Raw genomic sequence first — 72,089 nt, forward strand, 5'->3', positions numbered from 1 at the left:
CCAGAGCTGCATCAATCAGAAATTAAATATATGGTATTAGACAGGTTGGCATGGAATCATTGATCGAGTATTGGGAGAGATTCAAGAAGTTAGTGTCGAGTTGTCCTCAACACCAGACTTCTGAGCAATTGATAATTCAGTATTTTTATGAAGGATTGTTATTCATGGATAGAAACATTCTTGATGCTGCTTGTGGTGAACAACTTGTTGTTAAAACTCCATCTGCTGCCAAAGACTTATTGAAAACATGTCCCTTAACTCCCAACAATTCACCACTCGAAATAATTATGTCCAAACAAAAGGTGTGTATGAGATTCAGGTTTCTTCCTCCAACAAAGCATTAGAGATCATAACGTACGAGCTTACTTCTTTAGTGAAACAGTTGGTAGTAGATGAGTCAATCACTGAGTTGTCTCAAGCATATGCATCTAACTTTTTCAACCAAGGAAACAATCAGAATTGGAGGAACTAACAGAATACTCCCCAGGTTACCATACATGCACCTTCCAGACCTTCATTAGAGGACCTTGTCAAGAAAATGGTTGTCAACAATCTCCAATTCCAACAAAGAACTGATTTTAGCATTCATACTTTGCAAACAAAAATTGAACAGCTTGCCACTTCAATGAATGCCATGTAGCAAGCTCAACGATTGAACCAACTTCCTGCCTAAATAGTAGTGAACCCTAATTTGAGTTCAATTTTCTTGATATCCGGAAAATTTACAGAACCAGCCCTTGAAAAAAAATCTTGAGGTAACACATGAACCTTCTGTTGTTATTGTGGGTGAAAGAGAGTATGTGCCACAAATCCCTTTCCCACACAAAGTGGCCAAAACAAAAAAGATGGAAGATGGATATATATATATATATATAGAGAGAGAGAGAGAGAGAGAGATAGAGAGAGAGAGGGGTGTATTCAGGAAAGTGGCAGTGAACATTCTACTTCTTTATGTGATTAAGCAGGTTCCTAACTATGCAAAACTGCTGAAATATTTGTGCACACATAAGATGAGGATGAAGGAAATGAGAGAGTGAACATGGAAAGAAATGTTTCACCCCTCATTAAACCACAATATGCACATGAAAAGGCTAATGTTTTAGCCCTAGATCATACCATGTTTCCCAAAAAGTGTAAGGATCCAGGAACTTTTTCTATTCCATACACCATTAGGGATTGTAAATTCGGAAATTGCATGCTTGATTTAGGAGAAGGAATTAATGTTATGCCTACTTTTGTTTATAATGATAATCTTAATCTTGGTCCTTTGCAGCATAAAGTTTAATCATCCAACTAGCGGATAAGAGCAATACTCTCCCTATTGGAGTAGTGGAATATGTGCTTGTCCAAGTTAATGATTTGCTTCTTCTTGCACATTTTTACATTCTGGACATGAAAACAACGAAAACAAAATTTGATGTTGATGATGGAACAATGTCCATGGAGTTTGGTGATTCCATTGCTAAGTTTAACCTTTTTGATGCTATGAAACATCTCGTGGAAGAACATTATGTTTTCACATCAAAGTATTTTCTGAGTCGTTTGATGATATTTTTGATTTATTTTTTAATAAAATTCCATCATTGTCTACTTTTGAAAATACTAACTCATGTGATTCTTACTTTGTTTATGTTTTTGTTGAGAATGAGTCTGCCATGCAGGTTGACATTGTTCCTACAGGTAAAATCATAAATGAAGAAGCTATATATGTTATCCCTGCTGCACCATCCACACTATCCATTGGGCAGCCCCTTCACTTCGAGAGTCTTTTTAATCCAAAATCGTTCTTTGATCTTGGAATAAAAGGCAAATGTGAGCATTATCCGGAGCTGCTCCATCATAACTCCATTTTGGAAGAGATTATAGAAGAGCCTTCACTAGCAAAGCCTGCTCATGTGATCATCTATCCTCCTTGACTACTTGGGTGTGTTCTTTCCTCTCTCTCTCACTCCTATTTAGTAGTTATATTCTTTCATTGAGGACAATGCATATTTTAAGTGTGGGGAGTGAATCATTTACTTTCTTTATTTTTCTTTGTTTTCTTTATGTTTGTTTTTGTTGTTGTTATTGTTGTTGTTGTTGTTGTTTTGTTTTAGAAATACTATGCATTTTTTTCAAAGTTTTGGGCTATAGATTAGTTTGAGGTAAGTTGGTGGAGACTTGGGAAAAGTTCACAATATCGGTATCGTCTTAACACCGTAAGTCGGCTTAATATGAAAATCATTTTGAATACTTGTTATGACATAGCCTTGAGTTCACATTTTTTAAAAAGCTATTAAGTAGTTTACCTTTGCAGTTGGCATCATCTCACACACGCTATACGTAAAGAAGCCGGTGAAAATAAGTGAGTGGTCCAAAATTTTAATTGAAAATAATAGGGAATGCACCTTCTAAGTTGGGTGACCCTCACCCGATCACTTAACCCGACGATTGTGGAACCTATAAAAACATAATAATAAGAGCCGTTGTTGGTTGGTTCAGAGGTATCTGGTGTTGAACTTGGTAGGGTGGATTACGGTCTAATCTCCCGCAACTACAATTAGGTAAATAAGGGGTTATGCCACTTAGTTCCAGAACCCCATGTAAAAAGGATCAGAGTCACTAACTGGTATCCTTACTATGGGTGTGTAGAGATAACGAGCTTAATGTGATTAAGCTAGAATGAAATAGAGCAAAAAGGAGGATGTGTAAGTTACGCTTAGGCATAATAACATGATTCAGATTGGTTTGTATAGGAAGGAGGCTTATGACTACACAATTACGGATTTTTTCCTACGATATCCTTAGTGTGCAAGATTAGTACCTATTGATACAATCTTAATCGAAGAAGACTTTATAGCCTGGAATGAGTATCTGAATGTTGTGGTGTTTCATGAGTCTTGATTCTATTTTGCTCGGAGTGCGAAAGTTTAAGTGTGGGAGAATTTGATCAGTGCATTTTAATGCATATTCTTCTATGTTTGTACTTAGGCATTTCCATAATTTATTGTGCTTATTTTTCAATTTTATTATTTTCATATTCTAGCTTATTTTTGCTTTTATTTGATTTTCGTATTTTATTTTCAACATTAGCTGCTTTCAATAAAAAAAATCATAATTGGAGATTTGTGAATCGGATTGACACGTTCTAATATTCGTTGGAAAGCTGAGAGAAACTGCTACAACTTTTGTGTTGAAGCCAGAAGCAGATTCAGAAAGTAGAAGCCTCGGAAAATTCATTGAAGTTTTAGACCTTAGAAAATAATTTGTTTTGGGTGAATTTTATGGGCCTGAGTTATGTTTCCGACCCAATTTGAGTTAATAGTGGAAACCCTTATTTTGTTTATAAGGATTTCATCCGTACTATAGTAATTTTAGCCTTCACTATTCACAAAACTTTTGCTTGATACAAGTTGCTATGTAGAACTAAACTCCACAGATTAATCGGTTGTAACCAGTTTCTACCGGTACTTTGAGGTTCTTATATTTTCCAATTATTCTATTTCCTTTCAATTATGATCTTTGATATGTTGTATGTTTAATTTGATATTATCCAAGGTTGGATTGATTTATTTTGATGATTGCATGTTCCTATACTTTTAACTCGTTTGCTTAATCTGCGTCTATTATTGTGTTTTCTTAATTCACGATTGCTTTATCTCATTCGTTTGCTTAATTCGGAAATTAGGCATATCTATCGTGTAATATCAATCTCTGATTGTATGATTGTTATTATAATTGAAAATGAAATTGAGTTCTCTTAGGAATTGGGAATTATTTGGGTCGATGATGAGTTTGGAAACCAAACAGTAGATTAATCGTTTAAGCTTATTTTGATAATCACTTACTTTAATCACTTTTTCTTAATCGAAAAACCTAAAATTCCCCATTGTTCCAATTGTTGGTTAATAACAGCACAAGAATCCTTGAGAACGATACTCGAGTTGTCCTTACTGTTAACTACAGTTTTCAAAAATACTGTTTTAAATCCGCACGCGACAACGATTTAATACTTAATTAAAATATGCTGAAATTATACTATAGGAAAAACATGTTAATACTGATTTATTTGGTGTTGAGTGTGTGGCGTGAAGCGTCCTCCCTATGGAGTTTCTTCAGAGGTGATGTTTTCTCATTGGTGCGGTCTGGGGAAGGCCGCCCATCGCCTTGTATATACTTTTGGAGGTGTCCTCTTTATATAAGCTTCTCAATTTATTATTTAGATGATAAAAATCTTCATTATGATGCCCTCATATTTTGTGATACTTACACTAACTACTTGAACTGGGTCCCATCTCATCTCCCCGTTGAGGGTCTGCTTTTGGGATGAATCGAGTTGTGTAAGTCTCTTGTAGGATCCTCTCTCTGATGGAATTTAGTGGATTCAAATTTTCCAACGGTGTTCTGTCGAGTCTCCCTGAGCGGGGCGGCTTATTTTCCCCATATAGCTGCTCCTTAGATTTTTAAGTCTTGCCCTTTCAGATCGAGTAGGCAGACCCTTCTCTTTGGCACATCTCGTCTTTTTCTCTTCATTGCTTTCTTCTCCACGTATGTAGCATTATGCCCGGGTAGTGATATCTTCCATGGTGGTAGCGGAGATTTCGGGGCGGCGACTCGTTGTAGTGTCTGACCCTCTAACCATTCTAAAAGGCTCACATGAAAGTTTCTTGGTTGGGATGGGCCACCTTGATAGTTTCCTTGTTAAAACTGATGGTTGAAACTTTCAGGTGCTTGCTGGTAGAGAATTGGTGTATCAGTCTTCTACTAAATCTTGGTAACTCATCACTGAGTGCCTTGGTAACCCTATATACCAATATCTGTTTACAATCCACAAGACTTGCATTTAAATATATGATTTAGTCATATAATTCAGTCACATAAATGTTATGAATTGAAAATTAACTTCTCCATCCTTAAAAAACTGAATAGGACATCAATCTTAAATTTTAACTTGTTTAAACATATAATCAATGTTAACACATTTCAGGTCTTTTATCTGTATCTAATATTTTCTCAATTCCTGATCGATATAGGACTGAACTCATACTTGAATTTCAAAATCTTTAAATTACGAGACATAGATTTTACATCATTCTCATTCCTAATTCATCTCATATATAACAACAAAAATATAAACTAAGAAATTGAACACTACATATAAATATTTGGATATTTATAATTATCATCGATCTACCGAGCTTTTGGATTCCCGACTTCCATACGATCTAACGCGCTTTTGGATTCCCAACTTCAGAAAACACATCAGTAGAAAACAGAGGTTGAGTTTCACTAGTGACTGAAATGGTACTTACCTTGCTGGTATTAGACCCATAATCACCACTACTACTTGTGAAACGCATGTCACTCCCATCGTCACTCGGAAACTTTGGATATTGTATCCTTTGCTCACTTTTTTCCTTTTCTTGAGTCCCACCAAACTTACTATCTTCCTCACTCATCTCCAACTGCAATGCAAACTCTAAAGCCCCAACAACATCACTCATGGACATCCTTTGACTCCCATCATCATGCAAACAACTCAACACCATCTGACAATAACATTTCAAACACTCCTCTGTTATAGAATCCTTTATGAATGGATCCACCATCTCTTCAATTATCACACCTTCCTTGTAACATCTTTGGAAGCGAACGACCAAACTCACGTTTTTCTTATCTACAGAACGAATTAAAGGAGGCCTCGCGCATAACACCTCTAGAAGCACCACACCGAAAGAGTACACGTCAGACTTAAGAGTCAATCTTTGACGTAAGTAGTACTCTGGATCCAAATACCCGATACTACCCTTCACCACAGTGCTGACATGAGTAATCGACATCCCCGTTGGTCCTACTTTTGATAGTCCGAAATCAGAAACCTTAGCCACCCATTTGTCATCAATCAATATGTTAGTACTCTTCACATCACGGTGTATGATATTGTGCTTTGCACCTGCGTGAAGATAATGCAACCCCCTCGCAGCACCCAATAGAATCTCGAGTCTTTGCTTCCAAGAAAGCGGTTCATTCTCCGAACCATAGAGATATTCACGAAGAGTACCGCGTTGCATGAAATCGTAAACAAGAATCATCTCTGCACCATCGTTACAATATCCAATCAGAGAAACCAAGTGAATATGACGAAGCTCAGATAGCAACTCGATCTCATTCATGAACTCGTTTTCACCTTGCTGAGAACCCGATTTCAAACGTTTTATAGCAACGGGTGTAGCTCCGTCGATGTAGCCTTTGTACACATTACCAAATCCTCCAACCCCGATGATAAAAACATCATCGAAGTTGTTTGTAGCAGCTCTTATCTCCCCTATTGTAAAATAGCGGCACAGATGGGAAGGTAAAGCCGAGGAGGAGCCTTCTTTCTTTGTCTTCAATGAACTTTCTTCCATTTCAAGAGGAGACTCAAATCTTCTCCGCCTTCTTACAAAAACCACTATTCCCACAACAACAAATGCTAGCAAGAGACATGAAACAACAGCCACAACAATCTTCAATATAGCTGACTTCTTCTTCGGCTTTTGTTGTGAACCAGGCAATCCTTTTTTCTGTGAAGATGTAACATTAGGATTCAATCCTGCAAGATTGTTGTTACTTGAATCACTTATTTTCAGTATCTCAACTCCATTCAATATGACATCACGGTATATTGTGTACATATCTTTTGGTACTCGTTGTAGCTTGATTGTAAGATTAACTCTTTCAATTTGAGTGCTTCCTTGTTGAGAGTACATAGTCACAGCATAATCCTTATAAACAGGAATCTTGTTACCACCACTCCACTCTATCACATCGGCATTTCCCTCCGCCAAAGTGTCTGCTATGAAAATCTGAAACACTCTATCCCGTGGTTTGGTTATTTTCGCATCAAACTCACAAAAATGTAACCTTACCGTATAAGTAAAAGCAGAATCAACTTCAAAATTCCATGTTACGTTATAATCATCGGTCGCATCCATTCCATAACTTCTTGCAGTTAAGTAAACGTCTTCTGGTGCAGTATAATTTGGAATGGTACCTTCTTTATAGTTGAGATCATGTTTGAAATCACTTGATACACTCTGTGGATATTGTTTCTCCAAGTAAAGAGGATAATCATTCTCCCAATTTCTAAACATGCCTGTATCAGCACTTGATGGAACTTGACTACCACCAACGTTGACTCTATAAACCGTTTCCAAAGCTTTGTCTTTAAGAATTTGGTTTTCTTGATTGTCAAACCCGACAAATTTTGAACGGTAGTTTGTGTCACTGAGATTAGTGTAATAGAGATAAGAAGGCATGGACACAACTTCGATCCCGTTAACGAAAGCATAGTAAACATTTGATTGGTTTGTGTTGTTGGGAATGAAAGTTATGTCTAGCTTTTCGTTAGGATTGATCTGGATGCAATATTCTTTGATGATTTTTTCCTCATCATCTTGAAGCCAAAGTGAAGGGTTGAAGTTTTCAAGAAGAGTAAGGTTGTTGTTTATTTTGACAGAAAAGTTTGCATTGGAGGTGGAGGGTTCAAAGTTTTGATAAGAAGTTGGATAAAAATGAAGGCGAATAAAAACAGGAGAAGTATTGATGCTAGAAAATGAGTATGTGAAATTTGAGAGAGAGACACGTGCTGATGTGTATGGAATTTCGGTATTTGAAAGGGAAGTAGGTTTTGTTGTAAGAGATAGGTTTGAGGATTTTGGTTCAGAGAAGGAAAAGATATTGGAGTTAAGAATACTATCACCAACCCAAAATCGTTTGTCTGAGGCAGTAGTGTTTGCTGAGTTACCACAACTGATTGCATAGTTGTAATCAGGGTTGTATGAGTTAGCAACTAGAGGTGAAAATAGCAAAAGGAGAGATAGTAGGGTGAAGATTTTAGTGTGAAATATGGTGTTTATGGAGTTTGCCATGGTTGTGTGGGGAGAGTGTGGAGAAGAGAAGATAGCTTTGTTGTTGATGAGGTTTGGTTTGGGATTTGTGGAAATTGCATTTATTATCTTTTTTTTATATGAATTATTATGAGGTATGATGGGAAATTTCTATGAAACTAACAACAATAGAGACTAGAGACTTTGAATTGGTCAAAAGGTCTTTTTGTGATGTATTTGTGATCACATATTTGTTGATAGGATAATAGTCTCTTTCTTTTTTCTAATTCAAAAGTCGTCCTTGCATAATTTTATAATTTTTGTTTTATATGTGACATTTTTTCATCTTCAAATTGGTAATAAGTTATATTATAGAATTTTGAATTAATGGAATGACTTAATATAAAAGAGAATAAATGATATTTCATATTTTATTTAAAATCAAATAACCTATAGTAAAATGAAAAAAAAAACAATTTTATCCAACATTGTACCATCACATTAGTGTATTTAATGACATAGACCGATATGAATAAATGTCATAAAACTTTCATACAATGTGGCCTCTATATCATGTTTATTTTTAAATGTTCAACCTAAAAGTTTCTTAAGTGCAATTTGTTGTTCCTTTTTTATTAGCTGCATCGTGCAAAACATGGGGGTATACAAGATGTTTTGGTGAAGAAGGAACACACGTGGGACACGATGTTCCCGCATATATGCAACATCTGGTTCTTGACAGCAGGCCAAGTTTGTTGCAGTTTGGAGCAAATTTTTTGATTGGATTTTAATCAGATTTGTTACTATCTTTTAGTAATGTGTGTTGTGATTTTTTTGTCAGTTTGGTTGAAGATCAAATCAATTTAAATGGAGATTCAAATTTGAATTCAAAACAAATCATATATTTTGTTGGAGGATTTTGTGGAACAAATCAAATCCAAATTAATCTACTAGAATTTTTTACGAGATCACAACTGATATCCAAAGGAGAAAAGACCAGACTTTCAATACTATTTAAGGTCTCATTCCTCACGTTTGAAAAGGGGTGCGATAAGATCAAATATCTTTGTGCTAGGGTTTATTTGAGTCTTTTATTTGTGTTTCTTGTACACCACGCTAGCACCTACATTCATATCTTAAGACATAGTAGGTTGTTTGTTTAGTTAAGTTGTAATTCAACATTCATCATTATGTTTATTGATGTCGATCTCTAGGGTTAGTGATTGAGAGAAAGTGAGAGAGGGTTCTCATATTTAGGGGGAGTTCTAAATAGAAAGACACTATGGTAGAATTAAGAAGAACTAAAGAAGAGTTAGATGCAATATATAGACTTTTGTACACCAAGTGGGAGAAGCATGGATAACTGTAGAGCAACAAAAGAAAACCATAGGTGTGCTTCAAAAGGAAATATTAGAAGTTGGGAAGATTTCCAGAAACTTGAAGGGAATAGGATTTGATTCTAGATCCATGAACAAGGAAATCAAAACCCATTTAATAACTTTGTCTCTCCTAAGAAGAAGATTGGGTTTCTGATGATAGACCACATGTCCCAGCAACCTGCTTAACATGTGTACCCTAAATACATAGTTCATAAAAGTTCTTCTTAGAGATGTCATCATTCTGGAAGATATGGGTACATAGGGCGCTACTATTATATGATGTATGGATATTATCAGTCCTATAGTCAACCAAGGTTCAAACGAAAATGAGGCGAGAAGGTCCATGCAAAGAAGGTGTGGATACCCAATGCACCAACCATAAGTTTCATAGCTCATACACGTCTTAGAGTTTCCTTAAGAGAAGATTGACATTTTGATAGTGGATGTTCTAGGCACATGAGTGGGGAGAGGACATATCTTGAAGAGTTGAAACCCTACTTAAATAGTTATCTTACTTTTGTAGATGGAGCAAAAGGAAGAATCATGGGCATAGGTAAACTGGTTAGTCCTTTTTTCCATTTCTTTGAAGATGTGATGTTGGTAGAAGGTTTGACTACAAACTTGATCAACATTAACCCACTATGTGATCAAGGGCTTAATGAGAAATTTAACAAGTCTGAATATATTGTCACAAGCAAAGAACAATAAGTACTAATGAAGGGTTCCTGGCCCAAGGACAATTGCTATATGTGGATATCTAAGTCCTCCTATTGTTTGATATCCAAGGTTGATGAAACTAAGTTATGGAACCAAAATTTTGGTCATCTCAATATCAAAAGCATGAATAAGATCATATCTAAAGAAGCCCTCAAGGGATTACCTAAGCTGAAAATTGAAGAAGGAAAAATCTATGGAGATTGCCAAATAGGTAAGCATACCAAGATGTCCCACGGAAAGCTCTAACATCTGACCACCTCAAAATATTTTGAACTACTTTATATGGACCTCATAGGGCCTATGCAAGTGAAAAGTGTTGGGGGAAAATATGTGTTTGTGTGTGTGGATGGTTTTTCACGATACACATGGATTGACTTTATTAGAGAAAAATATGACACTTTTGTTGTTTTTAAAGATCTATGCCTACACATTGAGGAAGAAAAAGGAAGTGAGATTGTAAAGATTAGAAATGACCATGGCGAGGAATTTGAGAATTCCAAGTTCTCTAAATTTTGCTTTGCTGAAGGGACCAACCATGAATTCTCAGCACCTATTAGACCTTGATAGAATGGAGTTGTTTAACACAAAAATAAACGTCTGCTAGAGAAGACTTCCTTATAATTTTTAGACTGGAGCTATGAATACTTATTGTCGCATTCACAATCGTGTGACCACCAGATCTAGAACCAAAGCTTATCTGCATGAACTTTATAAAGGAAGAAAACCAAATGTTAAATACGTCCATGTCTTTGGTAGTAAGTGTTATATCCTGCCAGATCATGAGCAAAGAAGAAAGATGGATCCAAAGAATGATGAAGGGATATTATTTGGATACTCTATCAATAGCAGAGCATACAGGGGGTGTACAACACTCATACCAAGACAATGATGGAATGAATAAATGTTGTCATTGATGATAGTCTTGAAGAAAATGATGTTATTGAGGATGACGGTGATGCCCCCCCAACAGACAAATGTCCCGGCAGATGTCCCACTCAAAGAGTCAGACATTTGCAATGAAAACATAAATTCTGAAAATCCTCACCCTAACAAGAATTAATCTATCATAATTTAGAAGGATCATCCTATTGAAAATTTCATAAGAAATCTAAATGAAGGAGTTATCACCAGATCCAGAGATATGATTTCTAACTCTTGCTTCATCTCTTAGATTGAACCTTAAAATTTTAAAGAAGCATTTATCAATGGATTCTGGATAAATGATATGCAAGAGGAACTGTGTTAATTCATAAGAAATAATGTATGGGAAATAGTTTCAAGACTAAATATGTAAATGTCATTGGTACTAAGTGCATATTCAAAAACAAATATGATGAATATGGTAATGTAACAAGAAACTAGGCAAGGCTAGGTGCTCAAGGGTACATTCAAATAGAATGAGTGGATATTGTTTGCTCCAATTTCTAGACTTGTGAATATATATTGTATCAAGTATAATTTTGATACAATTAAGGGGAGGTTCTATTAAATCCTATCAACTACACAAATTATTTGTCATCAGCAAATAGGGGGAGATTGTGAATACATCTTGTATCAAGTATAATTTTGATGAAGAAAAAAAGTTAACAAAGAAGAAAAAGGATCAAATAGTATCATGCACACCATAAATGAAGATGATCAAGATTGAATGAATAATGGAATACAAGTGAAGTTTGAGACAAGAAAGCATAACTAAGGTACACGTTGCAATCCATGATATAATACTTTCAATTGCTCAAAAAATTCATCTCTCGCTTCATCTAAAGCTTTCTTACATAATCATTCTTGAAGCCATATATTAAAAAAAATGCATCTTTAATAAAAAAAAGTGAAAGTGATTGTCGACAACTAAGAAGTGTTATTTGACTACCAGGTAAAAAAATTGCATATTTTTAATTCTATAAGTGGTGGTAGTCGACTACCATATATTGGTATTCGACTACCAGGGTGAAACATTGCATATTTTCAGGGCCGTCTTTGAGGACGTGCAAGGCGGGCTACCGCACAGGGCCTCAAATTTTTTACGATTAAATCGTAACTAAATAGGGTCTCATAAATCTTTGCCACTGTTAAAATGGTGGTAAATAGAGCCTCTAATTATTTTGTCATGGTTGAACCATGACTAATCTACACAGGGCCTCCAAAAAATTGAGACGGCCTTGCATATTTTCATGTTCAGAATGTTTGTCACTTATTCCAATGCTTCATGTTTTGAATTAAAACTTATGCATCATTTCAAAGGAGTATTTTAGGATCTATTTCAGAAACATAACTTACCTCTTTTCAAAATTTATATTCATATCAATTCAAACAAACTTTCAAAGTGTTCAACCATATTTAAAGTTGAAACTTCTTGCATCTATTTCATATTATTTAAAATTTTCTGCATACATTTTGAGCACTTGAAATACAGTGGTTTGGATAGTAACATTGTGAAAGAGTAGACTAAAGGATTAAACCAAGAATCAAGCCAAGACCAAAATTATTCAATGTTATTCAAAGTGTTTGTTATATCTTAATCACTAAGTTTGTGGTGATAAGATATTATAAAGAAAGTAGGGTTCTTTATTGTGTTTGTGTATAGAAGATTGTAAGAGGGTCTTATTGAAGACTTCTACAAAGATCTAACCATATTGGAAAATCTTCCAAGGAGTGGAGGGATTAGATGTAAGCTAGTCTGATAAGGGGAACTAGTATAAATCTTGTGTGTGTTTTACTTTTATGCCTTTAGTTTTCTATCCTTTTCATTCAACTTCAAGACAAAACCAATAAATTATTTTTGATCAATTTAAAAGAAAATAATCTTTGCATAAAAACAGGTAAAATCCATCAAATCGAATTCACCTCCTCTGAGATTACCGCTCATACTTACAAGATAGAGTAAATTGATGAAGAGACGGGGTCAACCTATGAGGCGGAAGTATCTTTTGATTTTCGAATAAGGATGGACATTACTTTCTTCAAGAACAAAAGAGAAAGGTGTTATAGAAATGAAGGTGGCAAAGAAGCAAAGATAACGTGAAATTGAATTTTCCAAAATCTTAGTGCAACTCACTAAAAGTAACATACCCTATCAACACTCTAGATCACCTCAGCAAGACACACGAGTGTTTAAGTTCCCAAAAGCCATTATGATGGAACTCACGAAAAGATGTCTGAAGCATGGAATGCGTTAAAGGCATGAATTCTCAGGAATAGTAAAGTAAGTTATTGACTCTTCCTTTAACCTGAAGGTATGATCAATTTGAGCGAGGTGAATACGACAAACCCTTACACTACCAAGCACAAGCGAGGACTTAGGGTGAAATTGTTCAGGGGCTGCCATAATGGCCATCAGCCACAGCTCCTAGGAAGTAATGATTTACTCCATTGTTCTCTAACGCAGGGGAATAGACATAGGGTAAAATATTGGAGATCTAGGGTCAGAATACATCCAACGTGATAGGAAGCTACTTTAGAACCCTAACAACTCAATAAAAGCTAAGAAAAATAAAAGAGACAAGTAAAATAAACTAAGAAAATTAAAGACTTTTCATTTGATTGATCATTTTGTCCTCTCTCAATGAGTACATATATAGTAGTAGAAGTGGATAGTAACTAAAGGCCCAATAACTAATTAAAGCCCACCTCACTAATATTCTAAGGCCCTAAGAACATTCTAAAAAAGCATTACAACTTAAATAACAATAATGTAAATTCTACTTCTAATTAATCATAATCCTTACTCTATCATTGCCAACCCCTTCAAAAACAACCTTGTCCCCAAGGTTGAAAAATAACACTTAAGATGCTAAATTGTTGTGGTTACATTACTCCTTCCTGGTTCCCACACAATGAAGAGAAAAAATTCAGACCGCAATTTTCTTCCCAGGAAAACATTGTTCTCAAAAGATGCACCTTATTATTGATGTTAGCATCTATAGCAGTTGGTGGAATCAAGTCAAATTTGGACTGTGATGCAATACTATCCACTTGCCTGGTAGACATCTCAAAATAGGGCAGTATACTATGAACACGGGGCTGACAGAAGGTTGCCTCCTTCAAACAATTACTCAGGAAGGACATGTGATCTATAGATAAAAGTTGGCTAGAGCTAAACGAGTTTGGTAGTAGTTTCCCATAAATGGAGTTGTCAATAGAAATTTTCTCCTGAACTCTTAAAGCAAGGAATAGAGCATCAGGATTTCCTACGTCGACAGCAAATTCAAACCACTTGTCGAGTCCAGGAGCTTCATTAATATGATTCGCTAATGCTTCAGCAGGAAAATTTTCAACTAGGTATAAAATTATTGAGACAGCAGGCTCTTGCAAGTATCGCTTCTTAGTGGCAAGGAAAATAAGTATACCAACATATTATTTTATGTATGGAGTATTTTCATCCAAGCTCCATTCTTGGATAAGCCTTTCTGATCGAGCCACAACACCACAAGCAAATAAGCGTCCTAGAAAACAATCTTTCGCTTCCTGACCCTTCATTGATGAAGTTACTTCCCAAAAATCTACTACAAGTTTAAGAAATGAATCAACCTTGATTTTATCAATAGCACCGACTAAAATCGTTAATCCTAAAGCATAACCTTGTCGCATGCACTCTCTTGAAGCATAAACACTGCGAATAAGCCTATGAACAACATATCGAACAGAAAGAGCACATTCACCCAATCCATCACTCTTCTCAGCTTCCAGCTTAAAAACACCGTCACCATTCTCCGTAGAATTAATAGCAGTAGCAGATCCATTGTGTCCATCAAATAGCTTGGTAGGAGGCGGTGGAGGCATGACGCAATTGGCATAGTCAAAACTGAAATATGGTGGTTTCGGTGGCGGTGCTTGAGGTAGATGTACGACTTTGAATTTTGATTCTAACGGAGGAGAGTTAGACAAAAGAAGAGGAGATGGAAGCTCGAATGTTGTAGAAGGGAATTTTGATCGTGTCGTAAGTGGTTTCGGCGGAATCATATTATAACACACTGTCAAGTGATTGGGACACAACTTCTTGATTTTATTCATGATAGCCTCTGCTGCCTCCAAAGATTTATGTTCTGAATAGAAGCTCAAAAGAGCAGCATAGACCTTGAACCCAATTTTAGCTTCAGGGATGTCTTTGAGAAATTGCTCTGTTTGTTCTAGACCATGAACTTTAGATATCGGGTTGAGCAGCTTAGCAATGTCTCTAGGAAATAAATCATTGTTACTCTTATCATCACTTGTTTCATTATTCTGTTTGGAAAGCTCACTAGCCTCACAAACTTTTTAAGAAACGTGGCCCGTGACGTTTGTGTTTAATATTAAGTGGTGAAGGTGAAAATGAAGAAGGTGAATCTGCAACTGGAACTAATTCCACTTGAGGTATGATATAACGTGTTGGTTTCAACGGAGGACGGGGAACTTTCTTTTTCATAGTTAACATACTAACAGTCCTCTCAAGTTTTGGAGATATTGGTACAGGCATTTTAGCAAACGGGTGGTGGGAGGCATAAGAGAATACAATGTTACTATATTTTCTTGATTCACTTGTTCCACCACACAAAAGCCCAGCAACAACCGTATGTATTAAAGTATCAATGAGAGCACCTGGAATTCTTACCTTGAAAGAAGGTGGTTCGACATCATTCCCTTCGCTTTTATCCTCTGAGATGTCCTCTGCATATAACGGGAGACCGACAATAGACAGAAAACCTGAATTTCCCATGGAAGACACCTTTGATGGCAATTCGTCTTCCTTCTGATTGTTTAACTCAGAGTTGATACCCTCGTCAGAACTAACATCCTTTTAGTTATGACCCTAGCATGTGTTCAACTTGCTCTCACGCCGCTGATCAAAGATAGCTTCTCGGTTTCCTAAATCAGCTGTAACACGACGTGTTTCTCCAAAAAATTTTGGAGCTGTATTTTCTCTCCATCGGCGCACTTTTCGTGAATCACCTAAGTCTTTGTCCTCAAAAGCACGTCTATAGTGAAACTTGGAAGATGATAAAGGGTTGGAAGAAAGAGATAGGAGTTTTCGGGAGGTGGAGAGAGGGTTTATGGGTTGAATGGGTTTTTGAAAGGTTTTTTTTTAATCTTTTCTTAAAACAAGAATGAGAGACTTGCAAATGCTTCTCAAAATATCTTCTATTACTAGAATAATTTTGATATTTATGACCAATTGTGGAGGAGGAGTTTGTTGGTTGGAGATGTTGATGATAATTATTGTAGTAGTATGAATAATGAGATGATGAATAGGATGAATATGAGTTAGAATTAGGTGGATGTGGTGAATACCCATGATTTGGATACAAATTTGGGGATGATGATCCAACATGAGTGTAACAAGGTATAAAAAGTTTCCATGGAAAAGATGGAAATGAAGATATGGTAGGAGATGTAAAAGACGGGTTTGTGGGATAGGTAGGAGGAATACTCCATGGATGATATGAGGGCTCCATGGATTCCACACCTAGAGAATATAGGGTTGTTATAACTGCTCTATTATATAAAGGACAATACAATAATTTCAGGTACACAATCAAATTCATTCACTCTTCTCCGTCACATTCAAATTTGAGCGTTGGAGTGCTAACAATGCAGATCAACTTCTCCTTCACCGCATTTGAAATTTAAGTCCATTAATATTGATTGCAACCATCATTCTTCGATCAATTCTGGTTTCATATATAATGTAACAATAACATCTTACACTTGTAGTAATATATGAGATGCAATGGATCACCTAGATACAATTATAAAAACTTAATATAATGTAAAAATATTGTTTTCATATGATAGTGATTAGAAGAAGGAAATGTTCCAGTCCGGCTAGTGATTAAAGCCAAATTAAGTAGTAGAGATTTAGCCCAAACTATCCTTGGAGACTAGCATCATCTACTTTGATTGCTTTTTTTTTTTTAAATTGACTGTATTTTTAACACACTAATCCACCGACGAAAAGCAAATTAATTGATTCTCTTAATCTTTTTTGAATAAACTAATTCAACGACATTAATATTATACGATAATTTTGTCCGATCTTCCCACTGATAATTAACTTATCATCAACTCTTAATTATTAAGTATAATTTTCAAGACATAATGGAGGAATGGACCCACCGTGTTTTGTAAGAATAATTATGCTCGTTTTACACTTTAACCTTTTTAATTATGAGCGATGCTATATATAGCGAACAATTTTCCACGTGAATATGACAAATACTTGGTTGTTATGTTTATTTTCTATATAGTAATTACTATTAAATGGAAAATAAAATAAAAACCAGCTCCAAAGTTTCATTTCAAGCATTCTGCACCATTGTTTAACTCAGTCTGATTAACATTATGAGAAACTATGTCATTAATCTAACTCAATTATGCAGTTTCATATGCTCTGTAGCAGCTTCAAAATGCACGACACGTGAAATGGCAGCTAGCTACCATGTAATCATCACTTATGGATAAGTTGTGATGGGCTAAATTAATTAAATAATAGAATAAGGTTTTGTAAACGTAAAATAATATTAGAGAGTAATTTGTCATAGGCTAAATTAATTAAATACAATACGTGGTAGTTTTACATTATTCGTGACATATTCGTGATGCGTGTTTCGCTATAATAAGCATTACTCTTTAATTATTTAGTGTTTAATATGCTCTCTAGAGTTCTTTTTTATTTTTGGGAAAGAAAAAAAGACAATATGATACTTATCTGTAAATTTCATTATAAATCTTCGATTTCTCCTTGAGGCTGCAAGAGATTATGTCTCTTGTAGTCTAAATATTATTATAATCAAATATAAAAAATAAAAAGAATATAATAGAAAGTAAGTTTAATTGCCATGTATGGTTAGGGGTGGAAATAGGCTGAGCCGAGTTAGACTTTGTCAAGCTTAAGTCTGGTCTGTCAAAAAATCTGAAGTCTAAGTCTGGCCTGTAGTCTGTCGTAGGCTTATTTTTTAGGCCTGAGCATGCCCTTTCCGAAGGCCTGGTTAGCTTATATAAAAGCCTATTTGTTTTAGACATATGTAAATAAGCAATTGAAATAATCTTTAAATAGACTAACTAACTAAAAGAACTTATGAGAATAATGTTCATCGGGTGTTTTCATCTTATTTTCACAAGTTCTTCAAGATAACCAAGTTTTATTAATGTATTTTAATTCAAAGTACAAAACAAACATAATGATAATAAAAAATGAATTTATATTTATTTATATAGGCCGGCCTGATAGGCTTAAAAGATTTTTTTTAGGGGCTGAGGCCTAGCCTTTTAACTAAATAGGCTTATAAAAAAGCTTAGACCTTTTCTATTTAAAAATAATTTGTGATCTGGCCTAAGCCTATATAGGCTAGCCTGTAGGCCCCTGTTATCGGTCTGGCCTATTTCCACCCTCATGCATGGTATCAATACTTAAGTTTAATTGGCATGCATGGTTTTGATCATAATCACGAATGTCTCAGGTCTTTGGAGATATTTGTTGTCCACTCTGGTGATTTTCCGAAATTCTTCCCCTCTTAGGAAGAAATTTCCCTTCTTAATTCTAAGCAGTAAGACATTGACTAGTTTATGAATGACATCTTTAGGGAGTTTATATCAGAGCTTCAAATAATCTCTTTGATCATACCTTTGAGTCGATAGTATACCTCTTAAAGATAAATTTTCTACGCTATTTACAATCACTAATTATCGAGAGAAAATTGTGAGAAAGGTTGGCAGGTGGGCAATGAAACCCTCATTTAATGTGTTAGGTGGAAGAAGTTTTTCTTCGTTCATGAGAAACTTGTTGTTGCTGAATTCCTCTTGGCCATTCAAGGACATATTCTTTCTTTAGACAAAGATATAATGTATTTGAAAAAGTGTTAGGGACAAACTTTTTCGGTGTCCTCTACTTATCTTTCTTTTTTGGATTCTTCTAATGTTTCAAATCATTCCTCCTCCATAGGCAATTTCTCTCTACCCCATATTTTGGATAATACGACACCTTTAAAGGTGATTGTTTTCTCTTGACAACTTCTCCTTAATAGGTTATTTTTTAGAGAGAATTTATTCAAGAGAAAGGTAATTGTTAACCCTGTTCTTATCATATGTCCTATTTGCGGTGTCTTCGTCTAGTTAGCTTTTAACTTGTTTGTCACTTGTGACTTAGTTAGTACTATCTAATATAGGATTTTCAATTGGCTGAGATGGAAAATAGTTCTTCTCAAAAATTGTAGTATTCTCTTCGTAAGTTTTCTTTCTTTAGGTGGTAGGGTGAAATCTAGGAGGTTTTCTATTATCTAGCATGATGGGTCTAGACCATTTAGAAGATCTGAAGTGAGATTGTGTTTTATGATTCTACAACAAACGTGAAAGAAGTGGAGGAGAGCAACATTTTTTTTGGCTTGAAAATAGTTTTTGGATAGATCGAAGGAACTGTTGCACCTCCATAGATTTCTTCGAAACCCAATTCTTTTGATTAATAAATAGCGGATCGAGATTTCGGTCAGGTTGAATGTGTTTGATCTTTTTTTAATGGTGTTTGTTTCGGTGTTAGTGGTCCAGCTGACATGAGCTCTATCTTGATACTCCTTTAGTATGTAGTTTTGATACTCTTTTAGATATATAATCTTAGATGGTTTTTATTATTATTATTATTATTATTATTATTATTATTATTATTATTATTATTATTATTATTATTATTATTATTATTATTTCATCTTACAAAAATAGGAAATTAGAGATAGTCATGATAATTATACATATTTTTAAAGGGATAAATTTTTTTACATCATGTTTATTAATCAAACCTTTAAAAATTGAAATCAAGTTCTTTAAAAAATTCAAAGCAAGACAAGTGTTCTTAATAGTGCCAATTTATTAGGTGGGGGAAAGGACAAGAGAGTGAGTGAAAGAACGAATTGTATATTCATTTCATGTTATCCTTTAATCTTTATATACAATGACCAATAATTGAATTAGCACAAACTATCCTCATTTTGTTTTTGAAGAAATGAGAGGATTCTTTTCTCACTTCTTGCTTGTATCACTGGTGGCAGCATTCATCACACCAAACCATAGCAAAGTCGCTGCGGCAGTGTATTCCAAGGAGATCAACAACAGTGCTCAAGATCACAGATGCATTGGACATCACTGCCTAGTCGAAGTTGCCGATGAAACCGATTTGCTCATGGATCAAACAAGATCAAGCAGAATGCTTGCCAGTAATAATTTTCGAGTAGCTCAACCAACAAGTAATTCAGGTCAACAATATTGTAAACCAATTAATTTGTATGGTTCAAGTTCATGTCTTAGCAGTCCTCAGTTAAATACACATGGAAAGCCCTGTGACCCCAAAAATAGATACTGTACGTAATGCATAATATGGTTTATTGTGTGTCAATTGTTTTTCTGAATGGTTTCTATATTTGGATCTTTAAGGTGAACTATGTAGGGCTTCAAATTGTTTACTTTCTCTTCCTTGCATTGTATTTCTATGTTTATGATGAATTGTGATGATGAATAAATCTTTTAAATCTATTATAAAAGGTTACTACTGCAATACACTTTGCGTCCTAGCAGTACTATATCTGTTTACATTTTTGTATGAAACACAAATGTTACATTTTATATGAATTAATACACTAAATTATATGTATAAATGCAGAAAACAAAAATAAATCTACATGTATTTAGGTAATGTTTGGTAAAACTAGCTGATAGCTGATAGTTGGTAGCTGATAGCTGGTAGTTGGTAGTTTATAGTTGGTAGCTGGTAGTTTATAACTGATGACTGATAGCTGATAATCTAACATGAGTGTTTGATAAATTAGTTGTATTATTAACAGATAGATACAAAATGACATAAAATATTATTTTAATTAATAAGGATAATAATATTTTGTTAAAATAATAAAAATATAAATGGAAAAAAACATAAACACAAACTAAAATCTACTTCAAATAACATTTGAAAAAAAATTAAAAACTAGTAAAAAAACTACAAGTTAAATGTTAAAATAACGTTATCAAACAGAGCTATTCATTAGCTTGAGCTGAAAAGCAAAGTTTTTTTTTGAATTTTATCAAATAGACCCTTAGCCTGAGCTGAAAAGCAAAGTTCTTTTTTGAATTTTATCAAATAGACCCTTAGCCACATAATATTACTATTACTCAATGATGTTGAGACTCTTTTATACTGTCTAAAACTTCGATATTGTAAGTGATAAGTGCTATTAAAATGATTAAAGTTCTTTAGTATAATCAAGATATTATTAGTTTATTTTTCAAGAAATTAAATAAAAAATCTTCAATATAAAAAGTTAAAAAATGTATAGATTGTTGTCTTTTAGAAATAGAATTTTTTTTATACATTAGTTTTTTTATGAGAAATGATAAATTTACACCACATTTTAACATATACATCGTATGTTTATATTATACTGTCTATTTTTATTTTTTTTATTATATATGTATGCCTTGAGATTTGTGTCTCACTTGCAATGAAATTTAATAGAGACGGTGTAAATGTTACGGTGTCACATTGTTAGTGTATATATAGCACAACTCTTTTCTTAATTGAAATTAGCTACTATCTTTATTTCTCTCACTTTTATAAAGATCTTTTTCATTAGAGTTATCTTAGTACTAAGAGAGTGAAAAGATTCATCTAAAAATTTTGTTGTATTGATGTTGTGCTATAATTGTTTCTTCAAATAATAAATTCTTGTGATCTATCTGTAATAGATTTTGTACTTGTAGAAAGTACAATGAGTGACAATCCCTAACTGTATAGAGTTTTTTGAAAGTTTTAGGGTAGTTGTTAAGGTTAGAGCAAACTCAAGACGAATGGTGAGAAGCTCTGCATGTGGGTGATTTCTTTGAGAATAAAAATGTCATTCTCTTTAGAAAAAAATGTCATTCTCGACCATGCAGTTAAGGTATTTAGCGAGGTACATTGAGCGAAGATAATTGGACCAGTGGGGGTGGTTTATTCAGCCCCTTGCGAGAGCGTGGTACCATTATTTTCCCCTACTCTTTTGAAGAATGTGACTTTCTCTTTAAACAGAGTTTCCATATCTTTAATGCCCAATGACTCGTTAGCCCCCTTGTTTTGTGACTGGACAACAAGTTGTTTTAATCCAAGCCTAACAAAGAGTAAGCATTGTGACCAATGGACAAGTGTTATGACCATTGGGCGAGTGATGCCATAAATGGACGAGTAGAAGCTCCGCTTTAGGCTGTGTGTATTATAATTAAACCCTTAGTGAATTTCACATTGTCTCATATGGGCCCTTTACAATCAAACTAGAGTGCTCGCATATGTCGAAGCATTTAGTTTTATTACTTCCTACCTTCATACTTGGTTGAGTTCCTCAAGCATAGCAAGAGTGACTCCCACAAACGTAGCTTGGGGAGAATCCCTCAAGCATAGCGAGAGTGACCACCTCAAACGTAGCTTGGGGCGAGTCCCTCAAGCATAGCTTAGGGATAAACCTCCAGGTGTCAATTGTGGTGAATCCTGAAATGTTAGTTGAGATGAATCCTCAAATGTTAGGTGAGATGAACATGTGTGTATCATTAATTGTGATTAATGATGAATATCAATTGGTAATTCAAATCAAACTTAATCCCTAACACGTGTCATAGACATAGGGAATCTTCTGAAATTGTTGACGTACATAGTGTCATATCCTATTTTTTACCCCTAAGATCCCACCTTATTTGGATATATGTATTACACCAAGATCACATGCTTGGTTACCTCCTTGCACTCTCTCATATTTAAGTTCACCTATGTGGAGATCACCAAGCACCCTATTGTGTTTCTTGTAAATTTTACTTTATATGCCTTAATGTTTTACTAATTACTAATCAAAGATGGAGAAACATTATAGACCATTTTGTGGATTTAAGTGAATTTAGTCCAACTAATCAAAGATGGAGAAACATGATTAGTGAAGTGTTAGGAAGCAAAATGACTCATAAAACTCCAAGTTTAGTTTCGTTTTGATGCACATGGACTCACGAATTTCTCACTCATGAAGCAAACTTGGTTCACACGAATTGACAAGAATTCTACATGTATAAGCATTCCATTTGCTTCCCTATAAATAGAGGATGTCTCAGCTATATTTCTCAAGCTTTAAGAACCAAAATCACCCTTCTAGAACTCATTCCAAACCTCCTAAATCATGAGCTTCGTTTTCACATCAAAAGCCTTGTTCAAGCTTCTTTCTCATTCCATTGAGCATCACTGATCTTCCCTGAAACTAACCAAATCAAAAGCAAGTTAAATCATCCACTAAAACGTTCCAATCAAGTCCATTTTCATATCTATTTCAACACACTTTGTTCAGGTAGATTGGAGCACCATTTTGAACAATTCAAGACACTGAGATGTAGTACTTTACTTGATGATGCTTGTTGTATCCTTAATTATGCTTGACTGATGCTTTAAACTTGTTTATTTTCAAATTTTCATTTTCAAGTTTTTCTGGTTTTTATCAAAATATACATCACACACTTTGAATAAATTTTCATAATGCACATGGTTGAGATGGCGATGAAGAGACGAACACTTTGATAGTGGTCTCAACTTCTCTTATTACCATTTGTTGAATCATGACTTTGAGTTAAATCAAAGGAAGTTGGAGGTTGAAGATGATGATGTGTCTCATCCAACCAATGCTAGTGCGCCATTTGTTTTCATTTTATTGGATCGTTTAAAGTGAACTTGGAGTGATGTGTTTCAGCAAGTTCCATGATGGATGCGCACTCTAGATTCATCATATGTGCCACGTATTTTAATGAATCCTGATCCAACGCATCTTTCTTTTTCTTATTTTCTATTTTATTTTTTTAATTTATTTAACTTTAAAAAACGTATCTCTCTCATTTTAACTCCAAAAAACTGAAAAAATTTACAAAAATATTTCTGATTATTTTACACTTTTGTGTTAATTTTTTAGAATTTTATTTTATGTCTTAGTAATTTTTGTAATTAATTTCCTCTTACTTTCTTTATTTTAATTGGTTTAGAAATAGTTTTTCTGTTTCTAAAAATCCCCAAAAATTTTCTAAAAATATTAGAAGTAATTTCTTATTTTTCCATACTTCTATTTGCAATTTATTCAATGTTTTGAGTATAATTTAATATTTTTCTCTTTTATTTTCATTTAAAAAAACCATTTTAAAAATCCTTTTATGCATTTATTTATTTTTTCTGCATTTCATGTTATTATTTTGTTGATTGCCTTGGGTTGTGACTTATTTGGTCATTAATTTCATCAACATCAATGGAACTTAGATGCTGATGGTTTTAAAAGACCAAATCCACCAAAATGAACGATTGATTTTGTTGAAGTTTTAACCTAGTTGTAATCTAATTTAGTTTGTAATCTCTTGCTTGATCTTATCTCATCTCTCCATCTTTTTCTCCTTCTTTTTTCTTTTTGATCAATTGGATGATGATGTGTTCATCTTTGTTCAATTAAGTTTGGATTAGTACTTGATGAACTTTCATCAATTCAATTCTACTTTCCACTTGATCAAATGATTATGTGAAGTACTTTGGGTTGATAATAAGTTTATCCTAAGGTACTAAGAAAGACTTTATTGATGTAATGATTTCATCTCCTCGACTTAGTCTTGATCACCTTGTTTTGACTTGTGCTACTTGTTTTAGGAGAATGATCTCTATTATTTCTCTAACAAAATATGGTACATAAATTTTATTGATCGGCCTCATAGATACTACTTCTATATAAGTATATCTACAATTGCATAATATAGTGCTAAATTTTCCCGAAACGGTTGATTAATCATCTTATTAATAATTAACCATATTATTGTACAAACTTTACTTTAATGCACTCTAACTTTTGTCTTTAATTTTTGCAAATTACTTCTTTCCTTTCCTTTATGTAATTTATCTTTATCATTATTTTTCATACTATTTGTTTATATTTATTTTCCTTTTGCCCATTCAGACATTTTATCTTTTGTCTTAAAATACTAATAAAAGAAAGGGTTAAATACGTTTTTGGCCCTTATAAAGATATTGAATTTTCTTTTTAGTCCATATAAAAAATATATATATTTTAATCCCTAAACAAATTTTTTTGCATACAATTTTAGTCCCTACTATTTTCTAAAAATTAAAAACTGTCTAACTACCCTTTAATTTTTAATTTTTTTTAATAATATATTTTATACATGTTTAGAATACGGTAAAATATTTATTTATAAGACTTTAGAATTTTTTAAAATGAGAAGAATTAAATATAAATTTTTCAAATTTCAAAAGATAATGATAAAAATAATAAAAATTTCGACTTAGAAATCAAATTTTGAGTTCCTCTTTTCTCAAGGAACTTTTTAAAACTTTCTAAACATGTCTGCAAAATAACATACACATTGGTTTAACAGTACAGACTAAAATTACGTGCATAGTAATTTTGTAGAGACCAAAACATGCCATTTATTTTTATATGGACAAAAAATAAGATTTGGTATTTTATATGGAACAAAAACATATTTAACCCTAGAGAAAAACCCCTAAAAGACTTAATTATGAACTTGGACTATGACTACTATCCTTTGCTTGAGGAATTGGACTGTTGGACTTAGGATAGATCCATTGGCTTGGAATGTTCATCTGATACCTATAACTCCATATGATTCATTAAAACTTGAGACTTTTGGAATTTCTCTATGGTCTTTGGTTGTTTGTTTATTTTCATTTGATGTAGGTTTACTTTGTCTGATACCTTGAAGTAAATCCTCTAATACAAGTTCATCTGATACAAAATCCTCTGATACATTATGATTCATCTTAAGCATTTTGGTTTGACTTATTATTTGATCTTATCTGATACCTGGCTTAATTCATCTGTGATTGCTTGGTTATTTGGTACATTTGGGCTTAATCCAAAGGAAAGAAACACTTATGTTGACTTCATGTTAAGTGTTTGCTTCTTTATTGGTTATATATTTCTTGTTCCTTAGCTTTTATTTTATGCTTTAGGAGAGTCCATTCATCTCTTGCTCATCTCTTAAATTTCAAAATCACCTCCTTCATCTAGAGCCCTTCTTTCATTGTGATGCAAAGTTCCATCTGTTCTCATGCTTATAGTTGATTAGTTGATTTTTCTCCTTTGAGATGAAAAATTGTCTTCATTTTAAACTCAATCAAAACAAACCATCGTGGTTTCTTTATGAGCAGAACTATAAATGATTTGACTTCCTTATTGCATCAAGGTGTATGTAGGTATAAGATGCGATGTTTTGCAGCATAAATAAAAACAATAAAAAATATTCTTTTGTCATCCTATCAATGTTTTCTCACAACTCTTTTATTTCACAACACAGATTTTTAAAAAAGGCTCAGATAGTACCATGGATATGAGGAGTGTTAATACCTTCCTCTTGCATGACCAACCCCCATACCTTTTTCTCTTTGTTTTATTAGTTTTGTTTTAAAATGTTTGTGATTTTATTCGTTCTTTTACTATTCCTTTAGAAACAATTAAGATCGGCGGCGACTCTGTTTACTTGTGAGTTAAGTTAATCAATAGCTTAATCTTAATTATCTCGTCACGACACCTAGTGAGAGGTTCATGATTATCCACAAGGATAAATTTCAAATCCCTATAAAAGGGGTTCACCCATCCCTATTTGTCTTTTGCGTATTCTATTTTCAGATCTTTCGTAAAAAAATTCAAAGTCACTCAAGCTCATCGTACACTTTCTCCTCCAGTTTTAATAAGTACAACTCACACTCCTTTACCTGCAGGCATAATCCTTCTTCTATTCTTTCTCATTTTTTCCCTCTTAATGGAGATTATAAGGGATTTATATGAGAGTGGTAGGGTGATAGATGAAGGTGAGAAAAACACAAGAGGGGGTTGAATTATGTTGACTTTTTCTTCTTAAGACCAGTTATATTTTTCTGGTTTTGAATCTAATTTAGAGTTTGATTGATAGCAGCGGAATAATATTGAACAAAATTAAAGAATAGAGCAAAATAATGCACACACAAGTTATCCTGGTTCCTCCTACAAATCAGGAGTAGTCTAGTCCCTTTGCACTTCCAAGATATTTTCACTATAACTGAATATGATTACAAGTTGCTTAAGCATGCAAGCAAGATAATTCCAATGTCCAAATACACAAGTAAGGAACTTCAATGCTTAAGCACACAAGCAAGAGACTTCTGATTCCTCATGCACACAAGCAAGTTAATTTTACAAATGCTCAAGCACACAAGTAAGAGACTTCACAAATACTCAAGCATACAAGCAAAAGACTTCATTGCTAAAGAACGCGTGCAAAAGACTTTCAACAATCTATCTAACATGTCAATGAAAGTGATATAGTAATATTTACACTTGATATACAACTAGAGGTGTAAAAAAATTACAACACATAAAACTCCAAGACTTAAGAACTTCTAAGAATGTAAAATGGTAAGAAGTTATAACTTAGCTTGTGTTCTTTGCTTTGACAGAGTAACCTTTCTTTTTCTTTTCAAGGCGCTGTGTTGCGTTTATCTCCAAATCTTCAGTTCCTTTTATATAGTTCCATGAAAGAGTAGTTGGAGAAATCTTCAAGCACGAGAGAGTCATTTAGAGAGGCATCAACAAATCCATTGCAAATCTTCCTCAAATGGATAATGGCGTTGCAAGCTCATTTGAAATTTATTTTCTACAAAAGGAATTATGCAAACATTCAGGCTTCTGCAACTTTCAGCTAAGTTATCATATGACCAGAACAAGACAAATTGACCTCAAAGTCTGACAGCAACGTGTCATGACTTCCTTGATTCTTGAGCTTTGATTGAGTTCAGGTTTTGGTCCTTCAGAGTCTGAGTCTTGGCTTCTGATCCTTCAAACTTTGACTTTTTCAGAGGTTGTCTTGATTTTTTAAATCTTATCTTCAAAATCTACCTCTTAAAAACTTCTCTTCCAATGCTCAGTGCAGTTTCACAACTGACTTTCAATCAGTATATTGATCTTTGTATCTGCAAACTTGAACACACATTAGATTATCCAATTATTTTTCAAATACTTTGTTATCACAAAAACTTAAGGGATATGGTATAAACCAATTTTTTTCCAACAATAGAGCACTTGAATATTAGATAATGGTTTGAAATGTAATTGCATTATGCGAGGAATACCCAGTAAGAAAACGTAACATTAATGATTGGATCTAAGATAAGACAACAGATTAGAAACGTTAAAATTAAAAATTATTAATATTTGGATTTTATATTTATATTTGTTAGGAAAAATAAATGCATAGAGAAAAAATATGAGCACAATCACAATACTGAATTTTAACGTGAAAACTCTAAAATCGGAGAAAAAACCACGATCGTTGTCAAAGGACAACCAGAGAATAACTCTAAGTAAAAATTGTTACAACATATAGGTTACCCTTAACCACCCAAAGATCCTAATACACTCTCACTCTCCGAAGCAAATATTTAACAACCCATCAACACACAAACACGAGAGTATAAGAGAAAATATAAAAAGTCAAATACAAGTTTAAAGTGCTTTTGAATATTCCATTTTGTAATGAAAAACTTGAATCCTTTATATAGCCTTTGATTCCTTTTTCCTTTATAAAACTAAGCAATGTGGGACTTTTTCAATATGTATATTTTTAACCAACTCCAAAAATCTCTACCTTGATTGAAAATAATATGTTAAATTTCATTGTCTTCGCCAACGATTATTCTCCACCATAAAGAGTATAGTCACTTCAAGCTACACCACTCAAATAATTTTCACATTGTCTTCACCGACAATCATAGTTTAAAAAAACATCATACACTACCTAAAGAAGAGTATATTTCACTTGAAGTTAAACCACTTCAAGAATTTCCACAGGTTGAAAACTTATGGTGCAAATTTTAGGTTGGTAGAAAGCTCTTTAACCAACAATATAATTTCACAACACACGTTGCCTTAATGCTCTTGTGTTAATCTGAAAGTAATGTTTGTCTTTTTCTATGACAGCGGGAATGTTATGAGGACACACTTCTCAAATTTTAGAGAAGTTCATCATCTCCCACGACAAGGGATGCATTGCTAGCATTTGACTCAAAGCTCTTCTCTAACACTGCCCCATCAGGATAATTATACTTTACATGTCCAATCTTTAAACATTTTCAACATCTCGCATCCTTTTCACTATTTTACTTCACATGAAACCGTCTCTATCTACAAACACCGAGTTTGATGAAGTATTATCCTCACCTTTCAATCTTCTTTCTTCAGAAATATTTTGCAAGAAACCTCTTCAAAACTCTAAGTTTCATCATCATATATCATAACATGTTTAATATGCTCATAAAAAGATGAAAGAGACCATATGAGTATCAAAGCTTTATCTACATCATCAATCTTGACTCCAATAGTTTATAATTCAGAAACAATTCCATTAAGAACACTTAGATAACCTGAAACTTTTGTATGCTCATCCATATGTATGATATGAAACTGCTCCTTCAATAACAACCGATTTGATATACCATTTTCTTGACATAGCCCTTCAAGTTTCTCCCAAATTTCTTTGGCTGATGACATACCAAGAACATTCGCTATTCTTAGCCAGATACTTGCAGATTGTAATTGAAGCTCTCAAACCTAGTTCCTCCCACTTCTAGTTGTTCATTTTGGAAATGTTCCCTTTCAACGTCTTATGTAATCCTCATTTTAACAAACATCTTTGACTTGAATTTTCCACAAGCCGAAATTCATTCTTCTATCAAATTTCTCTAAGCCGATATCTAGTGCACTTGAAAAAATTGACATTTTAGCCAAAACCTTTCTTGTAGGAAAAAAAAATCTCCCAACCAACATAGAATATAAAATTTCTTTTTTGATGTGGAAGGTCGGAATAACTGCAACCACGGAGCTTATTAAAAAATTTACACCCAAACAAATCAAGGCTCTTTATACCAATTATTAGGAAAAATAAATACATATATAAAAAAATGAACACAATCACAACACAAGAATTTAACGTGAAAAATCCAAAATCGAAGAAAAAAATCACGAATTTTGTCAAATGACATCTAGAAAATAATACTATGTGAAATTGTTACAACACATAGACTACCCTTAACTACCCCAAGGCTCCAATAAACCCACACTCTCTAAAGAAAATATTTAACTACCCCTCGCAACACTCTAACACAAGAATATAAGAGAAAATATAAAACTAAATAATGTGATTTTTTTTTATTAGATCATTTTGTAATAAAGAACTTGAATCTTTTATATAGTCTTTGACTCCTTCATTTACAAAACTAAATAATGTGATACTTTTTTAAAATGTATATTTTCAACCAACCCCAACCGTTATTGATTTCCAATTTCAGAAAACACATTAGCTGAAAACAAAGGTTGGTCTTCACTTATGATGGAAATGGTGCTTGTCTTGCTAGTATGAGACCCATAATCTCCACCACATATACTCATTAAACTCATGTCATTTCCATCATCATTGGTAAACTTTAGAGATTGTATCCTTTTTTCACTCTTTTTCTTTTCTTGGGTCCTTCCAAACTTACCATCCTCCTCACTCATCTCCAACATCAAAACTAACTCTAGCCCTCCAACAACATCACTCATGGACATTCTTTGATTCCCATCATCATGCAAACAATTCAAAGCCATTTGACAATAACATTTCAAAGACTCATCTGTTATAGAATCCTTTATGAATGGGTCCACCAACCGTTCAATTATCACACCTTCATTGTAACATCTTTGAAAACAAACAACCAAACTCGAGTTTTGCTTATCTAAACAACGCATTAAAGGAGGTCTCCCGCACAACACCTCAAGAAGCACCACACCGAACGAGTACACGTCAGACTTTAGAGTTAACCTTTGGCGTAAGTAGTATTCAGGATCTAAATACCCGAGACTACCCTTTACCACAGTGGTGACGTGAGTCATCAAAATTCCCGTGGGTCCCACTTTTGATAGCCCAAAATCAGAAACTTTAGCCACCCATTTCTCATCCAACAATATGTTCGTACTTTTCACATCACGATGTATGATATTGTACTTTGCGCCTTCATGAAGATAATTCAACCCCCTCGCAGCACCCAATAGAATCTCAAGTCTTTGTTTCCATGTAAGAGGTTCATTATCCGAACCATAGAGATATTCACAAAGAGTTCCGCGTTGCATGAACTCGTAAACAAGAATCATCTCTATACCATCATTGCAATATCCAATAAGAGAAACCAGGTGAATATGACGAAGCTCAGAGAGCAACTCGATCTCATTCAGAAACTCGTCTACACCTTGTTGAGAACCTGACTTCAGTCGTTTTATTGCAACAGGTGTAACCCCATCGATGTAACCCTTGTACACATTTCCAAATCCTCCAACTCCGATGATAAAAATATCGTCGAAGTTGTTTGTAGCCGTTCTTATCTCCGCTATTGTAAAATAGCGACACAAATGGGATGGTAAAGTTGAGGAACCTTCACTCTTTTTCTTCCATAAACTTTCTTCCATTTCAAAATTAGACTCAAAACTTCTTCTCCTTCTTACAAAAACTATTATTCCCACAACAACAAATGCTAGCAAGAGACATGAAACTCCAACCACAACAACCATGAATATTGATGACTTCTTTGAGTTTGGTTTTGGAGTTGGTAATACTTTCCCATTTGGAGATGAATAATTCGGATTCAATCCTGCCAGATTGTTACTTTTATCATTTATCTTGAAAATCTCAATTCCATTCAGGAAGACATCACGGTATAGTGTGAAGAAAGTTTCTGGTGCGCGTTGTAGCTTGATTGAAAGGTTAACTCTTTCAATTTGAGAGCTTCCTTCTAGAGAGTACATTGGCACAGCATAATCCTTATGAACAGGAATCTCATTACCACCACTCCACGCAATCACATCAGCTCTTTTCTCAGCTAAATTATCAGCTATGAAAATCTGAAAGACCATACCAAGTTCATTTTTTATGGTCAAATCAAACATACAAAAGTGCAGCCTTACCATATAAGTAAAAGCAGAATCAACTTCAAAATTCCAAGTTACATTATAATTCTCTGTTTCATAGTTCCCATAACTTCTTGCAGTCAAGTATACTGCTTCAGGTGCAGTGTAATTTGGAATGGTATTGTTTTTAAAGTTGAGATGATGTCCCCAATCAACTGGTTCACTTTGTGGAAGCTGTTTCTCCAAGTAACGAGGAAAATCGTTGTCCCAATTACGAAACATACCGGTATCTTCATTTGGTGGAACTTGATTATCACCAATATTGACTCTATAAACAGTCTCAAAAGCTTTGTCCTTGCGAATTTGGTATTCGCTAGCACTGTCGTCAAAGCCAAGAAACTTGATATGGTAGTTCATGTCATCGAGATCAGTGTAATAGAGAAAAGAAGGCATAGACACAAGTTCGATCCCGTTAACAAAAGCATAATAAACATTTGATTGGTTTATGTTACTTGGAACGAAAGTTATGTCTAGCTTCTCATTTGGTTTGGTTTGGATGCAATATTCTTTGGTGATTTTTTCCTCATCATCATGATGAAGCCAAAGTAAAGGGTTGAAGTTGTTAAGAAGGGTAAGGTTGTTATTTACTTTGACAGAAAAATTTGCATTGGAGGGTTCAAAGTTTTGATAAGAAGTTGGGTAAAAATGAAGGCGAATAAAAACAGGAGAAGTATTGATGCTAGAAAATGAGTATGTGAAATTTGAGAAAGAGACACGTGCGGTTAAGAATGGAGTTTGGATATTTGAGAGAGAATTAGGTTGTGATGTAAAAGATGGGTTTGTGGAATTTGGTTCAATGAAGGAAAATATATTGGAGTTATGAATATTATCACCAAGCCAATTTCGATTGTCTGAGGCTTTAGTATCTGCAGGATTGCCACAATTGATTGCATAGTTGTAATCAGGGTTGTATGAGTAAGCAAGTAGAGGTGAAAATAGCAAAAAGAGATATAGTAGGGTTATTTTAGTGTGAAATATGTTGTTGGTGGAGTTTGACATGGTTGTGTAGAGTAAAGAGTGTGAAGTAGAAGAGAGAATTTTTTTTATTGGTTTTGAGGTTTGGTTTGGTTTGGGATGGTAGAAGGTATATTCATTTATTATTATATATATTGAGAGATGGGGTGGAAATTTCTATGAAAAAATTCTAGAGACTAACTAGTCATGAAATCGACTACTTTGAATTGGTCAAAAGATATATATTTTCTTGAAGTAATTAGGATCACATATTTGTTGATAGGAAAATAGTTATTTCATTTTTCTAAGCTAAAACATAGAAAGAAAATAAATAGATGTCTTTGGAAAAAATTTCAAATTTTGTTTCTTGAGAAAGTGACTCTTTTTAGTCTTAAGAATTAATAATTTTCTATTCCATCTCTCAATTATGACATATCTTGTCTCTAAAAGAAGGAATGGTGTTTTTTCAAAGTGTTAGGAGGAACTCCTACTTCCGCGATGACACCGTAGAATAGAATGAAGGTGTTCTTAAATGAATATCATTTATCTAAGGGAAAGAGGTTGCATGTTTCCTTGTCTAGAATTAGGGGTATATGATAGCATGATGTGTAGAGAAAATGTGAGATGTGAAGGAAGCAACCATACACACTCACTACCTTCTCAAAACTACTACCACCCAAATAAAGGCTAAAGCAATAAAATTCAGAGAAAATGGAAAAAAAAAAATCTAAAAATGTATCCGGGTTTGTATCTATATCGTTTTTTATAAAGTAAAAGCTTTAGAAATTTATCGGCGATGACCCCAAAGGTACAGTTTTCTACATTCAGCATCATGATGTTTAGTTGAACTTTCCTATATACACTTGTGAGGTGCTTATCATGCAGTTCTTCATCGCTGAACTTGATGATCATGTCATCCATATAAACTTATAATGTTACATCTATTTCTTCTTTGAAGGCTTTGTTCATCACCCTCTTGAATGTTTCTCTTCATTATTCGGGCCAAGGGGTGTTATATTGATAGATAAGATGCTATGTCAATTAAACTGTTAATGTTTTAATACACAAGTCTAATTGTTGATAATACGTATATGAGTTAAGTTGTTAAGGTTTGGGTGCAGTGTTAATATGTTTAGGTTCGGGAGAACATGTTTAGGCTTCAGACGAACCAATGTTTTAACTCTAATTATTAGAGTTCATGTGATATATGTTTAGGTTTGAAAGAACCAATGTTGTGATGTTCAGGTTTAGGAGAACCAGTGAGGTGGTCTTACACTTGAAATTATTGATGATGATGTGTTTAGCTAGGTTCGAAAGAACCAGTGACGTGTATGACTTATGTCTAGTGACGAAAATCGGAGTTGGAGGATTGTGTATGACGATTTTCATTGTTGTTTCATTCATGTGTCATGTATATCGGAGATAAGTAGGGCTTCGATCCAGTGACGAGTTAGGACTTCGGTCTAGTGACGGGTTAGGACTTCGGTCCAATGTCGAGTAGGACTTCGGTTTAGTTACAAGTTGGATATTTTGATAACAAACTTGGGAATATATGAAATATTGGCACTACATTCATGAGAGTCGAAGAGATGAGCATTGCAAGCATAATTATCTATGTTATCTGATTGTGGGATTGTGAGTTTAATGTATTTGCTGATTAAATTATCCTATGTTGTTTTAACACCATTTGATTTGTGGAATGCATTCTCACCCTTTTCTTGTCTTTACGTTTCTACTTTTATAATTTATACAGGTAATCCCTAAGTTGGGAATGAGGAATGATAATTTTGGTTACTGATGATGGCGTAGTTGGACTCTTCAATAGTTTGCTTTTGCTTATATTTTGCCGTATCTTTTATCGGCTGTCTAGTTTTATATCTGGTGTCGCTCTGATATTGTAAAATCGGGTTAGATATTTTTCTATATCATTAAGTTTTTTTGAACATACCACTTTGCTATGTTTTATGATTATATGCTTTGACTTAAAATCTGCATTTGAAATATCAATTGAAAGCTTGTTGTCAATGTGACACCTTTACTTTTATCTTCATATTTTCTGCAATGTTTTATAAATTATACTTGGGATTTAGGATAATACATCCTACGTTCTCAATCGAAGCGTAATGCTCTTTTATGTAGGTTCCATAAGCGATGTTGGTAAATCAAATTTAGGTTTGGTCTTGGTTATCCGAGAAGGGTCAATGAGTTCTCCAGTTGGTCAAAAACCAACAATAACTTATATATCGAAAAGTGTTGGAGTTATAATGCCACATGGTAAGTGAAACATATTGGTTGATGATTCCCATAAGCAAGTAGCAGCGATCATCATGTGAGAGTTCTACCTAGGGCCAATTCTTGAGAGTTGTATCAGGTCAAAGATACTTTGACCTTTCCATGCATGTTGTTTCTTTTGTTGAAACCTATTCAGCCATCTGATGTTTGGAGAGTTTTCTAAGTTAGGGGACATGACCAAAATAAAGGGTTCTTCATGAAGCAAAAGTCAAAGGGTTTGTGCAGGAACACTAAGAGTTCACACGAGGGATATCCGGGGAAGAAATGTTGCAAAACATGGGGTTTCCTAATGTGCTTAGGAAGAGGTCTCAAAAAAACTATAGGAACAAAATATGTTCATAATCCTTGGATTTTGATGATAACAAAGTACTTAAAGAAAAATGGGGAATACTAATATTTGTTCAAGTGTCCAGGATCATTAAGCTAGTAATTAACTAGGTTCTGTCCCAGTTAGGACATCAGTCTTGATATCTATTCTAAAGTGCCAAAATTTCAATCTTGAAAAGAGTTTTTCGATAGAATGGTGGGATTCGACAAGGTCACCCGTTTTCTAGGACTTAGCATATTTTATGAGTCTAGGAGTCTGTTAAGTAAAGTTATGTTTTGACAAGTGATATGGAACTGAAACAAATATTCTTAAAGGCAGTTATGAGTTTCGAAACAGTTATCAACATATTTAACAACATGATTATTGATTTTTCGACGGTTATTCCTTGAAGACGCGTGGAAGCAAGTAATATTGTGAAGTCCTAAGTAGTGGGATACGTGTGAGATATTTAGGATTTAACCGTTGTCGACGATTATATTTGTAGTAATATATAATGCAAGCTTATGCATTGTAGTCGGGGTCACAAATCCTTACCGATTCTCTACAGAAATAGACCAGCAAGAAACCACTCAAGGATTAAACAAATTTAAAAGAGTGGTTTTACCGTCAACTTATGTTGGAAGTCAAAGATCTATGGAACAACTATTCTTTGATGGGATAGCGATTTGTATCCAAATTGGGTTTCCTGATCTTTTCATCACCTTTACTTGCAATCCAAATTGGCCTAAAGTACGAAGGTTCCTTAACAAAATGAATTTGCAACCTCAAGATCGTTCGGATATAATCTCAAGAGTGTTTAAAATAAAGTTAGATGAGTTGTTGTGTGATTTAACAAAGAAGCATGTCTTAGGAAGAGTGGTTGCATGTAAGTAACATTATTAAAGTTTGATTTCTCTTCTATATTTCTTTTAGTCTTATATTAAGGTATAGAAACTAATATCTGGAAATGTTTCAGATATATACACAATCGAATTCTAAAAAAGAGGTTTGCCGCATGCACTTATTCTGCTTTGCATGCATCAATCGAGCAAGTATCCGACTTTAGATGGCATAAACAATATCATTTCAGCAGAAATACCAGCTAAAGATGATGATAGTGAATTGTATCATTTGGTGAAGACACATATGATTCATGGCCCATGTGGTTTAGCAAACAGGTCCGCGCCTTGCATGAAAAACGGTAAGTGCTCTAAGTTCTTTCCCAAAAAATATCAGCCTCAAACTGTTGTTGATCATGAAGGATATCCCATGTACAAAAGAAGGCATACTGGACATACTTTTGTGAAAAAAATGTTCTCAATAATAGATATGGTGTTCCTTATAATGCATATCTGTTGAAGAAATTTCAGGCTCACATAAATATGGAGTGGTGTAATCAGGGCACTTCAGTTAAGTACTTATTCAAATATATTAACAAGGGGTATGATACAATCACTGCAGCTGCTGTTGAAATTGACACGGACGAAAATTTTATTGTTAGAAATATCGATGAAATCAGGCAATATCTTGATTGTAGATATGTCTCACCAAGTGAAGCATGTTGGAGGATATTTTCATTTCCTATTCATGGAAGATCTCCTGTCGTTGCAAGGTTGTATTTTCATGTTGAGGGAAATAATCCGGTTTATTATACTGATCATGAACTGAATGATGAAGTTCTTGGTAAACCAAGTGTGAAAGAATAAATGTTTTCAGCTTGGATGGAAGCAAACAAGACTTACATAGAGGCAAGGAATTTGACTTACTCTACTTTTCTTTTCAAGTTTGTTTATGATAAAAGATACCGACGATGGAAACCACACAAAAGAGGTCATAGAATTGGAAGACTAATTTGGGTTCCCCCAAGTACTGGCGAGCTATATTACCTTAGAATGATGCTGACAGTTATTAAGGGACCAACTTGCTTTGACGATATAAAAAAGGCGGGTGGGATCGTTTGTGAGAGTTTTAGAGATGCATGCTTCGAAATGGGACTTCTTAACGATGACAAGGAATATGTTGCAGCCATAAATGAGGCGAAGGATTGGGGTTCCGAATATTTTTTGAGAAAGTTATTTGTCACTATGTTACTATCTGGAATAATTAATAGACCGCGTCATGTTTGGGAGAAAACTTGGAAGACATTGTCTGACGATATTCTTTACCAACAAAGACAAGCGACAAATAGAAGAGGTACATTCTATTTATTCAATATTTTCAATTATGATAAATATATATGACTTTGATTACGAATTAGTGTTGTTGTTATACTCATAAACTACTGTTAATTGTCTTCAAAATCCTCTTGTATGCAACCATAAAAAACCATGTTGCACCTGTACTTATATTTGCACTGCTGTTTACATTTCTAATAAAGTACATAACATATAACTTGGATCATAGGATTTTCTCTCTATACAACACATTGACGCACTGATGTGTTAGTATTAATAAGTAAAACCACACTATGTATTCCAAATCCTATTATTACTATGTCGTGAATATGTGTTTGAATGAAAATTTCATGTTATACATTGTGAGGGAAAATGTGTTGCGGTATATAATTAGGAGCTATAATGATCACATGTTATATAAACTGATCAATTCCGTTTATATATTCTATTTGTACATCGATTATCATCGATTATCATGTTCCCGTTTATGTGAAGCTAATTTACATAATTTTTGTTTAGATATGTAGTTTTAAACCACTGAGCTAAAAAATTTGACACTCATTGAGATTGAGAATATGATGCAAAAGAATCGAAGAAGTTTGCATGAATTCAAAGATATGTCTGATCAAGATTCGTATGTCACACGGCACGTGGGCAATAGACTGATTTATGACAAACATGATTACAATGCCAATACTAAACGAGACAATTTCCATAATCTTTTTACCTCCATAACGGGTAATTATTCTGCTTTGTATTATGATAACATTTAACTATTTATATTTTTTTATGATAGAATGCTAAAATTGCTAATTAAATTTTATAGATGAACAACGTTCGATATTATATAAAATCATGGAATATGTCAACAAACAAAGAGGAGGGGTGTTTTTTTTACATGGTTATGGAAGGACCGGTAAAACTTTTATATGGAGAACGCTATCAAGTGCACTTCGTTCAGATAAAAAAATTATCCTCATTGTTGCTTCAAGTGGCATAGCTTCATTGTTATTGCCCAGTAGAAGAACTTCCCATTCAAAGTTCAAAATACCCGTGCCAACACTTGACAACTGTACTTGCAATATTGACAAAGACACCGAACATTATGAGTTATTTGAATCAACTGATGTCAGAATATAGGATGAAGAACCTATGTCCCATAAGAACTTTTTTGAGGCATTGGATAAGACCCTTAAAGATGTCATGAGCAAAAAGGGTCTTGCGATGTTACTGCAAAAAACTGTTGAGGTATGTTGATGGTGTAATTAATAGAAGAGTCATATAAATTAAAGGATTGGGGCTTACAAAATTGATTTGTAAGAGAAGTTGGGTCGAGGATGAAGAAAATATCGAGAAGTGATAAGCTGGCAAAAAGGAAAGGTCAACGCATTCTGCAAAAAAGCTGGTCGAACTCCTCTGTCGACCATACTAAAAGTTGAGACTTAGAAAAGTTTTGATTTCGTTATGCATTAGAGGGTAGCGTCGAAGTAAAGACCATAGCGGGACAATTTGAAATTCAAATGTCAGCGGTTAGCAAAAGAGTAGTTCCCAAAACAAGCGCCAAAGACGTGGGGAGCAGTTACTTGGATCATGCAGCAAATCGTTCGGCCTATAGACAGTTATCTTGCAGTTATTCTAGCTTGTAGGTGGTTACTTTATTTTATTATAAATAGGAGATCCACCAAAGGGCTCCAGGTGTTCACTTGTACTAAAGTCACTTGTATAAAACTTTACATTCCCAACGCGAGGAAGCAAAGAGTTTTCAAGAGTGCTAATGTACGTGAATCACCATTTTTACTTCAATGCAATTTCCATATTTTTCAATAGTTCCTCTTGAACACTTTGTCTTAATTTCGTTTACGTTTGAACTATCCTTTTATGTTATCGTCTACGTTGTTTATAATATGTCTATTACGATAATGGTGTTCACCAAAGATACATTCGTTGTGTATCTCTTCTAATGTTATAAGTGTTCTGTCAGTCACGAGTCACCCTCAGTCGATAAAATTAGCCTCTTTTGTGGAAAACTTTGCTTGTTCAAACTCTTTGTAGGAAACCGTTTCTCTTAGAGTCAAACATTGTGTCGAACTGAACAAGTCAAACCTTAGTTACATTATCACGTGTCTTAGGATCAACTAGTCGATTCTGCAAGTAACCCTTAGTTTGTAGGCTTTGGGAGGACTAGCAGTTGTGTACCAATTTCCACAATAAACATGCGAATACAATTTTTGGTGGGAAAGTTGTTGTTTTGGGAGGAGATTTTCGACAAATTCTTCCAGTTTTTCCAAGAGCAGAGCGTTCTGATATTGTTCATGCTTCGATTTGCTCATCTTATGTATGGGACTATTGTCTAGTTCTAAAACTAACAAAAAATATGAAACTTCGTCAGGGAAGAGATAATACAGGTAATGATGAACTAGCGGTTTTCTCTAAGTGGATATTAGATGTTGGTGATGGTAAGATATGTGAACCAAATTATGGATTGGTTGATATAGAAATTCCTCAAGAGCTATTAATATCCAATTTTGATGATCCTATAAAAGCTATAGTTGATAGCACATATCCCAATTTATTGGAAAATTTTCAAAATGTGGCATATTTACAAGGAAAAGCAATCCTTGCCTCAACCATTGAAGTTGTGGATAAAATCAATCATTATGTATTGGACCTTATTCCAGGTAAAATAACTTTTAATTTATTTTATATATGCATATAACAAATAAGTGTATCACTTTGACATTACTAATGTATTAATATTTTCATGTTGTGGTACATTTTTTAGGAGAAGAGAAAGAGCATTTGAGTTCCGATGAAATTGATAGAACTAATACAAGTTATACTGGAGCGTATGAAGGTTGGCAAATCATGTTATTGAGGCAAAAATTATGTCTGGAAAAAACATACGTGATATCTTTTATATTTCTCGGATGTCTATGTCACCTTATGAGTCACTATTGTAACACCCTTCTAATACCCCGCATAATAATAAATAATAATCAGAGTAAACATGAAAAAGGGCATTACAGCTTCCAAATAATTAAACAATAATACTCATGTCATGCCATAAAAGAGAACGTCAACCAAATTTATTCAGATCATCATGTTTAACACAGCGGAATTATCTTTAACATCTGAATAACAGACAGCCAAGTCACAGGCTTAAGACGTTAACATAAAATCCATCCAAAATAAAAAGTTTAACAAGTAACTCTAAACGACGCCCCCAGTGTTACACGACCAGAGCATGACACGGACCCAACTGACTCTAACGAACTACTTGACGAGCTAATCCTCACCAAGTACGAGAGCTACTCCTCAATCTGAAAAATAACAACAGTAAGGGTGAGTCTCATTCACATTTAACTAATGTTATAGGATATAGATAATAAAATATCATTTCACATGCCATTCACCCAATCACAGTTATAATCAGATTCAAACCATACAATCAGCAAGCAAACAACCAAATTAACACATATTATAACATTGGACAATCTTCCATTCATGTTATAATAGCAAAACAACCTAATGCAATGCAACTACATGCATGTGGTACCAAAATCTGGGATAACCCAACTCACCGACCCACCATCGTCAAGGATACGGTAACACCCACTCACTAATTCCACACAATGGGAAGTAGCTACCACTGATCCACCATCGTCAAGGACCAGCCACAAAATGATTATGAATGCATGCATCAACCATAACATGCTCATCACCCACATACATCGATCAATGTCATAATCATCAATAAAACACATATTTCATACCAACAATACATGTATAATAAACACCAGTTATAACCACGTCATCATACAGGTAAGACATTCATTAGTGAACCTATAAGCATATCCCACCACAACAAATAAGATCGAGTGTTTTAAAAATAATTCAAGCCACAACTCAAAACACCATTTGAGTATATAAATTATTTGATTAGCTTCACTGTACTCGAAACGGCACCAAAATCCGGCTTACGGTTTAAAAGTTACACGTTTTCAAACTTTTCAAAACGGCCTGTCGCAACAACTAACAGCACGCGGCGCCACACACATTCGCGGCGCGGAACGAATCGGAACAACGCCTTCGCGGCGCAAACAAGGTTTCGCGGCGCGGAACGAGAAGAAACTACGCCTTTGCGGCGCGGCCATACTCTCGCGGCGCGTACTGAGCACAACAAAAACTTCCTGGCCTTCTGCCAAGCAGTTCGCGGCGCCAACTCCTGGACGCGGCGCGAACTGGCGATTTCCAGCGCTCCGAATAGCAGAAAATAGCCTGCGATTTCGTCCCTCTTTCACCGAATCACTACCAAACCAAACTCACTCCAACCAGATTTCGCATACAGTGAAATAACACATATTATAACACATTTATAATACATTCAACCATCCAATTATCACCACACACGATCAATACAATTCATTATAAATCAATTCCCCCAAAAACCTAACATTTCTACAACCTAAGCATAACCCAATTGATCTTTAATAACACGATCAAATTCTATCATACTACCTATAATCCCATAATAGAAGATAAACGGAAGAGTCCCCCCTTACCTGAAGGTTGATTCTTCGCTCTTCTTCGCGTCGCACTTCTTCGCTCTTCTCCTCTTTTCACGTTCAGACTTCTTTTCCCAAAACGCTGTAATTCTCTCTATTCCACAACTCCTTCTATTTTATGAAAATAAGCTTATCATTAGTAATGGGCTTCACCACTGACACCCCCTTCTACTACACGCGACCCTGGCCCATTAGCCTCATTATTTCCATTATTCTCAGTCAACTCAAATAATTCTAATATTTAATCCAAAAATTAATTAAATTAAATAAAGAATTTTATGGGGTGTTACAACTCTCCCCCACTAGAAAAGTTTTCGTCCTCGAAAACATACCTTAGGCAAAGAGTTCTGGGTAGGAGTCCTTCATCTGGCTCTCCAATTCCCACGTAACATTTCCACCGGCTGGTCCTCCCCAAGCTACTCTGACTAATGCTATCTCCTTGCCACGCAATTGTTTCACCTTTCGATCTTCAATCCTCATAGGCAAAGTTTCAACTGTCAGATTATCCTTTACCTGCACATCATCGACTTGGATCACATGAGATGGATCAGCAATGTACTTCCTCAACTGCGATACATGGAATACATCATGCAGATTCGCAAGTGTCGGTGGCAACGCAATGCGATACGCCACTTCTCCAACCCTCTCCGTAATTTGAAACGGACCAATAAAAAGCGGAGTCAACTTCCTTGACTTCAGTGCTCTACCAACACCAGTTGTAGGAGCCACCCTCAAGAACACATGATCTCCTTCTTGAAATTCAAGTGTCCTTCTTCTCTTATCATGATAACTCTTTTGCCGACTCTGAGAAGTCTTCATCTTCTCCTGAATCATCTTAATCCTTTCTGTTGTCTCCTGAACAATTTCCGGCCCAATCACAGCACTTTCGCCAGATTCGTACCAACATAAAGGCGTTCTACACCTCCGACCATACAAAGCTTCAAACGGAGCCATACCAATACTTGAGTGAAAACTATTATTGTAAGTAAATTCGATCAAGGGTAGATAACTATCCCAAGCACCGCCCTTTTCCAACACACAAGCACGCAACAAATCTTCTAGTGATTGAATAGTTCTTTCTGTCTGTCCATCCGTCTGTGGATGATAAGCAGAACTCAATCTCAACTTAGTACCCAAAGCCTTCTGCAAACCTTCCCTGAATCTGGATGTAAACCTTGGATCTCTATCTGACACGATACTCGAAGGAATACCATGTAAACTCACTATCCTTTCAATATACAATTGAGCCAGCTTCTCCATTGGGTAATCCATTCTCATTGGTATAAAATGAGCAGACTTTGTCAACCTGTCTACAATAACCCAAATAGCTTCACAATTCTTCACCGTCCTCGGCAAACCTGAAACAAAATCCATAGATATACTATCCCACTTCCATTCTGGAATAAATAACGGTTGCATAGCTCCATACGGTTTCTGATGCTCAATCTTCGACTTCTGGCAAGTCAAACAAGCATAGACAAATTCAACTATTTCCTTTTTCATTCCAGGCCACCAAAACAGCTTCTTTAAGTCATGATACATCTTGGTAGCACCAGGATGAATACTCAATCCGCTATGATGTCCTTCTTCAAGAATACTCTTCCTCAATTCGACAACATCAGGAACACAAACACGATTACCAAACCTCATTATACCATTCTCGTCGATTCTGAATTCACCTCCTTTATCTTGGTTAATCAGAGTCAACTTATCAACCAACTCTACATCAGTCTTCTGACCTTCTCGAATTTCCTCAAGAATGCTACTAGTCAGCTTCAGCATACCCAATTTAACACTGGTAGGTGTGTCTTCACATACTAAACTCAAATCTCGGAATTGTTCAATTAAATCCAATTCTCTCACCATAAGCATAGGCATATGCAAGGACTTCCTACTCAATGCATCGGCAACAACATTTGCTTTACCCGGATGATAATTCAGTTCAAAATCATAATCCTTGAGAAATTCTAACCATCTTCTTTGTCTCATATTCAGCTCTTTTTGGTCAAAGAGGTACTTCAAACTCTTATGATCACTAAATACTTCAAACCTTGAACCATATAGGTAATGCCTCCACAATTTCAACACAAATACCACTGCTGCCAATTCTAAGTCATGAGTCGGATAGTTTCTCTCGTGCACTTTGAGTTGTCTCGACGCATAAGCGACTACCTGTTGATTCTGCATTAGTACACCCCCTAATCCTGACAACGAAGCATCACAATAAACAACAAAAGATTCCGCCGGATTCGGCAAAATCAAGATCGGCGCACTAGTTAACCTCTTCTTCAACTCTTGGAATCCTTCTTCACATTTCGAATCCCAGACGAAAGCTTGACCCTTCCTAGTCAACTTAGTTAACGGCAACGCTAACTTTGAAAAACCTTCAATGAACTTTCTATAGTAACCCGCAAGACCAAGGAAACTACGGATCTCGGAAACTGACTTCGGAGCTTCCCACTGAGACACTGCTTCTACTTTCGTTGGGTCAACGACAATACCATCCTTAGAAATTACATGCCCAAGAAAGCTCACTTCCTTTAACCAGAACTCACACTTTGACAGTTTTGCATAAAGTTTCTTTTCCTTCAATAGTTCCAATACCACTCTAAGATGATCCGCATGCTCTTTTTCATTATTAGAATATATTAAAATATCATCAATAAATACTACTACGAACTGATCCAGATAAGGATGGAAGATCCTATTCATATACTCCATGAAAACCCCCGGCGCATTGGTTACTCCAAATGGCATCACTGTATATTCGTAATGACCATACCTCGTTCTAAATGCTGTTTTCTGAATATCGTCCGTCTTCACCCGAATCTGATGATATCCCGACCTCAAGTCAATTTTGCTGAACACACATGCTCCAACTAGTTGATCCATCAAATCACCAATCCTCGGCAAGGGATACCGATTCTTGATAGTAACCTTGTTTAGTTGTCTGTAATCCACACACAACCTCATTGAACCTTCTTTCTTCTTCACTAGTAACACCGGTGCACCCCACGGTGAGACACTAGGACGAATAAATTTCTTCTCAAGTAACTCTTCCAATTGACTCTTCAACTCAGTCAATTCCGATGCCGACATACGATAAGGTGCCATCGACACAGGACTAGTTCCCGGAATTAATTCAATAGCAAAATCCACCTCCCTCTCTGGCGGTAATTCTCTTACGTCTTCTGGGAAAACTTCCGAAAATTCACATACTACCGGTAAGTCACTACTCACCGCTTTCTCTTTCACTTCCATGGACGCAATCAACATAAACACGGCAGCTCCGTCCTTCATTGCTTTATCCACTTGTCTAGCCGTCATCTCCAAGTCCTCAACACTGACATCATCAGGAAAAATAACTGTTTTCGTGAAACAGTTGATATGAACCCGGTTAAATTGCAACCAATTCATGCCCAGGATAACATCCAGTTGTTCCAACGGAAGGCACACTAAGTCCATTCCGAATTCTCTACCAAAAATATCAATTGGACAGTTCAAACAAGCAAACGAAGTAGTCACTGAACCAGACGCAGGAGTGTCAATGATCATACTTCCATTAATCTCAGATATTTCCAAATTCAGTCGCTTAGCACAATCCAATGAAATAAACGAGTGAGTTGCTCCAGTATCTATTATTGCAATTAAAGGAGTGCCATGGATAAAACACGTACCTTTAATCAACCGATCCTCTGGGGTAGTCTCTGAACCAGATAAGGCGAACACCTTACCACCAGCTTGATTCTTCCTCGGCTTAGGACACTTAGGACTAATATGACCTTCTTCCCCGCAGTTGAAACAAGTTACAGTGTTCCCCTTGCACTCAATAGCAATGTGACCTGCCTTTCCACATCTATAGCACTTCTTTTCCTCACTTTTGCACTCGTGAATGCGATGTCCAGGTTCTCCACACTTGAAGCACTTAATAGGGGCACTAGAGTCTCCCCCACTAGGCTTCTTCCAGCCTCCAGCTTTCTGATTACTCTTACCATATGGCTTACCACGATCCATATGCTTTTTCCCTTTCCTGTCGACTAACTCGCGAGAGTGCGACGACTTCAGTTTAATATTGTCCTCTTCAAAGATTCGGCTGCAGTCAACCAAATCGACAAACCTGCGAATCCTCTGGTATCTGATACCCTGCTTAATCTCATCACGGAGACCATTCTCAAACTTAACACACTTCGAGAATTCACTAGCCTCATCATTATTGTAGTGGACATAATACTTTGCTAGCTCAACAAACTTGGACGCATACTCAGGCACAGTCATGTTACCTTGTGTCAGCTCCAAAAATTCAATCTCTTTCCTGCCTCTAACATCCTCAGGAAAGTACCTCCGCAAGAATTCTCTCTTGAACATAGCCCAAGTGATTGCAACACCTGCAGCTTGCAGTTCGTCCCTACTAGCCATCCACCAATCATCAGCTTCTTCAGACAGCATGTGAGTCCCATATCTCACCTTCAGATTTTCGTCACAATCAATCACCCGGAAGATCCTTTCAATTTCTTTCAGCCACTTCTGGACGCCTTCGGGATCGTGAGTGCCTTTGAACAACGGAGGGTTGTTCCTCTGAAAACTATTCAGCTGCCTGTCAGCACCAATTCCAGCTCCATTGGCATTCCCTCCCAACACACCAGCAATCATACCGAGAGCCTCAGCAATCGCGTCGTCATTCCTTCCTCCTCTTCCGGCCATTGTTCTGCTAAATATCACACAATATTTATTAGAACAAGAAGTATCGACAGTGTCAATCTTACACTAATCGCATACGAGGGATCAACCGACACTAAGACTCTGACTCAAACGACCGACTATGCTCTGATACCACTATTGTAACACCCTTCTAATACCCCGCATAATAATAAATAATAATCAGAGTAAACATGAAAAAGGGCATTACAGCTTCCAAATAATTAAACAATAATACTCATGTCATGCCATAAAAGAGAACGTCAACCAAATTTATTCAGATCATCATGTTTAACACAGCGGAATTATCTTTAACATCTGAATAACAGACAGCCAAGTCACAGGCTTAAGACGTTAACATAAAATCCATCCAAAATAAAAAGTTTAACAAGTAACTCTAAACGACGCCCCCAGTGTTACACGACCAGAGCATGACACGGACCCAACTGACTCTAACGAACTACTTGACGAGCTAATCCTCACCAAGTACGAGAGCTACTCCTCAATCTGAAAAATAACAACAGTAAGGGTGAGTCTCATTCACATTTAACTAATGTTATAGGATATAGATAATAAAATATCATTTCACATGCCATTCACCCAATCACAGTTATAATCAGATTCAAACCATACAATCAGCAAGCAAACAACCAAATTAACACATATTATAACATTGGACAATCTTCCATTCATGTTATAATAGCAAAACAACCTAATGCAATGCAACTACATGCATGTGGTACCAAAATCTGGGATAACCCAACTCACCGACCCACCATCGTCAAGGATACGGTAACACCCACTCACTAATTCCACACAATGGGAAGTAGCTACCACTGATCCACCATCGTCAAGGACCAGCCACAAAATGATTATGAATGCATGCATCAACCATAACATGCTCATCACCCACATACATCGATCAATGTCATAATCATCAATAAAACACATATTTCATACCAACAATACATGTATAATAAACACCAGTTATAACCACGTCATCATACAGGTAAGACATTCATTAGTGAACCTATAAGCATATCCCACCACAACAAATAAGATCGAGTGTTTTAAAAATAATTCAAGCCACAACTCAAAACACCATTTGAGTATATAAATTATTTGATTAGCTTCACTGTACTCGAAACGGCACCAAAATCCGGCTTACGGTTTAAAAGTTACACGTTTTCAAACTTTTCAAAACGGTCTGTCGCAACAACTAACAGCACGCGGCGCCACACACATTCGCGGCGCGGAACGAATCGGAACAACGCCTTCGCGGCGCAAACAAGGTTTCGCGGCGCGGAACGAGAAGAAACTACGCCTTTGCGGCGCGGCCATACTCTCGCGGCGCGTACTGAGCACAACAAAAACTTCCTGGCCTTCTGCCAAGCAGTTCGCGGCGCCAACTCCTGGACGCGGCGCGAACTGGCGATTTCCAGCGCTCCGAATAGCAGAAAATAGCCTGCGATTTCGCCCCTCTTTCACCGAATCACTACCAAACCAAACTCACTCCAACCAGATTTCGCATACAGTGAAATAACACATATTATAACACATTTATAATACATTCAACCATCCAATTATCACCACACACGATCAATACAATTCATTATAAATCAATTCCCCCAAAAACCTAACATTTCTACAACCTAAGCATAACCCAATTGATCCGAATAACACGATCAAATTCTATCATACTACCTATAATCCCATAATAGAAGATAAACGGAAGAGTCCCCCCTTACCTGAAGGTTGATTCTTCGCTCTTCTTCGCGTCGCACTTCTTCGCTCTTCTCCTCTTTTCACGTTCAGACTTCTTTTCCCAAAACGCTGTAATTCTCTCTATTCCACAACTCCTTCTATTTTATGAAAATAAGCTTATCATTAGTAATGGGTTTCACCACTGACACCCCCCTTCTACTACACGCGACCCTGGCCCATTAGCCTCATTATTTCCATTATTCTCAGTCAACTCAAATAATTCTAATATTTAATCCAAAAATTAATTAAATTAAATAAAGAATTTTATGGGGTGTTACAACCTTGGCCATTTAAGTTTATTAGGAGGCAATTTTCTATCATTGTCTCTTACGCAACGACAATAAATAAATCCCAAGGACAATCGCTTGATAGTGTCAGATTGTATTTTCCTACTCCTATTTTTAGTCATGGACAGTTATATGTTGCAATTTCAAGAGTTACAACCAAAAGTAGTCTTAAAATCTTGATACATGGTGACAAAAATGAACCATATTCTACCACTACAAATGTTGTATACAAGGAAGTTTTTCAGTCACTTTGTTAGTTGGTAATCTTTCTCACCTTTCATTGTTTTACACAAATTAATTATATATTTTTTATGTGAATTTGTTGTATATATTCAAAACTTAGAAAAACTAATATACTATTTGATACATGTTCACATGTAGATATATGTTGTGGAGTGTTGTTATTTGTTGGTTCTTGCATTGCTTAAGTTCAACAATTAATCTGGTACCATGGAGATGCTTACATCTAGACTTATAAACATGAATCATTTGTATGTATTAATAGTCACAACTATAGTAACTCATTTTTTTAATATATTCTTTGGTTAAAAATGTAGTGACTATTACTTTATCTTTGATATATAAGAAAGATCTTTACGAATCAATATTGAATCCATGTAATATGAAATCTGAACGGGACCCTTGCAATAGCACTGATTTCTTAATAGTAAACTTTAAAATGTTAATAGAATTATATATAAAAAAATCAAAAAATCCTATATTTAAAAAAGGAGATGATAGTAAATTTTTAAGTCTTTCTTTATATGATGAATTATAATATCGAATCATAAACTATTATGGAAAGATGCAAATTATTTCAAAAGTTAAAAGATAAGAACAAAAACTCCATTAAAAAAAAATATTTCTAATCAAAAAAGGAAAATAGTTTTTTGCATTTAAGCCTATAAATTAAAATATTAAATACTTTTTTGTAAAGTAACTGCTTTGTCTATAATTTTGCATAAAGGAGCAAGAATATCCCTATTTGACGAATATTTGAGAAATTCTATGAATTTACTTCGTTTTCTCAGTCAACACAAAATAAAATAATCAATCATCGATTTTTCTAGCTATTAATTTTATATATATTCTCTTTTGTTTATTCATTTCTTTCATCATTGTCGACATGAGTTCTCTTTGGTGCTTGGTTTTGTTAATTCTTTCATTGGCTTACAATGTTGCTTCTGATAATTCTATTGGAACTTTAAAGGTATGTAACTAACTCCACACTAAACCCTATAGAACATTATTAAATTTAATTAGTTTTTATAATCATTGATTAATTGGTTTAAAATTGATAATTTTTTATTTAATAGTTTCTTGATGATTGCGATTCTGATGAAGATTGTGGAAGTGGACTCAGTTGTTCGGCATGTCCAGAAAAGATTTCTGCGAAAAAGTGTGTGAGAGCAACTGTGACAGATCAATTCAAGCTCATTGTAAGATTTTTTTTTATTTGTTACATTTTGGTATTTTTTTTTTTATAGTTTTCTCAGAAAAGTGATATGGACAAACTCAATAGGTTGTTTAGCTATCAACAACAATCTTATGGTGGTTGGATCACTTTTTAATTGTTGGTTGGCTTGCATTTTTCTTGTTTGGTGGGGGCAGGCCAAAAACTATATATATTGTTTTGTTTTATCAATAGTTTTGAATTTCGATGGCGGATGTGAAAGCTGCGGTCATTGTGATTGCTACGACGCGTGCAACATGAATTTTAAGTGGGAGGTTATTGAAAATACACTCTTGAGAAACACTTCAAATTAAGATTTTTTTACTACGTCGTAAGAAAATTGAGTTTTAGATTCTAAAATTTTATTATTTTGATGAAAATGATTGAAACATCAAAGAAATTGTCTGATGTGTTCCGCCGCATCAATGATTTTAAATCACACTTTATTTAATGTGGTTGCAGAAACTACTACATAAATAATACTAGGGTTCAGGTGCAATTTGATGTGGTTGCAAAAATCACCGCATGAACAATATTACAACCACAATTACATTTGCGAACTGCAATTTAAAACTATGATCTTAGCCCTCTTACTTTTACTGTTGTTAAGTCTCTATTCTAGAATTTTGTTAGTAGCTCGTTAACCAGTTTAATTCAGGGTTTATATCGTATAACAACCCTAAGATTATTAAGATCAATTCAGAGTTTTTTTAAAAAATTTTATAGACTCTTTTTATACAAATTTATTGATGATTTTCTCTGATTTGACTTGTAGTATGTAATCTTATTCTTTTATAAAAATATATAAACAAGAAAGTTTAGTTTGATTTTTACTAATGATTTTTTATTTATTTTTGAGGGGACAGAATAATTCTCTTCCATTCAACAAATATGCATTTTTGACAACACATAATGCATTTGCCATTGAAGGGGAACCATCTCACACAGGTGTGCCAAGAATTACCATCAACAATCAAGAACACAGCATCACCCAACAGCTAAATGTATGCTATTCATTACAATACTTCTAAAATTTATATATAGTTTAAATATCATAAATTTTGATTTTCTAATATAATTATAAACAATGTTAATTTAACTCACATTTTTTAATATTTTGTTTATTTGTAGAATGGAGTTCGTGCACTTATGTTAGATACATATGATTTTGATGGAGCTGTTTGGTTATGTCATTCATTTAAAGGTCAATGCCATGATGTTACAGCATTTGTATGTAAAACTCATCATCCTAATTTAATTTCTCTTTATCTGCAACCGACTTTATGAAGTAGTTCGTTACTGATCTATTAACGAATTACAGTCGATTGCAGATGATATACTATTATGAGAAACTCTGATTACTAATTTATGATTAACTATTAGGAACCGGCTATTGATACATTGAAGGAAATCGAAACATTTTTATCGGCGAATACAAATGAAATTGTGACAATAATCTTGGAAGATTATGTTGAATCTCCAAATGGTTTGACAAAGGTTTTCACTGATGCTGGTCTTAAGAAGTATTGGTTTCCATTGGCTAGCATGCCAAAAAATGGTGAAGATTGGCCATTAGTTAGTGACATGGTTGCTAAAAACCTAAGGTTATTAGTGTTTACTTCTAAGAAGGGTAAGGAAGAAAGTGAAGGCATTGCTTACCAATGGAATTACATGGTTGAAAATCAATGTAAGAAAACATCTATCAAATCTCTTAATCCATGTATATTTCTTCTATTATATTGTTGTGATCAGGGTTTTAAAAACGGTCGCGGTCGCGTAAAGATTTTTACGGTTTTAGTCGGTACAAATATAGTGACACTGATTGCGGTCGTCACAATCTGAATTAATCATAATTTGTTCTTTAATATTAAAAACAGTTATAATAGTGTCGGTTACGGCATTTGTCAAAACCATTTTGTCGTGGCCGTTTTTGCAGTTGCAAACCGTTTTTTAAAACCATGGTTGTGTTATAGTTATATTCAATGTTTTAAAATACCTTTGTAGCACCAACACATGTCTATCTCTAACACAATCTCGACAACAACACATGTGATTACTGTAAATTTATATATATTATCAATGTCATGTGTCAATGTCGTGTCTGATATCTATGTGTATGTCAGTATTTCATAGTTAAAAACCAACCTAACCAAATGGTCAACCGGTTAAATCTTGAAAATTTCTTTTGAAAATTGGCTATTTTTTGCAGATGGGGATGATGGAATGAAAGAAGGAAACTGTCCAAACAGGGCAGAATCACCTTCTCTTGATGATAAAACCAAATCTTTAGTATTGGTAAACCATTTTAAGACTGTTCCAGTAAAGCCACTCTCATGTGAAGATAATTCTGAAGGACTCATTAACATGTTGCAAACTTGTTATGCTGCTGCTGGTGACAGATGGGCTAATTTTGTAGCTGTTGATTTTTACTCGGTAGATTTAAACAAATTTTATCTCTTATTACATCTAAATTTGGCCACTAATGCAAAAAATCATAAGCTGTTATAACTTTTGAGGTTTTTTTAATGTAGAGGAGTGATGGAGGAGGGGCATTTCAGGCTGTGGATACTCTCAATGGAAAGCTATTGTGTGGATGTGATGATGTTCATTCATGTGTGGTAAGAAAATTAACTTAACTCTTAGTATATATATGTAAATTATATATTTCGAGTCTCACATCGCTGAAAATATATGGGGCATTCATAACCTTACAAACTGATTTTATATAAATGAGATACGTCTAACACCATTTTTTAAGATGGTATCTAATATATATTGTTTAAGATCAGACGAACAATCTTTTATTAGATTTTCGCTATCGGTCCACCTACCTTTTATTTTCACATTCTAAATGTTCAATCTTGAAGAGGGAGTCTGTGAAGAATGTCACATTAAACAATATATGAGGACAATCTTTATCTTATAAATAAGTTTGTTTATATGCTAATGGACTCTTCTATATAATATTTAATTTCTTGATTTGTTTAATTTCAGCCTGGATCAACTTCACCAGTTTGCTCGCCACAAAAGTGAAAAGAGCAACAACCGAAAGAAAATAATTTAGGTGATGGATTATTGAAAGCAGAATTCCTTACCATTGTATCATGCACTCTAGCTTCAGAAAGTACTATTGTCATTTTTATTTCTAAAAAAATATACTAATACTTTTTCTGCAGTGATCTATTGAGAGTCAGTTTCAATTGTATTATTTTAATTAATCTCCAAATATACTATGTATATTGATTAAAAAGTACATGTGTACATGTTCTTGTCTTTAAAGTATGTGTGTGTTCCTCTTGATAAAGGAAGAAAGATTTAGAGGTCTTAATAGATGTATAATATGTTTTGATGGTGAGGACTTGTTCACGTGGTGAGAAGCTTTGTACGGTGGTATTTGAGGCTATTTGAGGAACCAGCTCACGTGAGGTGAGATGCCATGTTGGTGGTCAGTGCTACTTGATTGCAGGCGGGGGGTTAAGTTAGTCATGTATGTTAAGACGGTAACGAGTGTGATGCTCTTTTAGTTGTGGAGAGTCGGTATGACTTAGAGTCTGTTCTTCTCCCCTTGAGGGGAGATGTAATTATAGGGGTCTCTAGAATCTATGGTTTCTATGGGCGTGAGTCGTTCCGCCTCTGCACCCAATCTGGGGTCCCAGTCCTTGAATTTAGTATTTTGAACTTTAGAAGGATGGGCATCAACAAGGACGAGCTCTTCTTTAGCGATATCCAAGTTGCTTAGATAGCACTCATGAGCCAGTTGTTGATCCCCATTGATGGTTCCCACTTGCCCATCTAGGACTAGATATTTCAGGGTTAAATGCATGGTGGATACGACCGCTTCTAGGGCGTTAATGGCAGGGCTCACCAGGATGATGTTGTAACATGATAAGTTGTCTAAGATGAGGTAGTTTACGTTAATGACCTCAGCGTTCGCTCCCCCGCCGCATATGGTGTAAAGGGTCACATGGCCCATTATCTGTACTATCTTTATAATTCTATCAAAGAATCATTGAATATTTTTATGTCGTCCACATCTAGTTGTAGTTTTCGAAATATATTCAAGAAGAAAACATCGGTGTAGTTACCCAGATCAATCAGGATGCGTCTCGTGTCCCAATTTCCATGTTGAACAATGATGAGTAGAGGATTGTCGTAGTGAGGATTAACTCCGTCTGCATCTTCCTCAGAGAAAATGATGTCAGACCCTATTTTCTCTTGGGGAATTTTTGGGAAGGTATGGGATATAATGTTGGCTGCAAACACCTAGTTCCCGTAACTTCTTCGATCGGCCCTAGAATTTCCCTTCCCGGAGATACCCCTGATGATGGTGTTTGTTTCGTAACGTAAGACTCTGTCAGTCATCTTCAATAGGACTTTATGCGAGGCCCTTAACAATTATAACTCTACACTATCTGACCATTTTTGAAATATTTTATTAACATAAAGTTTAATTACACTTTACTCTCTACAATGTGAGCGAACCTTGATTTTACCTCCCTGTAAAAAAAATTGGTTTCACCCTTTGTAATGTTTAGCTTCTGTTTATTTGCCCCTTAGGTGACGTGGCCTATTTAGGTGGAATTTTTTTTTAATTTTTTAAAATTTTCTTATAGTTTTTTTTGAAATTATTAATTATAATTACGGAGGGGGTTGAATCAAAACTCGCTCAAATTAAAGGGGATAAACCAATATAAACCAAAAAACCAATTACACTTAATATTTTTTAGTTTTATGCAGGTTCAAATCACCTATACTGGTGTTGTCAATGTTGTATTCATATTTTTTCCACTCTTATATTCATGTGTACCTAATTTACGACCCATGGCCCAAATCTTGCCCAAGTTAGTTAGGGTTTAAGATAACCAACAACATCTTACTATATTAATCAAGCTAATAGCAAAGACCGAGAAAAATAGCAACAAATAGAAAATAATGTATTCTTAGTACATCAAGTGTTACAAATAATTAAGAACCTACATTCAACAATATCCATCATTAGATAAGAAAAGTTCCACACCTTGTTAGATAAGTAGAGTTCAATATATTCAACAATATCCATCATTAGATAAGTAAAGTTTCACACCTTCTTAGATAAGTAGAGTTCCATACATTCAACAATATTCAACACTTCGCACGTCACTATTTATTAGATAGCAAGTTGGCACTTCAATATATGAATGATGAACATAACTTAACATATGACAAACGATTACATAACTTAGATAGACAACTGCATAACTTAACAAAACAACAATAAATAAAAAACCTAAATACAAGCAGATGATTCTAGACATTTCAACATCTTGATTATGCCTTCGACAAATATATGGCACAAGAAACTCGATCTTACTCACCTTCCTATTCCCGGTGTCGGGAAACATATTATTCAACTTAGATCTCAAGACGGCGTTATAGGAGGTGCCCTCCAAGATCCGGAACTCTACGGGAGGTTTCACCCTATTGAAATACATTTCTTCCTTAAATAGAAACCGGGGCATTGTAAGATGGTTTTTTTAACAACACATGACCTCTATTTATACAACTTTGTTCATGCTAGACCACACAAAATAGTAGGTGCAATCACAGTTGTTCAAAACTGTTGGCAAAATCTCAATCCTTGATATAATAAATTATATATATATATATATATATATATATATAATAAATTATATATATATATATATATATATATATATATATATATATATATATATATATAGTGGCGGAGCCAGAAAAATTATAAAGCTCGGGCAAAAATTTAAAGACTGCAAATCACAAAGTTCTAAACTTTAACTCAAAATTATAAACAGTAACAATCATCTAATCACAAACTTGTTAAATGTGGTTGTCTAGCATTTTTGTTTGCAATTAAAACCATACACCAAACTCAACATTTTTACTAAAATAAATTTTATTACATATAACAAACTTCATACAAGACAACATAACTTGGTATAACTACTGGAGCATGTTTAATAAGATTATATGTGAAAATAAGTAATTCATAAGAAAAACATTTAAGAAGTACATTTGTAAGCTATTAAAACTGCGAGTCTTAAATTGGCAAAGAAAGCCAAATATGAAATCAAAAGTGAAGTCAAATTGGTTCTGCAGAACTTTTTCACATTGTCACATATGTGTTGCACCAAAAACTGATATCATAACAGAAACAATATCACCTTTTTTAGTGAATTTTTTTATACCAAGAAGACCTTTAAGCTGTTGGAGTGCAATAGTAATGGCAGCTCCAACCCTGAATCCAACAATGACAACATGAGATAGGAAATCAATCAAAAAACCAAGCCTGCAAAATTCACCTCAAATGATGTCAATCCATCAAGAAACAACACAAGACAAGAATCATTTTACTACTAATCCAATAATAGTACCTTAAGAGTCCAAGTGCCATTTGAGTGACTCCTGCAAACAAAGTTGCGGTAAATACAAGACGAAGATATTCATGACTTTTGAAGTTAGGGATTTCACCAGTTAGCAAAGTGCCTAGCAAGAGAGACACAATAGCTACTGGTCCTATTGCATTATCATCATATAACCGAACTAAAAAAAACAAAATTACTTATAGAATAAACAAAGATTCTTACATAGTCCATAATGTGGTTCAAAATTTGCAAGATTTGCATACGCGATATCCTGAGGAATGCAAAGACTTGCAATGGTGATTCCAACAATCAAATCTCCCTTGAAACTTTGAAGATTGTAATATCTTCCCCACTCGAAAATCGGGAAAATAGTTTGGAGTCCGAGAACAAACCTTTTTGATCCTGTTTGGTTTTTAAACTTGCCAAAAGGGTCATTTGAGAAGAAAGTTTCATTGAAATTATGTTTGATTTCTTGGAAAAGTGTTTGTTTAGAAGAATCTCGGTTCAGAACTTTTATTGAACACTTGGTGGACATAGTGCGAAACAACAAATTCGACACCAATTCTCCATCAATTAGTCAATCACAACGTGCAACAACAACAAATAACAACACAACAGTAATGTTGTAGCGAGAATTGAACTGAAACAGAAGAAAAAGAAGAAAGAGTGGAGTTGCGATATGCGTCTTTTCACGGTATGGTGTGACAGAGGATGGCCATGGGAGATCTGATATGTTTCTGTTATAGCATGGTGTGGCAGAGAATGGCGCGGGATGGTGAATCGTTGTCGGCGGAGCCTAGGCAGCTGTCCTACCTGGCCGGACACTGGTTACGCCACAATATATATATATATATATATATATATATATATATATATATATATATATATATATATATATATATATATATATATATATATATATATATCGGAACTCTGAAAAAGAAGCTAGTAAATGAGAAAGTATTTTCAAGCTACCAATATATAATATTAAGGAGTAGATAAATTTTCATAAGGAGCAATAGTAAAAAGGTAAAAATAAAAAGGAAAGTTCTAGTAAGAAGTAAAAGCAAGGCGAAAGAAGTAGTTGAAAAGGAGGAGAAGGGGAAAATAGATAAGAGATTATGCATGATGCAAAAAATACAAAGAAAAAGTAGAAGCAAAATTACGGTTTCACATTATACAAAAGGCACCTTACCCTCACTTGAATAAGAAAGACGAAAAAGGATAAAAAATTAATAAATTAATGGAAAGTTTTACCTTGCTTTAAGTAAACATCACTTTTGGAGAGATAACAAAGAAACATGATGAAACTGATTTAACATGATCCATAAATCTTCCCTAAGAAAATTATAAAATATTCTCATAAAGGGGAAAGAAAAACCATCTAGGCCAAGACTCTTATTTCCAACACTATGGGAGCCAACACCATATAACTTCCAAAAAGTAAAAGGTGTTGTTAGAGAAAGGTTATCCTCATCAAAAAGAGTCCGAAAGACTACAACAACAAGGCAAGGTCAAGCAACATTTGGCTCTTAAAATATATCTGAGAAATAGTTAAAACTTTTTGCCTAATATGAGACTCCCCATCAATCCAACTATCATTAACCTTCTAGGCTATAGTTGAATTTCTCTTTCCCCTACTCTTGACAGAAGCATGAAAGATACCAGAGTTAGAATATCCTTCATTAAATCATCTAGATTTCGATCTCTAGGACACCTGAGAATCTTGTATCGTTAAAAGATCAAAGCTCCACAATAGTTTTATATCTAACCTCAGTCTCCTCCTCATATAAAGCTATCTAATTTATAAATGAATCCAAATTTATAACATTTTCACTTAAATTCTCTATCCAGAAATCTATATTTTCAAGCAATTGTTTATTTCAAACTTATACGGGTCATGTCACGTGACACGGGCTAATCATATCAGCCTCTGGTGCATCATATGGGGGTGGTTCTTTGGGGAGAACACAATCCATATAATGGGACACATATTGGTCATTTTTACCTCTGATTTTTTGTATTGGAAGTTGTCTTTTGTGCGGTATTTGGCCCTTGTTCGTCCTAAATCGCTACATAATTTTTTTATTGGCTGAAAACATGAAAACAAAGCAATAGTGCATAAAAATTAAATTTAACAATAAAAAGCACAAGAAAAGCAATATAAAGCAAGCTAGAAAACACATACATTTACCCACCTATCAACATCATTGCCTCCATAAGTCGTCGGACGTTCATACACTATCGTTTTATTTTTCCGAAAAACTCCACATTATTTATCGAAATCGATTTACATGAAAAAATGGGAAAGAAATGAAGAAGAATGAAGAGAAAAATAGAACTTGCAATAAGAAAGCAATATTAACGCAAGAGAGGGAGAAGGTAAGAAGATTAAAAAAATGGGTTTTTGAGTTTGGTTCAAAGCTTTTTAAAGAGAGCTGTGAAGAAAGAAACGTGTGCTTGTGACTTTTTCTTTTCCTCGAGCGACCTTTCTTCTATCCTATGTACTCCATTTAAGACTTGTTACTACGATTAACATTGAAGCAAAAAATATTGGTAAATTGGAAAATACGTATTAATTAAGATTTTTTAACCATTAGTAAAATTAAGTATGTTTAGTAAAAATATCCTTGTTTGATTTAATCTAAAATGTTAAGGATTTAAAAAGGGTTTAGATTGAAAATTATCAACATGTGATTTTATTTAGATAGAACATAGAAGAATAAAATTAGGAGAAAAAGAAAGAACTTAGGGTTTGAGAATACTAACCTATATAGATTGGTTTGATATTGGTGGTGTGGTGGTTTTTGTAGTGGCGTGAGGAGAGAGAGAGATACTAAGGCGCAGGCGTGAGCGGAGAGAGATACCAAGGCATAATTTTTATAGTGGTGCAGTAGTATTTGCAGCTACTTATTTTTTTTATGCTTTACGGTTTTTGCATACCAAGGCGCGGTTTTGAGATGTCAATCATTTTATTAGGTTATGTTTTCCTATTTTTCCTACGTGTTCCTTAATTTTGGGAGATGGCGGTTATATCAATCATCACAACCCTAAAAGTGTTAGTTTGGTTTCTCTCTTTACCAACACGTTACTTAATTTTTGTGGAAGGTGGTTATATCAACCGTCACAACCCATTTTTAGGGCGTTTGAGCATAAAATTTATGCAAAACATTTTTCTTATTTCCATCGTTTTATGCAATTTTGGGGGAAGGAGATTTATCAATCGTCGCAACCCCCTTTTTAGGACAATTGAGCATAAAACCGTCATAAAAGTTATGTTTATTCTTAAAAACCAAAAGGAGGTTTTCTAAAGCAACCATGGAAACAGTTATAATAACATGAAGAGGGTAGGTGGTTCTTATTGAATCGTCACAACCTTTGCATCGCAAAACCATTTTTTCTTATAGTGATTATGGCCACCGAAAGGATATTGACGAAGATGAAAGAAGTTACAGACACAGAAGAACTCTCAAGATTCACGACTGACGAAAAGGGGAATGTTAACTCTAGATCACTTATTATATATCCTCAAACAAAGAAAACCGTCTCGCCTTAGATTATTCCAAACACTCGAATATCTTGTATATGAGGACATCATTGCTGTCAGACTTAGGGATAAAGGTCGATACCCCTATGCGAAACATTTTCAATCAAGAGGAAAATATTTAATTTGCATATTCTCAATGTTATTGATGTCCCATCAAGGCTTTTCCACTTTCTTCTAGTAGAGGACGAACTATGTTCGTGCATGAAAAAACCCTCATTTTAATGAGTATGAACAAGAGTTTCGGGGAATTGTCCTAGGCCTCTCGCAAGGTCCATGATGTAAGCCCCAAAAATAACCATTTCATATAAAGACACATGGAACAAGTGACCTTGCTCCAATCGAAGGAAGACACATGATTCCGACCCGTAATACATTTCCCACCGTTGGATCTAATCAAAATGACCACTCGCATAGGATGGCAGATCATACAACAACCGTGTTAGTTGCTCACATTATATAAAGCTCATCAAGTACCATTTCTGATACTTTTTCATTTTCACACACGAACTTAATTTTTACTCATTCATTGATTTGAGAATTGTAGTTCTAATCTTGAAAGTCCAACTCCGGTATGCCGTAGTAGAAAGTCACTCAGTCGCATCTAAATTTTATCTCTCCGAATCTTCATCTATTTTAGTTTCCATGTATCACATATCACTATTGTATGGAAGCAAATTTATCTCACAAGTGATAAGCCTAGAACCAAGTCATCGTGCCTTCGGAAGATGCACCCTTTCTTAAGAAATTACAATGGACAATCAAACGAGAATGAGTAAGTTATATGAGAACGTGAAAATTTAATAACAATCATTGGATATATATTTAATGGTTGAGATTAAAAGATATTTTTAAAATTTGATTAATGATTTCTGATCTTACCGGGCAGATCAGATGGCCGACAACAAAGAAGGCTTGGTATCCGGAACGGTTGGGAGAGGAAAAATGGTTGTACCTGCAAGGCACTCCGATGCCAAAGTAAGTATGTGATCCACAAGGTACAACAAAGTGAGAGATTTTGGGGGTAAGAAAAAGGTTACCTTGCCCTCTGGGATTAGAGGACTATTTATAGGGTATCCCTAAGCGAATTTGGATCCTCTTTCCAAGGCGTGGATTTAGGTAACGCAAGAGCTGGCCGCTTATCGGGCACGAGGCTCTCTCGTGGTCGGTTGTCTTTGGTGTTTGCCCGGAATGGGCAGGGGGAGGCTGTCACGCGCGTGTTTAGGATGCCTTGGGCCGAAGGCTGGATTGGCCCAATAAGGATGATTGGGCCGGTCAAGAACAATTTTTATTTCGTCTTAATGACACATGATTTAATGAAAATAACAATTTAATCTCAACCTTTCCTTTTTAAATGTAGGCTTAATTGCAACTTTAGTCCCTCTATTTTGTCTTTTTCTTGATTTTGATCCCTTTATTTTAAAAACCACTATTTTAGTCCCCTTTTTAAGTTTTCTGTGTAACTTTCGTCCCCATATTTTGTTTTTTTTTTTTTTGCAAAATTAGTCATTATTTTTGTCCTCTTTTCAACAGAAAACTCAAAAAGAGGACCATAATTATGGTTTTAAAAATGAGAGATCAAAATCGTAAAATAAAATAAAGGAACCAAAGTTCCAATTAAACCTTAAATAAAATAGTTGTTATTTCAATGATTGATATTTCTTCCTCTCATCTCTCATTTAGAAATGCTCTCACTTGATATACTCCCTATATATATATATATATATATATATATATATATATATATTCCGATGCCCCGCAATGACTTACATGATTTTTTGTGTTTGATTTTGTGTGTGATTCTAAAGCAAATAGATAAAACTGACTCAGAGAATGTGTTGATAACACACTTATTATGTGTAACAATTTAATTTATTTTATATAAACTCATTATAGGATGTGTTTGAAGATGAGGTGTTTGGTGAGTGCTGATGTAAGCACTTTTTCCCCATCCTACCTAACTATATAGTACGTTGAAGAAGGAGTAGACAAACAAATGAAGTCAAAATTGAAGATTGAAGCTCTTCTCCATTTTGCATAAGGAACTTTCATTTCATTCTACCGATCATGGTGCCAAAATAATCTGTATCATTCATCAGCGACCAAAGCAATTCAAGATTGATTCATTCATCTTGCAGGTAAATTTATGTTCTTCATTTAAATTGATAAACCTTTTGTTGTTCACAATCATATTCCTTTTGTTGGATAGAAAGAACATTCATAAATTCTAGGTTAAGTACATAACAATTCATCAGTTTTAGCTTAGAAAATAATTTGTTACTTATAATTCAGCAAATACTAGCAATCTAGGCTAGATTGTTATGCAAATCTGAAATCTGAATCTGAACATTGATTATCATTGGATATCAAACAACAATCTCGAGTCCGAAACATGCTTGGAAATTACTCAAAGCATAAAAGTTCATCCAAGAAAAAATATCCTGCATTTATAGAAGAGCTATGCCGTCAATTTTCGCTGGAAGATGTTAGGAGATCAACCAATAACTTCGACGAAGAACGAATAATTGGAGGAACAGAATTCAATATAGTGTACAAAGGCTATCTCAACCATAACGGCGAAACTGACTATCCAATAGCATTGAAGCGGATGAGAAATATTGTCTTCGATGAATGGAAGTTCAAGAAAGAAGTTGAACTCAACTGCCAGCTTCGTCATCCGAATTTGACATCCTTTATAGGTTTCTGTGATCAAAAGGATGAGAGAATTCTCGTGTATGAATACATGTTGAATGGATCTGTCTATGATCACTTGCGTTTAAGGAATAATGAATCACTCTCATGGAAGAAAAGACTTGAAATATGCATCGGAGCTGCAAAAGGACTACACTACCTTCATTCTGGAGCAAAGCGCGCGATTTTTCACTGTGACATAAAGCCTCAAAACATTCTCTTAGACAAGGGTATGGTAGCAAAGCTCTCCCATCTTGGATTTTCCATCCAAGAGAAGGTCTCTAAATCAAAATATAAACCAATTAAAGCTAGCACCCTAATTTATGGTAATTTCTTTTCTTTTACTTTTACGGTTAACACTCAAATTGTTGTGCACTTGTGGTATAAAAGAGTATAAACTACTACATGTATCATAAATGGTTTTGTTGACAGGTACATTTGGTTACACGGCGCCAGAGTGTGTCCGAACCAATGTTTTCACCGAAAAATGCGATGTATATTCCTTTGGTATGGTTCTACTTGAAGTAGCATGCACAAACTACAAGAGTAGCATCTTTGATAAGATGGTAAAGTTAGAGAACACGAACCGGTTCTTAGATGAGTCGATTAATGCAGGTAGCTTCTTGGAAAGGTTCTCAGCTGATGAGATTATTGATCCTATTCTTATGAGATCGATTGCACCTCGCTGTTTGGAAGTGTTTGTGGATATCATGCAGAGATGCTTGAAGTATGACCCAAATGAAAGACCATCAATGGGCGAGGTTGAGGTTGAACTTGAGCATGCTCTGGCATTGCATGAGGAAGCAGATTGTTGTAGATAGTTTATTACTTCTTTGTTTCTGGATGATAGATAAACTGATTACCATATCTTTGGATTGCAATGGATCTTGTAAAGCTTGCTCAAATACCTTATTTGTTTCCAAGGCTCTTTGTTCATGATCCTTGGAACTTTGAAGTTCTTGCGTCTTCGTGATACTTAAATCTTTAGATTCTTTATTGTCTAAAACTATGTAATCAAATTTTGATGATAAAGTGGGCGTAACATTTTTTTCTATTACATGCAGTTTATATTTTTTCAGCTGGATTGTGCTCAATGCATCCTCCTAGTTTGGTCAATTTATTAGGATATTGTGACCACAAAAACGAGAAAATTCCAATGGTTCTCTCTATACTCGCCTTCATCGTATACATAGCAGCATGAAAGTTGATAGGCTAAAGATATGTATTGGAGCAGCAAGTGGACTACACTATCTTCATACTAGAACCAAACGCACCATCATTCATGATCACATTCAATCTTATAAAATTTTGATGGATAGTAATATGGTGCCTAAACTCTCAGACTTTTGGAATTCTTTGCATGAACCTTTGTGTAGTAACAAATAAGTGTGATGTTTACTCCTTTGATATAGTTCTACTAGAAGTGTGGTATGTTGGCAAAAGATAGAAAATGTTAAGAGGCATAGGCTCCCAACAGAGGATAATGTTGATGAGAATATCAAAGGCAAGATTGCACCAGAATATTGGCAAGTATTTTTGGATGTAACAGAAAGACGTTTGAAGTATGATCCAAATGAACGGCCAACAATAGGTGAAGTCGAGGTTCAACTTGAAATTGCTCTGTCATTGCCGGAAGAAGTGGATCATTACAAGAACATCAATGTTGATGATCATTATACATTATCATCTAAAACTACTATTGATGGAATCGTTGTTCAATACTATGCAGAATTTATGACAAAACATGAAGTTCAAACCAAGATTTCATGTGTTATAAATTAAAGGCCTTTTTACTTATATTTTTAAAGAGTCAATAAGGTTAGCGTTTCATATCGGAACTAGAATTGGTGTTGATTGGTGATGTAGAACTTTAGAATCGGCGATGTTGATCTTCGGTACGGTGGCGAGGGGGTGGACTTACAAAGTCAGAAATTCAACTCCCAAGTCAGTCACTAAGTTCAAGATGATTATTGCAAAAAGTAGAGATTAGAAAAGTGTATCTTGACTCTTACATGTGTTAACTATATACCTTGGATCATCTCTATTGGATTATGTATGATTGGGCCTTCTCATTAGGCCTTTAGCCGACCTAGAATAGTTGCTCCCAAGGCTTATAGGGTGTGTATTAGTGGGGAAATCATTCAAAGTCGTGGTCGACACCTAGTTATCATGTTCGACCAAGTAAGGAGTAGGAAGGTCATGGAGCAATTACAAAAATAAAGGGGGAACAAGTGCATTAAATGTTTTCCCATCATTGAAACATCTTGTTAGTTTTTCCAAACACGTGACTTTAGCCTCGTAGGTTAGGGCATGGCGCTTTCCTCTAGGAACATAGAGTGCACTTGAGTTCGTTCGCATTTCCTAGGTGAAATCTAGCCATTGATTTGTAACTTCCTGTTTTCCCTTGATCTGGCTCGTAGCATGCCCTCCATTAAATAAAGGTCTCTTTAATTTTGGGAGAACTTTCTCCATTCATGAGAGTCAGTTTCTATTTACAAAAGTTATTTCTTCCCTTCTAAGGAGTGTTTCTTTGAGAGCTTTCCTTTCCCATAAAAAACTTTTTTTTTCCAACATTTAACATTCACCTTCTTCGTCACACTCTACTCCCTCCAGAACCCTTCTTACCATGTGCTTTTTTTTTTTTACATAAATTTTAGTATTTACTTTATCATGGCCAATATAAATGACCATCCCATTAGTTGGTATAGTGATATTGGGAGTAGCGATTTTCCTCCTTTAGTTAGGGCACAAGCGTCCTCCAGTTTAGATTCTAATTGTCTTATTAATAATCACTCAGTTCTTGTTGTTATATGTGTATCTGATGATTATTAATAAAAAATGCTTTATGTCTATTTTTAGGTAGGGAAACTTCCTTTAAGGAGTCTTCCTTTGACACTCTTTTTTTGATGAGGACGTGGGAGGTGATCATAGTCACTTTTATGCTTGCATCATCTGAAATTGCAGGAGCTTCATCTTATCCCGCTTTGAGTAACCTAGAGATATAGGTCGCGACTTTGAATAGGGAAAAAGTATGAAATATCATTAAGGCTTACAATGCTATTTACGACTAAGATATGAGTGATACTAATATTAAGGATCATCTGACGCATGGGGCTCAGTTGGAGGGCATCTCTTGGCTTAAATCATTTGAGATCTTTCAAGATGATGAGATAAATCTAAAAGGAGCCGCGTCAGTGGAGCAGGCTGATGCAAACAAATATAGATGGCTGGACTTTGATATAGTAGAAGCTACTTCATTTTTAAGTGATCTCGTGGTCGTGAGTGCGGCTAATACTGTAGTCCGCCTCTCTTCAGAATGGTCGTTCTTCCATGTAAAATAAGCCAAATTTGTCTTTTAGCAGCACCCCTACGAAAGCGCTTTTAGGAAAAAGCGCTGGTATAGGTTTCGCTAAAAACAAAATTAAAAAAACACGCAAAAAAGCACTCTTATAGGGGGGTTACGAAAGCGCTTTCAAAAAGCGCTGGTAAAGGGACGGGTACGAAAGCGCTTTTCAAAAGCGCTCTTATAGGTGGGTTATGAAAGCGCTTTCAAAAGCGCTGCTATAGGGGGTTGGGTACAAGACCGCTTTTACCCTAAAAAGCACTGGTATAGCCATGTGTACTAAGGCGCTTTTCAAAAGCGCTTTCATAGATGTTTTAAAATTAAAATTTCTAAAAACAAAATTAGACAGAACGCGCGTTTTCCCCAATCCCTAATTCCCTCTTTCTCTCATAGAACCCAGAATTTTGTCGTTGGAGAAGAAGATCAACACCTTCGTTGCCACCGTCTTCGTTGCCACCATTCTAAATCAGAAAATCGTGAGCCACCGGAGAAGAAGACTCAATATATCGTTTGGTTCTGTTGTTGAGGAAGAAGATTCACCATCTCAGCTACGTTAGATGTATATTTCTTAAGGATTCTCATTGTTATTACTGTTGTTGTGGTTCTGTTGTCTTTGTTGTGGTTCTGTTGTAGTTCAGTGTTGTTGTCAGTACTCCAGTAGTTTTGTTGAAAGATTGCAATGTGCATTCACAAGTTGTTTGTGAAAATGCCTCAACAACTTTATACATGTTATAAATTTGATTATATAACAAGGAATCATGTTATTTTTGAATGAACATTGAGGAAATTAGACATGTTTATGATTTAGTACAAATGACTTGTCATGCCTCAACAGCTTATTTTGAAAAATTGTACTTTTATTTCTCTATGATCAATACATTGAGCTCTTGGTAAACAGCTCTATCATTAGTTTGAATACATATTAATATAATATTATGCTATAGCCTATAAGAAACTGAACAATCTATAAAACTAGACCAATGCTTTGCACAATTCGTACTAATATTTGCAATACTTGCCACTGTAAAACCAATGAAACAATTCACAACCAGCCCTTTTAATCTTAACAGCCTTCTTGCATGTGTAAGAGGCAAAGAACCATGGACACTTCAAAGTAGTTGCTGCACTATTGTTCAAGTCTATAGTTTAAAATCTAAATTCTAAAAGAATATTCATTTGAATAACTCTTGTAGTGTTAGCTCTTGATGAAATGTATTAACGAATTTTGAAGTGCACCCTTACATATCTAAAAGCTTCAAGTTATGAATTTTAAAAATTGACAATCAACATCTTATTTAATAGAAGTCTACCATCTCTACCTTATTCCTAAATTTATGATTAATTTATGCCATATGTTTCTATATTTTATTTGAGTCTTAAGGACAAATTTTCAGACTTCTCAATGGACAACTTGTTCCCAAATTTATGATTAACTTTATTTGTTGTTTCTTTTATTTAAGTTCTTGATTCTTGAGTAATATTATGCTAGCTGCATGACTTATTCTATGTGGTTAATTAAGTGGATAGCTTGTATATGTTCATAAAAATTTATATGTGGTTGTGTTGATAATTGGTGAGTACTGTAGCATGTTCGTGCGATTTTGGCTCGACCTTTCGAGCATTCCATGTGTAAATTCGATGTTGTCCCGTATTTTGTTTTGCTCGTACAATGTGACTTAATTTCAACTTAATGCATACTTGACTTCTATACTGTCATATTAATATGTTCATGAAGCTTTTATCTTGATCATATTTATATTGACCATTGACATTGTTTTAACACCTAAAGCCTTTAATGATAGTGTGATGGTATCGTATTTGCTCGCTTTTGCGACAACTTTTTGTGTGCTTTCTCGTTAGACATTAATGCTGCCCGTTATGAAAATACATGCTAAATTGTTGTTTTCTCATGAGATATAATTGCTCCACCTTGATTTCTCCATTTGTATGACTCGACTATGATTTGTGGTCGTTTTCACGACGATGTTTTGACATGCGTAGTTGATGCCCCGGTTTCTAAGTAGGTGTTAAACTTTGATTTACCTTGCGGTACTATGTATCTAGATTTGCTATAACATCTGGGTGATGATTAGTTTGGTTTCAGATCATTTTCTTAGCCATGTTATGTCATTCATTTTGTTCCCGTAGTGCTGTCCCATCTGGATTCATTGTATAAAAGAGGCTCGTAATCAATTATATATATTCGTAGGATGTATATAAGGCTAATTGTTCTAAATTTTATTTTTCAGGGGATATTAAATATTTTTTAAAAGAACATCACTAGAGACATCAGATTAGCTTACGGTGTGTGGTTCCAGAAGTTTCTGAATTTCTCTAAAGGTAATTAGTTATTCGTTTACTATAGTTTCTCTAAAGGTAATTAGTTATTCTTTTGCTATAGTTTTTGAATCTCTTTCGTCAAAGTAATTAGTTGTGATTTGAATGAACTGCTATGATGGATCCTTTGCAGTTTAATTAGTTGCTTACTTCTCCACTTTAATTAGTCGCACTTTAATTAGTTCCTCTTCATTTGACAGATTATTGCTAACAAGATAGTCCAAGAGGGATACATTTTCGGCGTGTAGGACCTCGTCAAAAGGTATGTTTCCACACGTGTGAGAATTTACCGGTTTAGATATATTTCATATTGGCATGTTTCTAGAGTTTGAATTATAGTAATCATTCCCGAATAGTTATGCATAGCGTCTGATCCCAAAAGTGGGGGATAGTGATGCATAGCGGCCGATCCCAAAATTTAAATTTTCCAAAATGACCATGAATACCTTAAAAAGTAGAAGGGGACTGAATACTAATAGTTTATTTTTAGATTATATTAAGTAATAATCATTATTCCGACATGTGGAATATTCTTGATGTCAATTTCGTTAATCGTTAAGTGATGAACTTACTAACTTTATGAATTGAATTCGCTATAGGGGTTACTTGTGAAGAGTGAAAGTTTCATCGTTTTTGTTTAGCTTAATTAAGACATGGATAAGACATGGATGAATTCAAATCGATTGTCGAAAGAGTACGAGAAAGGGGTATGAGAATTCGTTAAGTTTGCGGTTGCGCACGCCGAAGACCCGATTCGAATGGCGTGTCCTTGCTTGGGTTGCTGTTAGGGGGTAAGGTTGACGGGAATCAGTTGGCATCGCATTTACTACGGTTTGGAATTGATAGAAGTTATACATGTTGGACAATGCATGGTGAGAAAAGTAACGGGAATGTTCAGTCGAGGTGTAATACAAAGTATGCTTCAAACGACGATTGTACAGACACATATGATTATGATCGAGTCGAAGAGATTGCAAAAGCGCTTGAAGAAGATCTTGAGGATTGTCCCAAAATGTTCGAGAGGTTGGTAAGCGATGCAGAGAAACCGTTGTATGATGGTTGTACAAAATTCACAAGATTGTCTGCGGTGTTAAAGTTGTACAACTTAAAGGCGGACAATGGATTGTCAGATAAAAGTTTCTCAGAGTTATTAGTCCTTATGAAAGATATGCTACCAGATGATAATGTTCTTCCCAATCGAACGTATGAGGCCAAAAAGATGTTGCCCTCTATTGGCATGAGCTATGATAAGATACATGCATGTCCAAACGATTGCGTTTTGTTTCGAAACGAGTATGCAGCATTGAATGAGTGTCCTAAATGCGGTGCCCCTCGATATAAGAAAAAGTTGTCTCCGGCCAAAGTCTTATGGTATTTTCCTATAATTCCGAGATTTAGACGCATGTATCGTAGTGAAACCGATTCAAGACAATTGACTTGGCATGCAGATGAAAGAATTATTGATGGAAAGTTGCGACATCCGGCAGACTCACCACAGTGGATGAAAGTTGATACTGATTATCCTGAATTTGGAAAAGAAGCAAGAAACCTTCGCTTGTCATTGTCTACTGATGGAATGAACCCGCATGGTATTCAAAGTATCTCGCATAGCACATGGCCTGTGATTCTTATGATTTATAACCTACCTCCGTGGCTATGTATGAAGCGTAAGTACATGATGTTATCTATGCTAATTTCTGGGCCTAAACAACCAGGGAATGACATAGACGTATACTTGGCACCCTTAATCGAAGATTTAAAGTTTTTGTGGGAGAACGGTGTGGAGGTTTACGATGGGTATAGGAAAGAAAATTTCAACTTGAGGGTGATGTTGTTTGGAACAATTAATGATTTTCCAGCATACGGAAATCTATCCGGGTATAGCAATAAAGGTCAAAAAGCGTGTCTTGTTTGTGAAGATGAAACCGATACGACACGATTGGATCTTTGTCAGAAGAATGTCTTTCTCGGCCATCGTAGATTCTTAAATTCTAATCATCACTACCATGGGTGGAGAAAAGCATTCAATGGAAAGGCCGAACATCGTACAGCCCCGCCTTTTTTGTCAGGTGATCAAATTTTTGAAAAGGTGAAAGATGTGAGCACTCAGTTTGGCAAGCCTTTTGCACATTCACTCTTCAAGGGTGGGTGGAAGAAGAAGTCAATTTTTTTTGAACTTCCATATTGGAAGTCATTGTACGTAAGACATTTCCTGGATGTTATGCATATTGAAAAAAATGTATTTGACAACGTTATAGGTACGTTACTCAATATACAAGGAAAGTCTAAGGATGGCCTTAACATAAGGAAGGACATGGTAAACATGGGAATGAGAACTGAATTGGGACCCGTGACGAAAGGAAGACGAACATATCTGCCACCTGTTGTTTACAAGGAAAGTCTAAGGATGGCCTTAACTGAATTGGAAACCTCACTTCCAGTACATGTGTTGTGGAAGGAAGCTCGTGTGGGCAAGAATCGAGCTGTCGATCCCGATGTTCAAAGAGTTTATGCTGAATGTGTAAGTATAACACTGTGTCTTTAATTAAATCAAATGTTTTTTAATATATAATTGATTTTTTATCTCCACTAATAATTATTGAAATGTAAATGAATTACAGGAGACCTTGTCGCAATCGGTATCCACCAGTGAGGACCAGGATGATAGGAGCGTACTTAGTAGAGCACTAGATGCTCTTGAGTATCCCGGTCGGGTGAGGGGTAAAGGTCATGGTGTGACTCCAACCGCTTTTTACAAGCATTCTAGGAGAAGAAATCCTACCAATGAAGAAGTGTTGCAAAAATTGCAGGAATTGCAAGCACAAGTCTCTGAATTGCAAAGAGATAAAAATATCTATATGAGAGAAAAGTGCAATACTTCATCGGTGAAAGAAACTAGTGATAAAGCTAGTATCAACTGTCAAAGAAAACTTCCCGAGGTAATTATAAATTTTTTTTCCTTACAAATTGTTCTATTTTATTAATGATAATGACTTTATATTTACTATTGTTTTAGGGCATTTCATCTTGCCAACTATACTTATCGTCACCGAATTATCGCCTAGTTGGCAAGGGAAAAGTGCACAACACTTTGGGAGATTTACTTCACCATAGACCGCTCCCGGATGGACACCTGAAAGTATCAGTTGATGTTGTATTAGATCATGAATCATTTAGTTTTCGAATGTCAATTCTGCACCGTTACGTTAATTATTTTTTACATTTTAATTTTAGACTGCTCCTACAAAACCCGCAATTAAGGGTAAAGGGATTTTACAGGAGGAGGAGTCTGTTGCATCACTAAAAGAGGTACAATTAAGGTGTTAATATATATTTTGAATCTAAAACTGCATGATTTTATA

The 72,089-nt window shown here is 35.0% G+C and overlaps 6 protein-coding genes across 6 annotated transcripts; 4 read left to right on the top strand and 2 right to left on the bottom strand.

Moving 5' to 3' along the window:
* Window positions 1-4,899: 4,899 nt before the first annotated feature.
* LOC131608912 (receptor-like protein kinase FERONIA) lies at window positions 4,900-7,983 on the bottom strand. Its single transcript, XM_058880507.1, has one exon. It carries the CDS (start codon window positions 7,887-7,889, stop codon window positions 5,205-5,207), a length of 2,685 nt encoding a protein of 894 aa, XP_058736490.1. The 5' UTR covers window positions 7,890-7,983; the 3' UTR covers window positions 4,900-5,204.
* Window positions 7,984-30,034: 22,051 nt separating this feature from the next.
* On the bottom strand, window positions 30,035-33,002 carry LOC131608914 (putative receptor-like protein kinase At5g39000). The gene has a single exon (XM_058880508.1). The coding sequence runs from the start codon at window positions 32,938-32,940 to the stop codon at window positions 30,271-30,273; it is 2,670 nt and encodes an 889-aa protein (XP_058736491.1). The 5' UTR covers window positions 32,941-33,002; the 3' UTR covers window positions 30,035-30,270.
* A 3,263-nt stretch (window positions 33,003-36,265) lies between these two features.
* Window positions 36,266-37,200, top strand: LOC131613207 (uncharacterized). Its single transcript, XM_058884895.1, has 3 exons — window positions 36,266-36,380; window positions 36,585-36,672; window positions 36,822-37,200. The coding sequence occupies exons 1-3, from the start codon at window positions 36,266-36,268 to the stop codon at window positions 37,198-37,200; spliced, it is 582 nt and encodes a 193-aa protein (XP_058740878.1).
* LOC131613208 (uncharacterized) lies at window positions 37,201-38,808 on the top strand. Its single transcript, XM_058884896.1, has 2 exons — window positions 37,201-37,687; window positions 38,495-38,808. The coding sequence occupies exons 1-2, from the start codon at window positions 37,201-37,203 to the stop codon at window positions 38,806-38,808; spliced, it is 801 nt and encodes a 266-aa protein (XP_058740879.1).
* Window positions 38,809-50,105: 11,297 nt separating this feature from the next.
* LOC131613209 (PI-PLC X domain-containing protein At5g67130-like) lies at window positions 50,106-53,639 on the top strand. The gene is made up of 8 exons (XM_058884897.1): window positions 50,106-50,189; window positions 50,296-50,418; window positions 51,299-51,436; window positions 51,564-51,662; window positions 51,816-52,119; window positions 52,642-52,865; window positions 52,964-53,050; window positions 53,427-53,639. Exons 1-8 carry the CDS (start codon window positions 50,106-50,108, stop codon window positions 53,463-53,465), a joined length of 1,098 nt encoding a protein of 365 aa, XP_058740880.1. The 3' UTR covers window positions 53,466-53,639.
* Window positions 53,640-62,288: 8,649 nt separating this feature from the next.
* LOC131611234 (putative receptor-like protein kinase At5g39000) lies at window positions 62,289-64,099 on the top strand. The gene is made up of 3 exons (XM_058883321.1): window positions 62,289-62,494; window positions 62,649-63,373; window positions 63,480-64,099. The coding sequence occupies exons 2-3, from the start codon at window positions 62,749-62,751 to the stop codon at window positions 63,866-63,868; spliced, it is 1,014 nt and encodes a 337-aa protein (XP_058739304.1). The 5' UTR covers window positions 62,289-62,494; window positions 62,649-62,748; the 3' UTR covers window positions 63,869-64,099.
* The last annotated feature ends 7,990 nt before the right edge of the window (window positions 64,100-72,089 follow it).

Source organism: Vicia villosa, linkage group LG6, assembly GCF_029867415.1.
Source record: "Vicia villosa cultivar HV-30 ecotype Madison, WI linkage group LG6, Vvil1.0, whole genome shotgun sequence".
NCBI classification, from domain to species: Eukaryota; Viridiplantae; Streptophyta; class Magnoliopsida; order Fabales; family Fabaceae; genus Vicia; species Vicia villosa.

Coding starts and splice junctions, on each gene's coding strand:
- LOC131608912 (XM_058880507.1), bottom strand. CDS start 7,889: ATGGCAAACTCCATAAACACCATATTTCACACTAAAATCTTCACCCTA.
- LOC131608914 (XM_058880508.1), bottom strand. CDS start 32,940: ATGTCAAACTCCACCAACAACATATTTCACACTAAAATAACCCTACTA.
- LOC131613207 (XM_058884895.1), top strand. CDS start 36,266: ATGAATTTGCAACCTCAAGATCGTTCGGATATAATCTCAAGAGTGTTT. Junction 36,381..36,584: donor CTTAGGAAGAGTGGTTGCAT/GTAAGTAACATT, acceptor ATATCATTTCAG/CAGAAATACCAGCTAAAGAT. Junction 36,673..36,821: donor CCATGTGGTTTAGCAAACAG/GTCCGCGCCTTG, acceptor TCTCAATAATAG/ATATGGTGTTCCTTATAATG.
- LOC131613208 (XM_058884896.1), top strand. CDS start 37,201: ATGTTTTCAGCTTGGATGGAAGCAAACAAGACTTACATAGAGGCAAGG. Junction 37,688..38,494: donor ACAAGCGACAAATAGAAGAG/GTACATTCTATT, acceptor TAAATTTTATAG/ATGAACAACGTTCGATATTA.
- LOC131613209 (XM_058884897.1), top strand. CDS start 50,106: ATGAGTTCTCTTTGGTGCTTGGTTTTGTTAATTCTTTCATTGGCTTAC. Junction 51,437..51,563: donor GCATCACCCAACAGCTAAAT/GTATGCTATTCA, acceptor GTTTATTTGTAG/AATGGAGTTCGTGCACTTAT. Junction 52,866..52,963: donor TAGCTGTTGATTTTTACTCG/GTAGATTTAAAC, acceptor TTTTTAATGTAG/AGGAGTGATGGAGGAGGGGC.
- LOC131611234 (XM_058883321.1), top strand. CDS start 62,749: ATGCTTGGAAATTACTCAAAGCATAAAAGTTCATCCAAGAAAAAATAT. Junction 63,374..63,479: donor AGCTAGCACCCTAATTTATG/GTAATTTCTTTT, acceptor TTTTGTTGACAG/GTACATTTGGTTACACGGCG.